The sequence below is a fragment of the Mytilus californianus genome, unplaced genomic scaffold, assembly GCF_021869535.1.
Source record: "Mytilus californianus isolate M0D057914Y unplaced genomic scaffold, xbMytCali1.0.p SCAF_3, whole genome shotgun sequence".
Taxonomy (NCBI): Eukaryota; Metazoa; Mollusca; class Bivalvia; order Mytilida; family Mytilidae; genus Mytilus; species Mytilus californianus.
The window spans coordinates 62,854,070-62,926,158 of record NW_026262679.1 but is presented as its reverse complement, the minus strand read 5'-3'; the positions used below and the strand labels follow the sequence as shown (position 1 = coordinate 62,926,158).

At 32.5% G+C, this 72,089-nt stretch overlaps 1 protein-coding gene and 2 long non-coding RNA genes across 4 annotated transcripts; all 3 read right to left on the bottom strand.

Moving 5' to 3' along the window:
- Positions 1–1,221: 1,221 nt before the first annotated feature.
- On the bottom strand, positions 1,222–3,036 carry LOC127733185 (uncharacterized). Its single transcript, XR_007996870.1, has 3 exons — positions 2,845–3,036; positions 1,993–2,104; positions 1,222–1,582 (listed from the first exon to the last, which is right to left on the bottom strand). It is a non-coding gene; the product is annotated as an uncharacterized LOC127733185 (long non-coding RNA).
- An 18,626-nt stretch (positions 3,037–21,662) lies between these two features.
- Positions 21,663–32,960, bottom strand: LOC127733234 (uncharacterized). The gene is made up of 2 exons (XR_007996936.1): positions 32,915–32,960; positions 21,663–22,055 (listed from the first exon to the last, which is right to left on the bottom strand). It is a non-coding gene; the product is annotated as an uncharacterized LOC127733234 (long non-coding RNA).
- Positions 32,961–34,573: 1,613 nt separating this feature from the next.
- Positions 34,574–71,207, bottom strand: LOC127733140 (repulsive guidance molecule A-like). Of its 2 annotated transcripts, XM_052242467.1 has the most exons (5): positions 71,026–71,207; positions 60,168–60,266; positions 55,311–55,471; positions 48,439–48,941; positions 34,574–40,766 (listed from the first exon to the last, which is right to left on the bottom strand). In XM_052242467.1, the coding sequence occupies exons 2-5, from the start codon at positions 60,203–60,205 to the stop codon at positions 40,098–40,100; spliced, it is 1,371 nt and encodes a 456-aa protein (XP_052098427.1). In that variant the 5' UTR covers positions 60,206–60,266; positions 71,026–71,207; the 3' UTR covers positions 34,574–40,097. The 2 variants fall into 2 exon arrangements, with proteins under 2 accessions (XP_052098427.1, XP_052098428.1); XM_052242468.1 differs by lacking the exon at positions 60,168–60,266 and having other exon boundaries at positions 71,026–71,206.
- Positions 71,208–72,089: the final 882 nt, after the last annotated feature.

Below are 72,089 nucleotides of genomic sequence, written 5' to 3'. Positions count from 1 at the left end.
TAAAAGAAGACATTTGTATGTATTTCCCATAGGGTCCTATGTTAAACTAAGTCCACCGCTGGCAGCCATCTTGGATGATGGATCCGCTACAAAGTAACAACACTTGGTCAGCACCTCATAAGGAACATTCATGCCATGTTTGGTTTCATTCCATTCAGTGGTTCTCTAAAAGAAGACATTTGTATGTATTTCCCATAGGGTCCTATGTAAAACTAAGTCCACCGCTGGCGGCCATCTTGGATGATGGATCCGCTACAAAGTAACAACACTTGGTCAGCACCTCATAAGGAACATTCATACCATGTTTGGTTTCATTCCATTCAGTGGTTCTCTAAAAGAAGACATTTGTATGTATTTCCCATAGGGTCCTATGTTAAACTAAGTCCCCCGCTGGCGTCCATCTTGGATTATGGATCGGCTTCAAAGTAACAACACTCGGTCAGCACCTCATAAGAAACATTCATGCCATGTTTGGTTTCATTCCATTCAGTGGTTCTCTAAAAGAAGACATTTGTATGTATTTCCCATAGGGTCCTATGTTAAACCAAGTCCACCGCTGGCGGCCATCTTGGATGATGGATCCGCTACAAAGTAACAACACTTGGTCAGCACCTCATAAGGAACATTCATGCCATGTTTGGTTTCATTGCATTCAGTGGTTCTCTAAAAGAAGACATTTGTATGTATTTCCCATAGGGTCCTATGTTAAACTAAGTCCACTGCTGGCGGCCATCTTGGATGATGGATCGGCTACAAAGTAACAACACTTGGTCAGCACCTCATAAGGAACATTCATGCCATGTTTGGTTTCATTCCATTCAGTGGTTCTCTAGAAGAAGTTCAAAATGTAAAAAGTTTACGCCGACGACGGACGACGCCGGACGACGGACGCCAAGTGATGAGAAAAGCTCACTTGGCCCTTCGGCCAGGTGAGCTAATAATAGGGTTACACATTTTTAATTTTTATTCTTCCTGGAGGCCTAAGAAAAGTCTGTAAACCATAAGACCAAGTTTAACCCACCATTATTTTTAAAGGAAAATGCCTGTACGAAGTCAGGAATATAACAGGTTTGCTTCCATTTGTTCTGTTGGTTTATGTAGTCAAGCGTTTGATTTTGTCAGGTTTTATGGACCTTTACCTTTTTAAATACAATATGGAGGTTGGATCTTTTATTTTGTTTTTTTATTCCAGACTTGAGGATAACATACAATCTATTCAAATTATTTCAATATTTTATTTAAAAGTCTCACTTAAAGCAAACAAAAAATACAATTATAAATCTTGATATAATCTGTACAGATTTATGAGAGACAATAACAAGTTTACATTATTTTCCCTTGAAAAATTATAACATTTTCATCACCAATTTCATAAGTGTTAATAGATTTAATAAAGAGAATTTGCCATATATAGTCATTAACAGGAAAATGTAAAATCACATGAATTTTATCCTCAACAAAACAGAAATTGTCAGTCCATCTCCTATCATACAGGAATTGTTCATTACGGAACTATCTTCTTTTGAATGATAAAGGCTCTTGGTGGGCAGTTCTTTTTGGTTGTCAGGTGAACTTTTGTAAACTGAAACGAAAAAATGAAACCTTCAAGTACATGTACATTTGTAGTGCAACAGTCACTTATTCTTATATTAAAATACATTAAACAAGGTTCTCAAAAGATTCTTGCAAAAGAAAAATACAAATTGTAGTTAAAAAGACAAAACTTTAAACCATGTACACATCAATAGACAAATAAATCAAAGGGAACAATATAGCATGTAAGTTTTTTTATATTTTTAAAACAAAATCCTCGATTTCTGAGAGCTACAGTCTTTTCTCTTATTTGTAATATATTTTTTTTAGAATTACCAATTTTTCTATTTTAAACAGGATATATACTAGAGTATGAATTAACCTTCATTTTTCAATCATATTACAATGTATTATAGTTCTATTGGCTACTTAATAATATACTTATATATTTTTACTTACATCTGCTTTTGAAATTAAGTCATCCTTTTCTTTCTTCACTGTTTTATATCTGATCTTTTCTTCAATTTGATCTATATTCTAGGGATTTCATTCCCACTACTGTGTCACAGTCCTATAAATACATACAAACAAATTATTAAATTTATTTAAAGGTTTAAATAAAATATATTAATAACTTGTCGGTTAATTTTTGACTTACGAGTTTGAATGATCCTTTGGTATTGTCAGTTTATTTTCAACTTATGATTTTGAATGTTCTTTTGGTATTCTTAGTTTCTCTTTGACAAATGTAGTGTAACTATAATTTCAGTGTTTATATGTGTAAAAGATGTTGCACTATGGGCCATTGGGATCTTATTTCTTGCAAAGTTAAAATACATGAAACTATGATTTTATGTACAGGGACGAATACTGTTACCTATACAGAATGTAAATAAAAACTCAATGATGTTTCACAAACAAAACCAAAGATTCATACATTAATAAAAATGTGTGCATAGACATGATAGACTGACTGTTTCTTCTGAAAATTCAGTGAACTACAACGGTACTACTATAGTCCAATTAATTATGACGTCTTGAAAGGCTATTTTATATTTTTGCTTTGAAGTCTTACGGCGACGTCACAAAGCATTCTTAATAGCACGAAAACCCATGAGACGAGGATACAAGACCCCCCCTCCCCGAATTAAAAGTTTGCTCCTATCAACAATATCAGAGTCGGAACAATGAGGGGAAGGGGGTCTGGACACCTTAAAGAGATACATATAGGTTAACAGTGTAATGCACATATTCCTAACAAAGCCTGTTTTGTGCCCCACCCCCCTTTTTACGAAATCTGGATTTGCTTACCTTCTGCTGCTGTAATAATTGTTAAGCTGGCTTTTGATTCCGTCAATATTCTAATAAGATGTTCTGTATCTGTTGCATCGTCCATAGATATATTTGCTTGGTCGATGGGATCCATTGTTTTAAATTTTGTTTGTCTTTGGCGGGTCTGAAGGCGTCTGTATCAAATTACCAAGAAAGATAACTCTGTTCATTTAATAAAATCAGATCATAGTCGGACAACGACTCCGGAAATTAGAGAAAATATTCACTCATATCTTCCTTATAAATACTATCAAGATTCAGTAAAAAAAGTAATTGCTTAACAAATAGAAATTTTAATTGATAACAAATCTATAATCTTACAACACAAAAAAGGGCCGCGGAACTCAGTTGGGGAAGATGATATGAATTGTTCTCATAAGTAGCTCATACTAGGAACATATATTGACTCATACTTGGGACTGATTTGTACATATAATTATCTGTTCCATAATTTTCATTTCAATAAAACCGAGATAGTGTCACAGCATACGTTGGAAAATAAAGGAACATCGAGTAAAAAGGTGAAATCAGTAATGAAGTGGTATAATGTGTTTAGGTGTTTAAGAAAGTGTTTCAGAAGTGTTTAGATGCTACTTAATGTTTAGCTTACTGATAACATTCACAGATAATAAAACTGCAACACGTTTAAATTCTAAACATGTTTAGGTTTCAATGTGTTTACGTGAATATCCGTTTAGATCCTAAACGCTTTCCTAAACACGTTTAGATCTAAACATGTTGTAGATGTGTTTCAATTCTAAACGCCGTTTTTACAGTGTATCAACCGCAGTTCAAATGAAGAAGTGTCAGCAATTATAACCAACCGTACGGCCTTCATCAACAATGACAAAAACCCATACCGTATAGTCAGCTATAAAAGGCCCCGACATGAAAAATATGAAACAATTAAAACAAACAAAAAATAACGGCCTAACTATATATATCAAAACCCTTTTAAAAAAAACAAATATGAGTTGACATATATGAACCAATAACAACCACTGAACTATAGGCTCCTGACTTTGGAGAATGTGGCAGGGTTAAACATGTTTGTGAGCGCTCAACACTCTTCTAAACTGGAATAGTGATGTAACAGCACAACATAAGAACAAACTGTAAAAATCAGTTGCAATTGGATTTACTCAAAAAATCGGTACGAGACACAAAAACAACTAACATTAAGAGGATAAACGTAAAGCACCGAAATAAGAGTTTTTGCAGTAACTGAACGGCTTGTAATCATGCTCTCCCAGACTAAAGTATCAATCAGTACACAACCAACGGATTTAGTCATCCTTGTATACTAGTACTTTAAAAACATATACAATTAAGGTTCTCAAAAAGTGGTGGTCCGAAGGTTTTAACCATCGCAATATTTCAAGGACCGGCACAATTTTGGTATTTTGAAATATAAGTAATAGTTAGGACCAGTATATTTTTCTTCAAGGACCAACAGGGAATAAAGATTTTGAGAATTCTGCGATATCTTTTATATACAATGCTTATAGACAAGATGTCCTTTTCGATCATATACCAGACAAACATTGACAAATTCACATACACAGCGATTTTTTCCAACAATTTTCTTTGTCTTTTCACTTAATCATATAACTTACATCAATGCCAAAACGGAGAACACTATTAAAGTCATGTCTACCGAATGAACTTACGTAACTAAATTTTCTAATAAGAATTCTAATAAATCATCGTAAACTTTGTGTATGTTATCCAACATAAAAAAAAATCTACTATATTCGACGGCAAATTGAATTTTTGTTTTATTGCTTCTTCTACAGAATATCTCCAGAGGAGGTCCAGATTCATTTTTTTTTACTCTTCACCAGAAGACTTTCTGGAGATGTACAGAAGAGACCAATAAAACACGCCCCTGCTTGGAAGGCACGTCTGCTACAGACGACTCAAATGATCGTTTTGCCGTACCTTCCGATGCTGATAGAGACAAACTACTTAGCAACAAGAATTATAAAATTATAGAAAACTTTATTTTGTATTCATATACTGAAAAAATGAATGGCAGTGACTTATAGTTATCACTATGACTGGTCTTCACTCTTTCCTATAGAAATCGTACAATAACTCGAGTTTGCTTTGAACAATTTGAATTTATGAGAATTTTTAAAAAAACATGGTTCCTTAATGAAATAAACATAATAGTTATTGAAGAACTGGTCATTATCGTGATACATGGACTACCCGTAGGACAGTGGTATTGACTGCGACAGCGATAATGACCTCGGCTACGGCTCAGTCATTATCGCTGTCTTATTCAATACCACTGTCCTGTGGGCAGTTCATATATCACGATAATAACCAGTTCTTCAATAACTATTATATAAATACATATAGTTGTAATAAAAAGTTACATGTAAAAAATATTACTACATGGTTTTCTAGTATTGTTTTTTAATGAAAGAACTAGACTTATCAAACTTAAATGTAAGTGTTGGCCGATTATGTACTATAGTTAAGAATAAATTATGTAAAAGTTTTCTGAATTATTGGAGAGACTTTAGAGAAAATACTGTTAAATCAGATAAAGGTAAACTCTTGACTTATTATTCAATTAAACATTTTTTTTGGTACGGAAAAATATCTGGAATTAAAAGAATTTAAAGATAGACAAGCACTATGCAAGATCAGAATAAGTGCACACCCCCTAAAATAGGGACGGATAGATATGCAAAAAACTATATAGATAAATCACAAAGATTATGTAAAAAATGCACGTTGGATAAAGTTGAAGACGAAGAACATTTTATTTGTCAATGTCCCCTTTATAATCTCGTGAGAAAAGAGTTATATGATAAAATTTTGATAAGTTGTAAAAATTTCGAAATGTTAAACACAAGTTTAATTGGCTTTTTATTCAAGAAAACCTAGAGGTATTGAAAATTATTGCAATTTATATTAATAAATGTTTTGAACTCAGAAAACTATCAATATAGTACAGATATGTTTGTTTATATGTAACCCATTGAGAATATTTGCCTGTTAATATTATATATAACTGTTATGTTTTTTTTACTTATATGCGAATGGCGCAGGGCCCGTATGCATAAAACATCTTAACTTAAGTGTTCCTTAAACGTAGATTTCACTAAGAATTCCCTTAGTTTAGTAAAATTCTTAAGTTTATTGTTAAGATTATTTACTTTGATTGATCAATACATACTTTTATTAAGAGCTGGGGTTAATATTGCTTATATAAATTATTTAATTTATGCCTCAAGAACAGTGTGTACCCAACGATTTGGGCTGATGGTTATATTTCGCCAATTTTCAAATCTGATGATCCTTGTGATCCATCTAACTATCGAGGTATAACAATTACTAGTGCCATTGGTAAACTTTTTAACATATATTTTAATTACAAGACTTGACAAATTTTTGTACCAAAATGATTTAATTCATAATTCTCAGATTGGCTTTAGAAAAATGCCAGAACTTCAGATCATATATTTATACTGAAAACACTGATAGACAAATACTGTCACAGTAAAGAGGGTAGATTATATACTTGTTTTGTAGACTTTCATAAAGCATTCGACAGTGTAATTCATATAGGTCTAAAACTGAAGCTTATCAATATGAAAGTTGGTACTTTGTTTTATAATATTATATCAGATATGTATAAAAATAGTAAAGCATGTGTAAGAGTTGGAGCTTCTCTCATTGACCCATTTAGCATTAAATTAGGTGTAAGGCAAGGGGATAACCTGAGTCCTTCTTTATTCAACATTTTTATAAATGACTTTCCTTCTTATCTTGACTCCTGTCTGGATGCAGTTTCCCTTCACTCAGAGAAATTAAATTGTTTGATGTATGCAGATGATATTGTAATTATGTCAACATTAGCCACAGGTCTCCAAAGTAGACTAAATCAGCTAGAAAAATATTGTGCTGACGTGTGCCTTCAAGTTAATATTAGAAAAACTAAAGTTATTATTTTTAATGAGGCCGGAAGAAAAATTCAGGCTGATTTCCTGCTACAGAATAACTTGATTGATTGTGTCTCTCATTACAAATACTTAGGTGTTCACTTTACTGCATCTGGAAGTTTTCATCTAGTTAAAACTAAACTATATAAAAAGGCTCTTAAGGCCTATTATAAACTAAGAAATGATTTTATTAATTTGTCTCCGGGAATAAAATCCTGTGTACATATTTTTGATCATACCCTTAAACCCATTCTGTTATATAATTCAGAGGTATGGGAAAGTTATAATGTTTCTTGTAATAAATTACAATCCTCCATATTTAATCTTGAAAATATTCAATAAAATCTTCAGTGTAAGAAACTTCATCTCAAGTTCTCAAAATTTATACTTGGTGTACACAAAAGAAGTGTAAATTTTGCTGTATTATCAGAACTGGGGCGTTTCCCCCTACATTATGATATTGTAAAGTCAATTGTTGAATACTGGTATAGATTTGAAAATCTTCAGACTGAATTCAGTCTGTTGAAAGACGCTTATAAATGCAGCCAAGAGCTTCACAAATATAACATAACTTCTTGGTTCTCATTTGTTAAGAAATTATTAGAAGTTTTTAAAATTAAACAAGAAGTAAAACATTTTGGACAATATAAATTTTTGAATATATCTAACAAATCAATTCATACTAAATATATAAACAATTGGTATGTTATCCAAAAAAATGCTTCTGATGGAAAATTGTTCAATTATATGAAATTTAAACAAAGTTTTGGCCATGAAAATTATCTCTCTTTGGTTAAGAACTTTAATTTTAGAAGAGCTATTTGTAAATTACGTATATCTGCTCATAAGCTTAACATAGAGTTTGGCCGTTTTTCAAATATTCCACGAAATGAAAGAATTTGCAAAAAATGCTCCTCTGGCTGTATTGAAGATGAACTCCATTTTTTAACTTCATGTGAAAAATTTAACTCTGATAGAGATGCTCTCTTTGACTTTGTTTGCCATAAAATGCCAAACTTTACTTTACTGGACAATCAGCAAAAATTCATATATTTATTGAGCTGTGAAGACAATCAGGTACTTAATGCTGTTGGAAAATTTATTCAAGTCAATACGAGTTAGATGTATTTATTTCTCATATAAATATATTATATACTTTAAACCAAGGGCTTTTTTACAGTCTAGTTGTATTGTAATTGTGTATTTAAATTCTATATATCTATGCTAATCAATGTTCTTTTCCTTATACATGTATTCTCTATCTGCCCCTTGTGGGCCCTTAATTGGTAATAAAATATATCTTATCTTATCTTATCTATGTAAAACAATTTAATAATACGTTACATAGTAGCATGTTGAAACAGGTGATAAATTGGCGCATAAGAGAAAAGGTTGACGTTTCGATGGATGCGCATGCGAGGAAAAAAATATTTGAAATCCCAAACTTCCACCAGAGACATAGATACACATATATATGTCTCTGCTTCCACCTATTTAATCTTTACTTCATCTTTCATGAGTGTTGCTGGATGGAGGGGCCTATTTATTTTCTGGAGACAACAATTTATTTTAGAATCTAACATGGTAAAGGTTTCAATGGCGTAGCACCAGTGTAGCATTGTATGCAGGTGGTAACAAATAATTTTATAAAACACAAAAATAAGAATTTTACTATAATCGTTCAGCTTCTGGTCGGCTGCCGACCCCCTTCCAGATCCACTGCTTACATTTTCTTTTGGGGCTTTAAAAAATCTTTTTCGATTTAAAATAAACTTTTTTATCACTTCCCTTTTACAACAATAAAAAAGGGGTAGGATCAATTTTCCACGAATCCATATAAAAACAAAGGCATTTTCAAAAGTCCTACAATCTTTACTAAAACACATTATTAGGTTCATATGTTTACGGTAAGGAATTATCAACATCTTAACGTACTTAGCAATATTTTCGTTAACAACAATATAAATATGACAGATATATGAAAAATAATTAAATACGGTTTAATACGTTATATAAACTTCGAATTCCATATGGTAGGTCTTAAAACTTTCTTGCCCCAGTAATGAATCAAGTTCAGGGGAAATTTGACCTACATCTTAAGAATAAAACTAAAACAATCAAAATTCAACCGTTCAAAGTTATTTGTGTAAACATGCACGTACAGAGTAAACAAAAAGAAAAAATAATAGCATGAATTCCATGCGTGTAAAAACTGAGTACTTTTCGGTATACACAACAACGAGATTGAGAAATAAGGGTAGAATGAAGTTATATAACTACCCTCTGTTATCTCTTCATTTGTTGATTATACGTGATTTTAAGAAAATTACAATGATTGTTAATATCTAACAATAAACAAACGAATTATTACTGATATAACTATTAATCAATTAAATGGTAGCTGATTTATTAATGTTCTGCAAAAAACGCATACTTTCGACTGATTTTAACTACTTTTGTAAATTTAAGGTAGCTCTATAGGTACCTTAGACTTAAGTATAATCTTAGGCGTTTTCTTAGTATAAGGGGTTTTATGCATACCACTTAAGTTTTGTGGGTGTAACTTAAAACAATTGAAATTTTACTAAGGAAATACTTAGATTAAGATTTTTGATGCATACCACTCAGGTAAAAAGGGCGGAGTTTCCTTAACTTAAGTGTTAACTAAGGAAAATCTTAACTTAAGTAGCTTTATGCATACGGGCACTGGTATGGATGTGGTTTAAGATCTTAGAATTGAGATGATTATATTCATATTTATATATGACTATCAAAATGATTTACCGTTGTATGGTTGTCAATGAAACAACTATCCCATCGGAGTACAAATGACGTGGACTATTCAAATGAAAAAAAAAATCAACAGCCTACTTTATGACAAAGCAACAAACGAAAAACAGATATAAAGACAGCAATCAACGACAAGCACCGATTTACAAGCTATTGACATATAGAATGTGGCGGGGTTAAACATATTTGTGAGCGCTCAACCCTCCCTTAACCCGAGAAAGTGATGTAACAGCACACCATATAAGAAAAAACTGTGCAAATCAGTTGGAAAAGTTTGATCCTTCTAGATTGGCACAAATCACAAAATCACGAACATAAAGGACCCAAAGAACCGATCCAAAGTTTATAAGCTTGTTTGTGTATGGCCTATAATTTTTACATGTTAGAGGACTTTTCGTATGACCTAGGCGTAGTGTTTGGCAACGTAAGGAACATCATACATGGACTATTTGGGAGTCCATCAATTGCAAACTTAAATGTAATTCGGAACAAATCGATGCGCTGAGCGAATGTTCCAATATAGGTCAGAGGTCGTTCACTGAAATTCCTTAAAACCAATTACGTTTTTTTTCAGGAAGGAAGAAATGAAAAATAAATGTGAAATATGTTATAGCGTCAGAGATAATCGAGATATTGTAGTTATGATGTTTGTTGTTATATTATTTTATATTTAATTAAAAAAGAAAAAAAAAGTTAAATCATAACGAATTCCCATAAGTACAGCAATCATTATTGCGTAGAACCATCTTTTAATGGATTTTATTACCCATCAATTAAAAGTCTCAACAAAGCCAAAGATATTTATGAAATTTAAGAAGATTTTAGCTTTTTGTCCTATTTATGACACTAATGGATGTACTCTAATTTATGTGATAATTTTATTTTTATTTGTTATAATTAATATTCATAAACGATATTAGTTGTATGATATTTTGAATAATATCATGACTGCGTTTTTTTAATGTATGTGTTTAACACGGGTATGTCAAAAAATTTGCATCGTAAAATTTGCATATTCACAAAATAACGATGAAAATTACAACACGAGTCTTTTTATTTATTAGACGATAAAATTGCTTTTTAATTCATATCAATGTTTTGGTCTAGTATTTCGATTTGTACACGCCTGGCCTGTGTAATATAACATAACAAGACACCTAACTAGATACTTAAGATACCGTGGTATTGTATGTCTGTCCTAACCAACTATGATAAAAGGGGACTCAGAAAACCGAAATTTCAACGAAAACAAGAAACAAGAAAAAAGCAAAACGAGTGGACAGACAAACATAAAAGAGAGACTAGTAAACTTCCGAATAAAAACAGTGAGACTACTGAATAGACAAACAGTAAAGTGAGACTGGTGCTCAGACAAAAAATTCGAGACTGGTGAACACACCTACAAAAACAGGAAGACTGGTGAACAGACCATGCAACAAAATCAACGAGACAGGAAACAGCGAGAATGGTGAACTGACAAATAAAACAGTCAGACTTGTGAACAGACCAACAAAAATTGAGAGACTGTGAACAATTAAAAAAAAACAAGGAAATAGTGAACAGACCTACACAAAAAGCGAGACTGGTGAACTGTCCAATGGGGTTGCATGAATGATTGCTTGTTGTTTCTAAACGTCCAGTAGCAAAACCACTTGTATATTCAGGGCTACAGTAAGCTATTCCTATATTGGAAAAGTTAACATCAATTGCTCAACTGGTCGAGCTACTAGTTAAACAGAAACAGCCTACCCTTCCAAAACACATGAGTTTACTCCCGTTCTTTGATTAGGGTTCGTGTTGCTTAATATTAAATCTAGTGGGATTTTTTGTTTTTTTATGGACTGTTAGTAGTATTTTTCTTACAATCATAGGTAAAACCGTAAAACATTACTTTTTTAATACGTATCGGTTATATACCAGTTATGCTAGCTTCATATTATCACACACACCAACGCGGACATTGTTGTCAGAGAAGAACATAACTTTGCTTGCTTTTATTCCAAGTAATATGTTACGAACTTTATAATGGACTGTTAAGTGCAGTCTAGATCACCATATCCATGGCAATAACTTTTTTGTAAAATTGATAATAAATTTTACTTAAATTACGGTCTTTATAACTCCCAAACTCCCAATCGGTGATTGAAATAGCTCCGGAGCTTTAAAACACTATTGTCAAAACTAAATATTCTTGTTTGCAGTTTATACATGTGCATGTCTGTATATTTGGTGGATTAAGATTAGGCTTGTTGGATATGTTCATTCTTGCATTGTACTATTGGACGGATATTTTTTTATTTCTTTATAACAGTTTTTCGGAAGTCTTTAATCTGAGTTCATGAATTTGTTTTCGCCTGCACGTACACTTCCAGTATTAAAGTTGTTTAATATTAAGACGTTTTCCAGCGACTCAGTAAAAAAACAAACTTAATTCACCCTGTAGTTTTTTTACTTCCTCGTCCTTCGGTCTGTGGTGGATAGCGGTCGTTTTTGTCACTTGGACAAGGAACCCGAATACAAAAATAACATTTACAGCTTTCAACGTATATTTGTTCCGCCTAACAGAAGTTCCACTGGAAACTTTGTTATAAACAATGTCATAATATCTGTTCCTGTTGGAACAAATATTCTATACCATTTATTCCGTTAGGAACATATACTGTAATATTTATTCCAGTGGAAATGATATTCCAGAATATTTTTTCCATTTGGAACTAGTATTATGAAGGAACTTCTATTTCGTGACAAAGCATCAATCTGACCATATATCCCGAATGACACATTAGTTTCTTGCTTATGGGGGTTTTAGAATTAGTTTGAAAACATGACGGTAATTTGATGGTAGAATTGGACTGAACGCAACATGGGAGTATTATGACGCAAGCTTTGAAATAAAATTATTCAAATATGAGCCGTTTATGAAAGTTACGATATACATAATAAATATTAATAAACACAAGCCATGGTAATCCCGTTAAGATAATGGAATTACTATATTATATTTTTGATTGATAAGAGATACCATAGATATAATAGCCGATACAAAGTAAAGTAACATATTTGCTACATGAAATTGATTTTTTTAAATGTTGTATGACACATGTAATGGGGAACAATTTAGAAGTGATAAAATAAACATTGCCCTTGGGAAAGCTAATGTCCCATTGGTTTACAAAAAATCCTTTGTGATAATTGACCAAAAAGAGAAAATTAATCATTCTTAATAAGTTTGACAGTTAAGTAATAATGAACTAAACTATCAATATTGTGCAATATTAGAATATTTTCCGTAACTTAACTTGAATGCGTGGCAAATTAAAGAGCTGAACTAATTTTTACATATGAATAATCGAATTCACAGTAAATATTATAGAATAAAACAAGATTAAGCTAGAATTTTAATAACAAATGAACAATATCAATGGAAATAAAAATTAAAATGATAGCTTGTTATTGAATTATTAATTCTAAAATTCTTATTTTCAAAGCACTCAAATAATAAAATATCAAATTATTGAATTTGTGTTCCAAGAATGCGTCAAGCTAATTCGTGACACGTATATTATGCTCACAAATTTTTCATATTCCATTGTTACGCCCTTACCATGGAAACATTTATTCGACTGTAATACACACCTAATATCTCAATTAAGTGTTGTCTTACAGGCTAGCCAAACAGCTGTGTGAATTTCATAAGTAAATCTTCAGTTGCTTTAAGATATTGAAACCTAGATTTGAGCAAACCATCCAATAGGGTAACAGGAAAAAACAAGCGTCTCACATGTAACGTTCTGCTAAGGTTTGAAAAGCGACAGAAAATATCCGTGTGGTCACCCCTCAAAATGCATCATTGTATGATTTACCTAATTTACGCATAAGATATGTCTTGTTTTATACTTAGAAGCGTGCGAAAATATTAAAAATTCCCTTCGTAAGATTTATGTTAAATTCAGTATGTCATTGTATGCTTTTCATGGTCACAACATCTGTCGTTTACAGGGTTAACTGTATTCGACCAATAAAGTGCGTCTTCATGGTCAACAGTGAAATGTAGTGAAGAATAATTGAAAAGTGGGAAAATCGTAAACAGTTGCATTTGTTAATAAGAAAACGAGAAATAAGGAAGGGAAACTTTCCCGAGGGAGAGGAACTCAGTAAACAAGATCACTAGTGCCAGTGATTCTTCAATTTGTGTATTTTCAATTTTCTTCCTTATAACTATAAATTAGTAATTGTACCCTTTTTGACGCCCATCTTTGTTACAATTATGAAGAATTTCTCTGCAAATAAAGTTTATTGGTTTTTGATTTACTCTTGTTTGAAAATGAAATGAAGATAAACATAGTGTTGGTACAGGGTATAATTAGGACTTGGTTTTCTATTCATATCATCACGAAAGTGTCTACTGCCACGATGGAAACCATAGAAAAGTTCATTGAGAGAACACAACCGATTTAAATTGATGAAAACTTCAATAAAATTCACAGCTGGAGAAGGCTTTACCTGATTCAAATTCGTCTTTTTTAAAACGAGTTAAAAGAAATCACTTGTCGCACAATATATAGTTATAATCATGACAAAGAAATATTTCCACGTAGAGAAATTAAACGTGTTCTTATATGTTGAATATTTTTAATGTAATTGTCGGAATGCTCAACAACGTTGATAGACAGAGTGTGATGCAATAATTATACAACTATTCAGTTTGTCACATTTACCAAACCCTGCACGTTGTCCATTTTCTGGATTCCCTATGTAAGAGTGGAGAATGTAAGTCTGAGAATGTTTTCATTTTTTTTTCTTCAGCACATATATTTATTAATTGTTGAATGTACAAACATATCTACAAATATTCTTACGTTGGAATCATTCAACATTCCTTTTAGTACCCTCGCGGTCTCTGTTTATAGTTATTATTCTAATGTTTATTCACAATCATTATAATGTCATGCTGTTCCTTGCGTACAAGGATTTAAGTTCCTCGTGGATTTCTGTTCTCGTTTTACCATGCTTACTGCAGTCTATTTTGTCTGTTTTATGCTTTGATATGTTGTCCTCGCCAGTCCTACCATTCGATGAACGGAGTTCACCACTCTACACAGTATCATGCGCTATATATATATATACATTACGACTTTATTTTACGTGTAATGCAAAACAATGATCTTCAATGTAATACTAAAAAAAATATTAACAAAAATACCGAACTCCAAGATAAATAAAAAAAAGGGGAAGTACATTAAAACTGACAATACCAAATGCTCGACTATATCAACCAACGGAACGAATGGAAAACAACTGTCATATTCCTGAGTTGGTACAGGCATTTTCCGAAGAAAATCGTGGGTTATACCTGGTTTTATAGCCAGCTAAACTGCCCACTTGTTTGACAGTTGTTTATTGTTCCATCACAAAGTTGTGCGAGCAACCCTAACAGACATAATTGGTTTACGTAACAAAAATTGGGATCCAGCGACCAAAATTGTGTAAAAATACATCATGAACTGTTAGTTCTGAATTTGAACTGTCATGAACTGTTATTTTCTGAATTTGTTCTGTCATGAACTGCTTTTTTCTTAATTATATCTTTCAGTATATATATTTTCTGCTTTGGTGTGTATCATGCGTTATTGTTCATTTGGATCATGTGTGTTTTATGCGATGAAAAAAACAAAAATTACAGACGAAAAATTGTCAATGTATAAAAAATAAACCATACAAGTTATAGACAAGGCTTGATTAGCCCATGATAAAATGTTCTTTACTATGACTGGGACTATTATACTATAATAGTATAATAGTCCCAGACTATAGTAACTGTGCTAAATTCATACCATTTCATATATTATATATTTCATAATGTTAATATGGAAATCATAAGTTAATCCTCCTGATTGGGCATTTCGTAATAGCGGATTGATAATTGACTTTTATCTAACCCTAATACCATACGTACGTATGTTTGTTGGTATATTTGGAAACACTATGGTATGTGGTCTTATTCTTCCCTTAGTTTATTTATTTTGTATTTACATTGTATCATAGGTCAAATTTATTTGTTCAGTGTATGTTCAATGGTGTTAATATGTCCTTTGATTGAGTTAAGCTATTTCAGTTGATACTTTATAGTGTGTCTTTCTATGTTGTGATGTTACACTATTGTTTCAGGAAAAAGGGTGAAGGTTTGGTACCATTAAAACGTTTAAACCCGCTGCATTTGTTTGCACCTGTCCTAAGTCAGGAATCTGATGTTCAGTAGTTGTCGTTTGTTGATGTGGTTCATAAGTGTTTCTCGTTTCTCGTTTTTTATATAGATTAGACCGTTGGTTTTCCCGTTTGAATGGTTTTACACTAGTAATTTTGGGGGCCCTTTATAGCTTACTGTTCGGTGTGAGCCAAGGCTCCGTGTTGAAGACCGTACTGTGACCTATAATGGTTTACTTTTATAAATTTTGACGTGGATGGAGAGTTGTCTCATTGGCACTCATACCACATCTTCTTATATCTTTTTAGAAAACTTGTGTTAGAAACATAAAAAAAAATCAAGGATTATATCTTATTAAGCTATGTCATTAACTATTCCTTATTGAGCGAATGTGTCATAGAATGATAGGAAATGTCACACTAAAAAATTTACAATAGTTGAAATATTCAATGATGAGATAAAATCACACTTTCTATTCTTTTTTGGCGTAACCTTCGTTTAAGTACAATTCTCTTTTGATTGTTAGATTTTCGTAAATAAAACAAGGTTTTCCCTTTACTTCATTGAATTTTCCATTCTTTAAAATCAGTTGCATCAGATTACCTTCGGTATTTTGTACTTTGTTTTAATAGTTATCTCCAATATGCATGCAATAATTTATTATTTTTGACACCTTCTAGGTTACTTGCAGGTCGAACAAACTGGAATCATTTCCATTGTTATGAGTCATATCGATAGGAACCACTATTGCACAATACAACATCCCGAAACCCATCCCCCTGGAACCCTCTATTACATAACAAATCGTCCTTTCAAGAACCTCTCAAATAAAACAAGTCTCTAAACCTTAGGAAAAATCAATTTGACGCATTAGGCTTTAGTTTTACACCCCTGTTAACCATCAAGACTCAACATGGTAAACAAAACTTATACTTTGTTCGGCGACTAAGTAATCTATTTTGTCATTCAGTCAATGATAAATTAGATAATATTTACAGAAATATGTAAAATTAAGCTGTTAAACCTGTATTATGTGTAATACTATTTCATTTAATGAATCCCTTCATGTGGTGATAGAGGAATGTCACGAAGCAGTTCATCATGAAAAATCCATCCGATCACCGAAATATTGATCAGTCTGAAAACCATCCAATTGTCTTTCGTCACCAAAATTTACGACAATGTTTTCCATATTGATGTGTAGTTATTGAATTACTAGGGACTTATTGGTTCGACCCTTTCAAGAATATCTTAGATACTTGCAATTCTAAGTATATGTCTGCCCAGAAATAAATATTTGTTTTCAAATTGTTATTGGCTTTTTTTCCTTTTGAGTGTCTGCTTTTATGCTACTTCTAGATCAGATCGAGAAAAAAAATAGAACATATGTCAAATAGAGTTATAAAGAAGTTGAAATATCGAAACACAAAGTGGTATCTCAAAAGAAAATCTGTTTCGAAACTCGTACTCACAAACCTGATCTTTCTCTTTCCTATATGACTGTAAATGTTTGGTATCTTATTTTGAAGTTTCATCTTGATAACTCACAACAATCTTGCTTTGCTTGAACGACTTTATTTGAATTATTGAATCGTTTAAAGCACGGTCTTTTCATATTTGTTTATACTTGTTCAAATTCAAGAAAGTATTCAATCAATGTCGTCTTAGCTGATACAAGTGCTTTTCACTTTTTTAAGAGAAAACCCTGATCAAAATATTTCGAATCATTCAACTAGCTTAAGCGTTCCTCACCAAACAAAGCTTATGAGAGCTAAAAACTTGTCATCAAGTAGTTCAAAAGTACCGGTTCATTTTGAGGCAACAGTAGTTTACAGATGTTCGAATTTTCATTAATCGGTTAAGAAGATACAAATCATGGTAAAGCAAAAACAAAACAAAAAGACTTATTCACATCAACTCAAAAAGGAGCGAGACCAGTTGAGTTGACAGGGAAAGTGTTTACTGCTCTGCATGCAACCCCCCGTCATCCGAATTCCCTCAGTAAAAAATTAACATTCGGGAATATGACATAATCGGTAAATTTACAGATAAATTCATCAAAATTTCAAAGAAACGGATTAATATAAGCTATGTACAGCTTGTTTCTGAATTCTATTATTATATCATATTTTTGCATGATGATATAATTGTAATGAAGACAAATAAATATGTTTAAACCAACTCATCATAGATACCAGGCTTATTATTTTGTACGTCAAAAGCGCGTTTCGTCTATACATAAGACTCTCGATTTAAAACAGTTGGAGGGCCAAATAACAAAAGAAGCTGTATAACTTTAAAACTGAAAATTCCGAAAAGTTGTACCAAATACGGATGACATTCTTTACCTGGGATAGAAAAACCTTAGCGTTACGAATAATTAAACATCTTATGTATTGTAAATTTACAGAAAATGAACATATCAATGATATTTCATGTGAACACAAAAGTGCTTACTACTGAAGTGTTGATACTGTCGGTGACAAACGTCCACCAGCAGTGGCATCGATTAGTGGTTGTATAAACTCATCAAAAATACCAGGCTTGTTATTTTGTATGCCAGATGCGCATTTCGTCTACATAAGAATCAATATTAGTGCTCGAATTAAAAATAAATATGTTTGAGCATAACAAAGATATTTCATGTCAACACTAAAGTGCTGACTGCTGGGATATGATACCATCGGGGACGACTATTCGGCATGGTATCTTAAAATCTAACACCGCGAACAAATGTCGCTCGTGAGATGAGAGACAGACACATCGTATCGGTCAACCAAATCGTGATGGTGACCGTAAAACTTATGTCGATTTTAGTCGTTCTTTCTCATAACTCTGTTGGAGCAGTTTTTGTGTAAGGACCACGCCCCCTGTTAATGAAGTTCATATAGTGTGAACATTCACGAACGAACGTTTGTTTTGAGATATATAAACGCCATACGATTGAACAGGGGTTATGTTGCTGTTCAGTATATCAAGCCGGGCTTCTATTATCAATTGCCAAATTTTCAAATGAGGTTACTTTAGTGTTTAAAGTATATATATGGTCATTTATTATCTTAAATATATATAGAGGTTTAGTATATTTGTTATTCACTGATCGTCCATTCAAGTCTGAAGAGTACATATCCCTGTGTTTCTTTGATATGGTTAAGGTACATGCTTACATATATCTAGCAGACTCACTGTACGAATGTATATATACAAGGTAAAGAGAGTGTGATGGGAAGCATGTTAGAAATCCAAATTACAAGGGAATTTTGTTTAAAGTCAATATACCAGAAGATCAACAAAGCACATGTGTCACTAGAAAAAAGGAAAGGACAATACAATACTAAGACAGACAAAAAATACACAGACTTGGAAAATATAAATTATAAATTGATATACAAATGGAAACAACAAACATCACTGGGAAAATAGAAAGGAGGAAAAAGTAGAAAACAAGAAATAAACAACAATATCTAAGCACAACAGGAAATCTTGTAAGGAAAATGAAAATGTAAAGACAAAATGAAAACTAGCAAGGAAAAGGTAAACATATCCAGCAATAATGAATATATATAGTAAAGAAAATTACCGCGGAAAAATAGACAAAAAACACAATGAAAAGAATACTTGCAGAAAAATATATGAACCAGCAGACTACAATGAAAGTACAAAGTAAAAACTAGTAAGGAAAATATAAACAATTAAAAACCAATTGTTCAGAGAACAAGTCAAGGTCTTCCCACTTCTTACGATTCATTTTGATATGGAAATATCAAAATACGGTTTAAAGTGTCATATACAGTGTCAAATGATACCTTAATGTACGCTGATTCCAAAAATATATGGTTTCTAAACAATTTTATTGAAATAAGGGAGATAATTTGTTACTTCCGGTCTGAAAAATGTCACTTCCGGTATTATTTGATAATTTACTTGACACTGATTCCAAAAATATATGATTCCGCTATATACTTTAACATCAAATATGTACAAAACAAAGCTACTTCCGGTTTACACAAAGTCATTTCCGGTTGGATTTTCAAGCTCATGTAAATTGCAACCTAATGAAAAGAGTCCCATGGCTTTATCGTGTCTAAATATTAAGTTAAAGCAAAGGTCAAAATCTAGAACGTCAATTTCAACTTTGACCTTGAGCTCAATTTCAAGGTCATAAACCAAGGACCTTTCATCAAATTACCCTAGGTCTTTATTATACTTGGTAAATGAGTTATACCACCATACATGTAATTTTAAATATAAAAAGGGAGAAAACTCTCCTTTACGGTCAACGTACCCTTGCAATCAAAATTTACGTGTTACGACATGTCGCAAATAACAATTTAGTAAAAATAATTTGTCGATATCTTATACGGTTTTTGGAAAGAAGTGAAAATAAGCCAAAATCAAAATTTAGAATATGACCTTGACCTTTGACCTTGACCTAATTTTCATTTTTTTGGACCAAGGATCTCAAATCAAGAGATCCTAGGTCTCTATCACTTAAGGTTTACCAGTAAGAAACGCATCTCACTTATATCAAATGCATAAGGGGGAATAACTCTCATATGGGGTCTCCGGATAGCTTCGATCCAAATGGTCATCCTAATCCTGAAGATGTAACGAGCAATTTGGTAAAATAAATTTGTCGTGAACTTTTACGGTTGCGAAAGAGTAGTGGCCACAAGAAAAACAGTGTTTCAAAAGCGTATAAACTGTACGATATCATATTCCAAATATATAAGCGACATCTTATAAAACAAGAACACAACGAAAGAAAAAAATTAGGCGGAAGAAAAAAAAATGATAATCAGAACAAAATCAATAGGTCTTTCCACGGAAAAGTGGAAAGACCTAATTACAATTCAAGAAAAAGCATCATGCAAGAACAAAAACCAAATCATCTGTTTTCAACAATACGTTTACAACACAATCTTTTCTCACTTTAATAATTCTAATCAGTAAATCACCAAGATTGTATGACGAAAAGAGCAATTCTGACATGTCAACTTGTAAAATAATACATAACAGTGTTTGATAAATTTCCAATGCAATAGTTCCTTTTCGTATCTATCTTGCAATGTAAATAAACAAGTCATATGCGAAGCATTACATGTAGATTGCTCGAATTTCAAGTATGCAGGTTTACATGTTATGGAATGATTTAAAGTGCATTGTCATGCTTCTATTTTGCATGATGAGTCTCTTTCTTAAAAGAAGTTGATTATCTGGTATTTAGGAGCTGTTCCGTCAATGCCACACACTAATAAAGCATCAAATAAAATGCCGTTCACTTTGGTACAAAGAACAAGGTAAACTTTTAATGCTTTTACATGCATAAAACAATCTTCGTGCTTACAAACTGTGACAATTTAATACATAGGTCATGGGGCACGGATCAGTGGAAACATTCGTCTTAAGGTAACACACCAGGTGGTTAATTAGTTTGAATTCCTTTGAAGTATACCTGTAGAAATACGTTAAGCTCGATGATATAGTTGATCAATGTTTGGGTAGCATGCAATCAAAGATGATCTTTAGTTTTATAAATGTAGATAAGTCATACAAAGTTTATCATACTGTAGAATTATTTGCAAAACGTACAAAGGTGACAAAAACAACACATAATGAAAATGAACAAATTATTCAGACGTTTTTGAAGGAACTGATTCATTAACTAAAGAAACTGTTATTCATTTATATAGTTTTAAAAACTGGCATTCGTCAATAAATTTCCTCAAACCATTGTTTCGATTTTGTAAATTCACCCATTTTAAATGTTAAACTGAGAAATAAACATGGAATCATTCAAACATATTGTGAGGGGTGGACGAAAAATAATGAAGGCATTGAAAATGTGTCCAATAAGGTTTTTTTTTTATAAAAAAACACACAAAGTAAAATTACACGTTTAAATTTATGCAAAACTTGTTTGTCCAAGCAATGATAACTGAACGAATGCATGTTATTTTGAGGGCGATACACTCGGCAACAGACAACCGTTTTGTTGTATCAATCCATCACTTGGTTGAATGTTGAACTCCCCAACAGCACAAAATAGTCAGTTGAGTACATATATGTGATACATCTCGCAGAATCTGCTGACGTCATTTGTCGTTGGGTGGAAGGGGGTCGTATTTGGAATCGGACACAATGGGTCAAATTTCTGTTCACCAAAGTTCTCTCGGGCGGGGTTCCTCCAGGTGCAGCAAATCGAAATCAAATATGGAATTTGCTTCATTTTTCACCTAGGTAAATAGATACAGCAAGATAAGTATTCCTGTTAAATATTTAAAAAGATGGCGATGAGGAATTGTCTGGAAGATAAAAAGAAAATAGTAGTAATAAAGTCAGTATCTGGTAATATCATATAAAATAGAATATACATTCTAGGAGGGAGGAAGATAATGTTGAACTAAAACTTCGAAACCGTTCTTATGTCGATGGTAATGCATTGTATGCTTCCATAACACCAACCAATCATTCTTTGAGTTAATCTTGTTGAATGCAAGTGTATGTAGAGTATTGAATAAATATATGGGAATTCGAAGTAGTAAAATCAGTAAACATGACCTGTTTACAAGAATTTTAGTACTATATGAGACGACGAGACACAACAACAATATTTGTTTCACGACACGACAAATAAGAAACGATACAATGAAAATGCTTCCATCCATCTTTATTCAAAGTATGTCATTTATACAGGTGAAAAAATATCTGAATGGGATAAAAACATTCGTTTTGTATTGATTTGTATCGTTTGCTATAACACTATTATATATGAGATAATATAAGACACCGACAATTCATATTTGAGGGGAATGAGATTTTTTCTTGACAAATAATTGTTTTCAACTTTAATAATAAAAAAAGTAAAACATTAAATTGCTTTGAAACTCAATGTTGAATTAATTTTTTGCCTAAATTTCAAAGGAAACAATTTTTTTTTACTTCCCTTTAGAAATGTTTTTTTTTCAAGAAATTTTGAATCAAACAATTAATTTGAAAAAATCCATATCCCACAAAAGATGAATGGTCGGTGCTATATTATTAGAATGTTGAAATCTTTTACAAGCTAGTAAACAAAATCAGTCTCCGAATGATGATATGTTCGATCTTTTATGTGTCAGTGTTCTCCGTAGTATTATAAGCAGTTTACTTTCCGTGTGACACTTGGATAATCGAAATGTGTTGTTTAATAAGCAAACTTTTGTTGTATTATTTCCAATTTATAACTCGCAGATCCATCATTCAAAACTGTCTTTGCTAGAAGCTATCATATTATACAAGGAGGAATTCCTCATTTTTTCTTTAATCATTTTTGCAAACAACATAAGATCATGCACCTGTGTTTGGCACGAAGAGAAATAGACTATAACAGCTGTTAGGAGTTATATGATGGATAAATTTTGAACATTTCATCCCAAAAAACACATGATTGTCAGTACTTTCGATATAAGATCGCTAGAACGAATGTCGAAGATCACACATTTAAAGTAAAGCCATATGTCTCGACTCCATATTCTATATAATATGAAACAATATGAAACCATAAAAACTGATTAGTTCTTGGTGATTTTGAAATGTATACTGTTATGAAATATACGACAGATGTTTCAGTTAGAAACTATGCGTCGGCAAAGCATAGAAAACTTATGTAAACGGTTTAGTACTTCATGATTCGGTGAAAAAGCCATAAAAACCTCTGATTAGATGCATGATAATGTGCATCATAGTCTGACGCATTTCATCTTATCGGCCAAATTATGAGCGAAATTTTTGAGAAGGTTGCACAGATGTGTGTACTCTAATGAAATATTTTATTTAAGAGGGAATATTTAATTGTTTCAATTACTGATCTATCATAACAAATTGTTAAAACATTGCTTTGATATGAAAATATGTTTTATAAAATCATTGCGCATCCTCTTCGTAATGTTCTAGATTTTTTTATTAATTTCCTTCTTTTTTCTTTTCTTTATATTAATAGAGAATTTAACTTGAAGCAGTCTTGATTTCAATATATATCAAAGTTTTCAATGAAAATCTCGCCTCAGAAAAACTTTGCATATCCTTAACTTCTATTTGATTCTAAATAACATTTTTTCGTTGTGCATCCAGAAATTTTATTGAAATTCCAATAGAAAATTATTGACAGCACAGGTTTTATTACATTACAATTAAGCAGTCATCTTCTTTTATGTATGATAGCAAGGGTTTGGCCTCAATTATTTTGTATTTTAATATCTAGATTCGTTATTAAAGATTAATTTGGTTGATGTTTTGTGTTTCATGGGTCAGCAACATAAAAATGCTATGTGGGGGGCAATGACTATGAAATGGATGATGTAGAATGAAAACAAAAGGAAAATGGATGGGATGTGACACAAAATGATTGATTGTTGTCCAGTAGCAAATACTTCATGATTTTTTATGATGAGAATATATTAACAGTAAATCCAATAGTTAGATTCTACAAAGTAAACCGACACAGATGAAGGATGGGAATTAAGATTGCCACTGAAAATGACTGTATGTTGGATAGAAAGCAGAAACTTTGCCTTGCTACAAGCCATATACGGACTACTCGAAAATTTGTTGCAGGTTTCGTGCAAAAAGCGTGAAGATCTCCCTAAACGACGGATGGGATTTAGCGTCCCTATTGCGACCAGACGGAGCTGCGTATCTTTAAATCCTACACAGTTAAACGGAGACCCCGCTCTAGCATAGGCATTTTTTCAAGATGGAAGAAGTCCAGATGATCATATTCTATACCATGCAAGTCGAACCTTATGGTTTGAACACACGATATGAACAAATGTTAATTTGCACAGGAAAATCGGCCCAAAATGATGCTTCTAATAGGGAAAAATGCTGGAAGGATCTTTGAGTGTTAGGAATGTGGCTCTTTTCTAATATTGATATCCGGCACAGCCAAAAAATGCCTCTTGCATGAGAACTTGAGCCTCTAGGTTCCCTCGAGATGATTCGTCATGGAATGTTCACAATGACGACAATTTATCGAACATTTAAGATACTTTGGCAAAAAAAAAGGTCAAAACGGATATACTATTTGATTATTGTATGCCTTAAGACTTTAAAACGGCCTTCAAGGTAAAAAAAAATATGACCTAAGTGAAAGTCCAGAAACATATAACTTATGCAAGTAGGCTTCGCTCAAAAAGATAGAATGCCAATGTGTGCATGTATACAGGATGACAGTGATTTTTCCATCACTTGGAATAACGGTGATGTATGTTGTGGAATTTTATTAGCAATAGAAATACACAGGTTTGCACGACTCAAAGTATTGTACTGATATCGTCAGGCTTTTTATATCTCCATCAAATTTGTGGTCGGAGTTAGTAGAATTTTTCCCTGTCCGTTCCTCATTCTTCCGTTTGTAAAATAAAATTGAGAATGGAAATGGGGAATGTGTCAAATAGACAACAACCCGACCAAAGAGCAGAAAACAGCCCAAGGCCACCAATGGGTCTTCAACACAGCGAGAAAATCCCGCACCCGGAGGTGGGCTTCAGCTGTCCCCTAAACAAAAATATGTACTAGTTCAGTGAAAATGCATGGACGTCACACTAAACTCCAAAACATATAAATGAACTAAAATTAAAAAAACATACAAGACGTCGACATTGTTGTCACAAATGTTTGTTAACGCAAAATATTATACATTTTACGTATGAATGGAACCAAACTTGACAGAACTACTTCATCCCATGTCGTGGTGTTTTTCTTTTCGTCAGATTGTGCAATTATGTTTCCATAGCAAAACTTTGGAATTTATAATTTCTACATATATATCGGAAAACTTGGCAAAAGCAAGAAAGGAATGGAACGAAACTTTGCAGAATAATGTCACATGCAACTGCATAATATTTATATTTTTGATGAGATTGATTTTTGGCGTTCCCAATACAAAGCATGGATCTCACGTCACTACATTTGTCAGTGCAAACCGTTTGCCTCATGGCAGAACAAATAAAAAATATATCTAATTACTTCATACGATATAGCTGTGAATCTCAAATTTTATTTAAGATATTTATTTTAGAGTTTTCCATAGCCAGACATGATCTTTGCCTTTCTGCTTATACGTGGAAGTTTGTCAACACAAAATATTCGACAACTGGTTGGAATGAACTGCTTCATCACATGTGAAATTGTGTGCTGATCAAAATCGGGTTTTTTGTTGTCCTCTCTTTTCTTTTTCTTTTTCAGATGTCTTTTGTAACTATATGACGGGATTGTGTCAGTAACAAACAAGTTTTATGTGTTTCCCTTAATTTTTACTGATATGCTTGTTCATCTTCTTTATTCAAGTTTTCTAGCTTCTTTTCCCCTTTTGCATAATTCTTTGTTCATGCTGGGACTATAGTTTTAAATATTTTAAGATTTGTTACATCATATCTGCAGTATATAAAAATAAAGGCCAATCATTTGATTTCCGTGCGCCCAACATGTGTACATGTATCAGGGATAGTCATACCCCTTTCCTGTTTGACCCCTCTTTGTAGAGCCCTATACCTTTGGATTTGTTCTTGATCAAATTTGCATGAAATATTTACCACTGGACATTGATCATTCAACAATCAATCAATCATTTTCAGGTCTAAATATCAAATAATCACTGTTTTAATCCTTGGAAGATATTAACAAATGTACAAGATTTCAAGGTATATTAAACAAAATTATATAGTATCTATTTGTGGTAAAATTCTTTTTGTTGTTGGGTGATTAGCTGTCATATTTCTGGCGGGGTCAGGTATAATTACTTTGCAAATGAAAATAGTGGACTGAACTAGATATGGCGACGCCGAAACTCCGACTAGTGGTGGTCCAGGGCAAACCTCATGTTTTGTAACAATTACTGCTATGTAATGAAAAAGAAAAGCATAATACAATAGTAGATTACATTTTCATTCGCTAAGAGTATCTTTTGTGGTTGGCGTGGTTTTTTTTCTTCGGGACAAATAAGGTTTTTTCAACTTCACTCAAATACAAACTATTTTTTAACGAAATTTAGAATCAAACAATGTATTCAAAAAAGACACCCTCCCTCCCTCGAAACGCACACACAAACACACACACACAAAACGAATGGTCGATGCCTGAGTCCCTGCAATAGCTGCACCAATAGATCGATTGTACATGCCTACAGAACAGATATGTTTATACTTCAAGTACAACTCCATTACAGTTTGATGGCGTTGTAATCTTTTTACCTTGTTCCATGAAAGGTATTTTACTTATAGGCTTTTGATGTTTTTGTTTGTGGTTACTCTTTTAATACACTTGATAGGTTTATCAAAATAACTCACGCCTCCTTATCTCTGTCTTTACTGATGTGTATCTCAGTTTCAGGACGTTACAACTTAAAAGAGTATCGAATGCAATTGCACGCAGTCCTTCATTTACATTAACTATTACTAATAAAAGCTATTCCAGAACGATTTCTTGACTTTAGTTTACTTATTTATGCTTTGAAGAAGATCAACTTGTATCAGGTAAATCCGAAACAGCTATATGGATCCAAATGTAGCAATACATTTTGTGTAATTTTGAATTTAAAATGAACATTTGTTTATTCGTCTGAAATCTCTAGTTTACGCGACTTAGGAATGTACTAAAATGTATGATATATTTTTTTGTGAAACTTGAATACAGCTTGTGACTCATGACTGTGGGGCACATAAAACTTCAATTACTTGTTTTACCCTGCTGTATAGTACCACCTGCCATTATTCTTGGATATCATGGGCATTCGTTTTGCTGAAGCTATGTTTTAAGTGCATTTATGTATTTGCGATAAATTGTGTTTTGACCTGTATTTTAAAGGATGACCGATGTATTTTCTACACTTTAAATGTTCCTATTAATACATAATTATTGGTTCTCTTCTAGTCTCTGCGGAATCTTGAATCATGTAAAATTAGACTCGCTGAAATAGAGCGAACGTTACACAGTCTAAGCATTTTGAATTGATAAAGTGAGTGTTTCTCTTTAAGTTCTAGAGCTAAATCGATTGGCACAGTTTCATACGACAAAAAAATACAATGTTATGGCACTGTCGTTTTCAACGTTTTCGTCACCGACACAATTGTTTCCATGTAATATATATTTTGTTCATGATAATCGATTTTAAGAAGTAAAAATCGGTAATTGCTACTTGTAAGAGTGAATTTTGGTCTTCCAACGTAGCAGGCCCAAACATTTTCAAATATTTTGGTTCACCCTGACTTTGATCTGGCAGTAAAACCCAAGTAGAGAGGGGCGTCCGTTTGGCTGTGCGGGGGATGTATAAATACGCAGGCACGTCCGGTTAGACATGAGTTAGAAAATCCGATGTAGGAGGAATGCCACGCTCGGTTCTCTGCACGTTAAAGAAGTAAGCCTCTTTGTCTACTTGACCCTGTTTGACTCATATACTTATATGACTCTATACCATAGTATACGTAAGCGTGTTAGACAGTAAGACTCTGTACTTAGTTGGCTGTATTGGGCGTATAAATACAAGCCAAAATAGTTACTATAAAACCATGCCAAGTGTTTGCAGGGTTGTTGCGCTAAAATTGCCTGTTCTATATGCCGGTCCTATTTTGCAGAATTTGTGTTTAGCTCTTCCGTCATAAATATCCATGAACTATTTACCATTGAACGTTAAGCAAAATGCTATTGGGGCGTGACCCGTATTTGGAGAATCTCAGTTAATATATTTGACTGCATTAGTATAAAACTGAGATAATATTTACAAGTTGTTGTGCAGATGAAATAAGATATATATAATACAGACTGACACATAGTTGACGTATGACATACATCTTTAGGTGTAAAACATTTCACCTTGCATGTGACATATAACTGATCGATGGTAAAGAAAAGTTGTTCCTCATTAAAAGTACAGGTACCCGGAAAAAAATTTAAATCGGAGAAGAGATGACTAGACCGTTGTTGATTTCATGTAATTGCCGTTGCCGTGAACCTCCAGATTTTTGTTCAGAACTAGGACGGGAAATAGCTGATTCGTAGCTCTCTAATGGTTTAATGCCTTTTTTTACAAATATTACAAACATGTCGTTCGTATGCTCGATTTTTTTATGTCACACCGAAGCTTCATCATCAATGAGACGAATTCTGCACGATTACAGGAATTACATATTTAAAAAGTCGATTCTATGCCGAATTATGCCAGTAGCAACACTAACGAACCAGCCTTTCTTAATAGTTTAACTAATATGAAAAATAAGATGTGGATATTGCAAATGAGACAACGAAAAAGACTAAATGAAAAGGGTGTGAACAACTATACAGCATTTTATTTTTTTAGTGTATTCAAAAATAAGCAAAATCAATACAACATAGTAAGTTATAAAAGGCCCGCAAAGGCGGATCCAGGAAAAGTGACCAGGAAGGACCCTGTTAAGGCCAAATTTTTGTTCATTATGTATCAGCTAGATGTAGGGGCATCGGTGGCCGAGTGGTCTAAGTAGCCAGTCAACACTGGGGTTGTGAGTTCGAATCCCGCAAGGGGCAGGTGCACTCGACTCCAATCTTAATTGACTAGGATTGTCAGTTTTCCTAGCGAAAGTCGGTGGTTCTCTCCGGGCACTCCAGCTTCCTTCACCAATAAAAACTGACCGCCACGAAATAGCACAATAGTGTTGAAAGTGGCGTTAAACACCAATCAATCAATCAATCAGCTAGATATATATTTTGTATGTATAGTACATGATACTGCTTACTTCCGTGTATTCTTATCAAAGTATACAGAAATCCATTAGCATACTGCATCTAAGTATTTTTGTTATTTCTGTTACCTACTTTTTATTTATTTGCAAAGTGACTTTTCTCTTTTATGGTGCGTTATTATGGATTGTACTATGTAATATAATGCTTTTTATATTACTTTTTTTTCAGGATATGTTACAAAGATATAATTTAGTTTTATTCCCTCAAACATAGCATAAACTAACTATTATGATAAAAATCGCCGGATTGATTTTTAATGATTCGTTGTTTTATCTCGGATTTGAAGCTTTTTAAATTGGACGGCGTTTGATATCATTATGTGGTTCAGATTGCAACGAACAATGGAACAACGTTTGAAATGTACCCTTTCCACTTATAAAATCTTGCGTGTGTTAAGTCGTGCTGAAAACTATAAAGTTTTATGTTCTAGCTTCTCGGGTCGCTGGTTTTCAACCTAAGCACCTAAGAGTCAGCTTTGTAAATGGTTTTTGTCAAATCTACGATGGGGATAAAATTGTAAAAGGCCCAAGAACTGCATTGTTCAAAATCATTTCTCAAATGTTTATTTTGAAATAAAGTATTTGGGTGTACGGCTTGTGAACATGATGAAATTGTATATTTTAATTGTTTTGATATAAGTTAATTTAAATGGAACATTTTTTTATGTTGTACAATAACCTTATGTGCATTAAACAGGGAAAATGAGAAGTTTACACTCTGTTGCGAAAACTATTATTTTCGTCTTGTACTGCTTGTTTACTAATAAAAGCATTTTCGTTGAACAACTTAAGGTGTAAAGAAGACTACGTCATGAAACTTTAGAATGTTAAAAGCCTTTTTAAATTCTAGTTTAAATCGAGAATTTGTCAGAATTGAATATCAAATTCGCACAGTAAATATATCAAGATTGTCATATGTCCTTTAAAGCGCCACTGTGTCGGATAGGAGGTACTAACGTTTGTAGAAAGTTGAAGTAAATAAATATGGAACCGTACCCTTATAAAACTGTGTAGACTTTGTAGTTTTAATGAGCATTAAGTACCACTTAGAATTTACTTTTACCAAACTTTGATTTCGTTTGATTTTAAGATAAATTGCTTCTGAATAAATCTTCAGTTTGTAATTATTTTTTTGTGTTTTCAATAGACGAAAATGGCGCCAAAAACATCTGAAGGTGACTACTCCAAAGTCATGAAATATGCGATTTCTATATATTTATGTATATAAATATTCCAGTTATTAATCAAATTTATCGCTTAATGTGTTATTTTAAAATGTATATTATACCATAGTTATTGCGAAACTATGATAAATGATAAACGGTCACTTTTATGTATTTCGTTCACAAGCGTGCAAATGCAGCACAATAAATTTAAGGGGACAAATTTTACAGCACCAGATGCGCACTTCGACAGCTTATGTCTCCTACGTGGTTCTCGAGTCAAATAAAATGTGAAAATCCAATACTTAATACAAAAGTTGAAGAGGTGGATTAACCGGATAGGACCAAAATCGATGCCAAATTCGGACAAGGAATCGGAGCTATGCAAAATTGCGATAAATTCCTGAATTTAAAATGATTTCTTAAGTTTTATAACGGCAAATTTCAATAAAACTATATCTGTATTTACATGCCAGTACAGAAGTAGTGAGGTACTGGGTTGGTCATGGATACTTATGCGAACTAACAGTTCACCAGCAATGGTATTATTGGTTTGTATATCATACTTAAACATCTTTTACTCAGATGTGACCGTCACGACAATATTATTTTCTTGGAAGAGATCAGAACCATGGTGAATAACTGCATACACTCTTCAATTCTTTAATAACAATAAACAATCTAGATTGTCGTCCACAGCACAGCGTTTTCGTTGCAATTTAGTGATATTTATGCCTGATGCAATTTCGTTTTTCACGGGTAGGATCCTGAATGCAAACCCTCCCTTTACTTGATTTAGTTTGTATAAATACATCCCCTCCCTTTACTTGATTTAATTTGTATAAATACATCTTCTAGTAAAATTTCTTATTTGTTAAGTAATAAAGGCAAAATAATTCCTTGGTAAGATGTATTCTTTAAGTACTATGATAACCCAATTTATTCTGCAACTCAGGGCAAGACTTTCATTTTGCCCTAATGACAATTCGCACTATATCCATAAACACGGCGCTGTTGTAAAGCTTCAAATGGTAAGACGCAATTTGTCTCCCTGATCACTTTTGTGTACGTTTCTTTCTTTCTTTTTTTCATTTTTTTGTCATTACAGCAGTCTAAATTTTAATAAAAAAAAAACCAACAACTTCTGTTTAACAATGTGTTTGTCAATAGCTCTTTATTATAAAAATACGAACAGACGTTCTCTTCTTACTATATATAGTCAGAAACATGTATTACGGTATATGTCTTTGGTATAGCGAACTCAATTTCACAGATGTTTAGGATGATGTTGTCAATTTTTCTTTGATTTTGCATGCTTTACTTTCCCCTGGTATATTGGATCTTTTTTAATTTCGCTACGTTTATTAAGGTAGACGAAAATCTAAAGGACCCTGGTTGATGATAATGTCAAAAAGTAACTATTAATAATTTCGAAAACAAGGCAACGTATATGTATTCCTATTCTATAATTGTCCAAAACAGACGGCCTTTCATTTTTAACTTGGAGCTTGTCTGTTGAGTAGTTTTAAGTTGACAAAAACGTTTATAAAACTCGTCCAAAAATTCAGAGAATTCAAATGAACTAATGTTTTATCTATAACAAGTGTATCAAAACGAACACACAGATACATCACCAACTAGAGTTTAGAGCATTCAATGTCACCACAACCAGAGATTAGAGGATTCATGTCACTAGAACTAGAGATTGGAGCATTTAATATCACCACAACTAGAGAATATACCATTCAATGTCACAACTAAAGATTAGTTGTTGCCAGTCAGTTTGTTTTTAGAATAAATCAGGACGAGATGTTAAGCAAGCAACCAACAATCAATCAATCAATAAATAAGGACGTTGGTTCTCTCTTTTAAATTGTTTCACATTTTGTCATGCCGGGGTCTACATACGGTATGGGTTTTGCTCATTATTTTGAAGGTTTTTGCGTGTTGCTCAATAAAATAACAAAATGCGTCAAACAACACCTATTTTTGTATATCGATATAATAATCTGTGGGTTTTGCTCATTATTTTGAAGGTTTTTGCATGTTGCTCAATAAAATAATAAAATGCGTCAAACAACACCTATTTTCGTATATCGATATAATAATCTGTGGGTTTAGCTCATTATTTTGTAGGATTTTGCATGTTGCTCAATAAAATAATAAAATGCGTCATACTCATCTGTTTACGTTTTTGCATCGACTCTGTTTGTTTGTGTTCTGTGATACCCACAAGGGTGGTAAAAATGTACATTAGTACTAAGAAAATAAATAATTCTATAGAACACATTTACTTACGAAACTACAAAATAACTGGACCATCCTGTTATTAACCTTTCAGACATCTGCAATATTCGGACCATTATTTTCATATGAATAACATTCTGTATAATTTTGATTGCTTTCTAGAGATATCTTTTATTCACAAAGATCTGAAAACGTTGATCACGACATGATCTAATGTAGAAATATTACCATTTTATCATGGTTCTGTCTTCGATGAATATAGAAATCCAATAACAATTATTTTTCCTGCTTTCACTCTCTTTGTATAACTAGTTACCTCAAGAGGAGCTTATGTTTACGACCCACTGCAGTCGTTTAAAAGATTTACCACCAATATATATACTATTCTACGATAGAAGTATATTGTTGAAAGATTTTTTTTAAAGTATAACATGTCCTGGTCTTTCAGTCATAAAACTGGACTCAGTACTCCGAGTACAAAATGTGTCTCTGTTGCTCACCCTGAACTCTCCACTCCTCAAAAAGAACGTTTGATATTACCAAAATTCAGCAAAACTTATGATTGCAGCAGAAAAACTCTGCTTTGATCATGATAATACTGTACTTACTAAATAGATTTTTGACTTTTCACTTACTCCATTAACATATATATAAGTGTAATGATGTACAAACAATATAGTTTATACTATCAAGATACAGAATATATTTCAAATTTATTGTTATTTGCCTAAGGTCCAGTGGCAAGCGTTTCATGGTACCGGTATTCAGATTGAGAAAATCTCAATGTTAAGTGCTATTTGCTATAAATTGAGTTTTTCCCAATTAATGTATCTTGGAAATAAACTCATCATAGATACCAGGCTTAAAACTGTGTAGCCCAACGCACGTTTTTTCTAGAATAGACTCATCAGTGACTCTTGATTAAAAAATTATTCGAAATGTTCTCCCACACCTTCTTCTCCCCTGTATACATAAGTTCTCTCTTAAGATATACTATCTCTAACTTCTCCCCTGTATAAGTTCTCTCTTAAGATATACTATCTCTAACTTCTCCACTGTATAAGTTCTCTCTTAAGATATACTATTTGCCTTCTCCCCAGTATAAGTCCTCTCGTAAGATGTAATATCTGTCTTCTCCCTAATATAAGTTCTTTCTTAAGATATACTATCTGTCTTCTCCCCTGTATAAGTTCTCTCTTATGATAAAATAATGCTATCTGTTGCTCCCCAGTATAAGTTCTCTCTTACAATATACTATCTGTCTTCTCCCGAGTATTAGTTCTCTCTTAAGATATACTATCTCTGCCTTCTCCCTGTCATTCGTGGACAATTTAAAAAAAAAATCAAAATCCTGAGAATATGCACACCTTTAGTATATGTACAAGTACCTTACACAATATAAAAGTTTTTGATTGAAAACTGTAGGAGGAGTTTCCTGGACAAACCATTCGAACAGAGACTTGGGTAAAATTATTTACCCCAAAAACATTTTGTTGTGGGGCATTACAATAACTGTGAACATAAAAACCAGATATACATGGGTGAGACTTGTAAAGATAAGAATTGAACAGATGGATATCACAAAACAAATTCTAAATTTTTAAATATTTTTTATTTCAATAATAATATTTCACTGGATGCTTTAAAACCGTTCTCACAAAATCTCTGTCAAAATCAGTTTGTATTAAAGCCATTATAACATAAAATGCTACCACACAAATACTGTATACAGATGAGGTAGATAACTCTGTGACCTTATGGACAAAATTTATCATGTGACCTTATGGACAGAATTAGTATTGCTGTATTAACATGTACATGTAGCATAAATTATTTTTTCTTGGATAAACAAAATAGTCCCAAAAGTTGACAGAAATTTGAAGTACACTATAGATAATATTGAAAACCAAAAAAATAAATAAAAGAAGTCTTTGTTATCTAAGGTATTTCAGTGCAATTTAAAAGATATGTTTTACTAAACTTTTAAAGGGTTTAAATCTGAATACCCATTTACAAACAAAAAATCTTCACTGCTTTGATGAACACAATATTGACAAATTGCTTACCATGAATGTTTAAATTTTAAATTCATATTTGAGAAAATTTAAATTCTGATACAATTTTGTTAAAATTACAATGCTACTTGCAATATTACATGTATTAGGAAATTAAACAAAAAATCTATGTAAAATCTAATCGATCCGTTCTTACCACCCTCTGTGTTATAATATTGTACAGTCATTTAAAAAAAAACACTTCTGATAAAAACAATGAATGTGGCCACTTTTACAAAGTCCAAAAGTCATATGAATGTGATGTTTATTTCCTGATTAAGGGATCTAAGGATGAATATTAATTTGAGAGATTACATTCAACCTACAGAATGTATGTTACGGTATATTAATTATGAACTGGGGCATTTATCATCTAATGTTTACATTCATGTAAAACAAAGATCAACATTATTTAAATTTTTTATGTTGATACTTTTAGATACTTTTGCAAGTTATGATGAGTCAGCCTACTCCCCTTTTTATACCTTCTGGGTTCCCCATTAGAAATCCATGTAGAGTCCGCCTACTCCCCTTTTTATGCCTTCTGGGTTCCCCATTAGAAATCCATGTATCAAGTTTTCCTCACATGACAATCTCCTGTCAGAAAGTTCAATTTAAAATTGCTTTTAGTGAGGATTAAGATGGTTTTAAATTTCTATAGCCAAAGGCCTCAAATCTCTAGCTTCAAGTTGATATCTAAACATTTAACATGATAACAAGGCTAACCTTTCTCCACATTTTGTTTATTGCCAAGATTTTTACCTGGGGTCCCAACAAAGGGAAGTTCACTGTTCAAACAATTTTATCAATGAATAAGTCCCAAATTCAATCCTTGATCTTCTATTTTAACCATTTCTTTTGAAAGTTATGTCCTTAAAAGCATCTTTATGGCAAAATTTCAACACATGAAAATATTTTATCTTTCAATTTTTTTTCACATCAATATGCAAATAATTATAATAGCCTGTATGTGAACAAATTTCTCACTTTATAGTGTCTGACTTGTAAATTACAGTAAAATTTGCCAAATCTAATGAAATCTAGATATATCATGCTTTAAAGATGCACTCTATCAAAATATTTTTAACAAATTGGTTTATGACTATATATACTCTGCTCAGATAGCTTGGCTCAAATAATTACTCCTGAATGATTGTATACATGATATGAAAGCAATAAAAGCAAAAAGGAAGGCACTTCTCAAAATAGGAGAGGTCATTTTCCTTTTAACAAAAACTGTTTATGATATTTCAAAAGAAAGCTACCTCTTTAACCATATGTTTCATAAGCATAAAATGTTCAAAGGAGAAGTGAAAACTTTTTGAAACTGATCAAATGTGAGTGAGTGCATTAGGTTGTTGATAACAGGGGAAATCTCTTTGCAAGTTCTTTGTAAATATTCCCTCCAGATGTTTTTATGTTTTCATAATAAACCGACAGAAGAAGAGTACTTTTTTTCTTTATGATTCACGTTAGGTAGGGATTCAGTCACCCTCAGATGATTACAGTCAACCACTGAACAAAAAAATAAAAACTACCAAAATGTTCTCTCCTTTCATTGAGAGTTCCGTCTCATTTAATTTAACAGTTGGTATTATTAAATATGGAAATTATTTTCAGTATTTTTACATGTTTTTGTTACCCTTAAAAGCCTTTTCATAAATGTGATAAAATATTCGCAAGCATAAAAAACAAAGCTGCATTTGCCATGAAATGAAAGCCAAGGAGTTGCTCTTTAAAAGTCATTACAGCTGATATCTATACTTTATATTAAAGCTTCCAACCTTAGCAAAAAGAAAAAAAGAACACTTCTGATAACATTTATGATATATTTCATTTTAAGCAATAGCACATGTATAATCATTTAATGGCCATTTTCTTGTATATGAAAAATTGATTTATAGTCATAATGTTGTGTGTATATTAACATGAAAAAGGGGTAATATTTCAAGAGAAATATTTGAGGTTCGCAATGGGATGACAAACATGAAATTCTTTATTTAGTGCATGAAAGTTTTTGTCTACACACAATTTATTTTCCTAATATTAAATATGTTTATTAATGCTGTTTATTCTGTAATATTTCATAAAAACTAGATCCTTTGAATGTTATAATTATAACTGCAAGTTTGTGAGTTTTGATTATAATTTTTTTTCATTAAAAAAAACCTGAGAAAAGTACCACAATTAAAAGGGAAAGCATCCACATGCTTTTTCATTGTGTGTATTTTACCTTGTATAAACAAAACTTTGCTGTCACAAATTATTTTCTTTGTACTCTAACTTTCAATCAATTTTTCACACATTACCATGTTAAACAGTAACAATCAAAATTTATAATACATCTTCCAATTTTTTTTAGAATCGATTTACATGAATTTCAATAAGCCTTCCTCCTTTGTAGTTTTCAAGTTTTACAATGCTCCCAAGTGCGCTGTCAGAAATCATTAATGGGCACATGTTTACATAATAAAATCTGTTCTATTTTATTCCATATTTTATGGGGTAATGTAAATATTTGGCCATTTCCATCAACTTCAACATGTACATGTATATATAGCATTTGACTTGTGTAAACAAATGCTTTAACAATTACATTTTAAAAGAATTCATGTTAGGCCTTCTCAATTTGGTAAACTGTGTATATTTTTGACTGTAAAAATTAAAAGAGTAGAATTTAACATTGTTTTGTACCCATTGAACTTTTTGTGACACCAGTAAATAGTAATAAAATTATGGTTCCCCTTCACAGAGCCCCATATGAAAGCCTGTATGCAGGTGTGCACATAAGAAAGATTATGTAGAGATAAGGCTAGTAAAACCTTCTGAGAGGCCCAAATAACTTATCTTTCAGCTTTTAACCATAAACCTATTTCAGAAGTGAAATCTACACCCAGGTGAACATGTGTGTTTCATTCAAACAAAGAATCTTCACTTTTTTCCTACTTAATTGTTCATTAAGCTGTAAAATTGCTCCCCATTATTTTCGTAAATTGCAACATTAATACTAACAAATTTAAGATGAGATTAATAAATGGATGCTAAAAAGAAATTTATCTCAAAATTTGATTTTTTACTTAACCTGCAAGATGTTAGAATTAAGAATTTTGAAAATGAAAGAAGTTTAATCCCCTATTCTTGATTATCAGGTAGCCATAAGAATTATCTTCCATCAATGATCACCAAACTTAATTTTAACAAAATTGTACTAAGCTGACTTTTAACACTTTCTAAAAGTTGTAAACTTCAACTTTCCAACTAAACTTGTATGAATAGGGATTAAGCCCTAAGCTGGATGCATCTACTCAACAAAAGTTTTCAGTTTTCAAATCACAACAGACAAAATTTTGCAAATTGAACTTTTCAAATGCGGTCAACCTTAAAAAAAGTAATACAAAAGAAATACTTTTAAAACTCTTAATGAAGAAATAAGTGAAATTAAACACATTTTGACGAACATGTCAACAAAAGAGAGTCTGACTGGTCAAAATAACTGTGTGTGTGGAAACAGTGGACAATTCATATGTCTGAAAAAAAGTGGATGAATTTTGACAGGTCATCGTATTGTACTGACAAAAGGCTCATGTATAACCCAAGAAAGAAATTGGTCGATTCATACCCTGATTTGAATGTTAACTATGTTAGTAATATCCACCCCTTTCCCTCTGTATTGTGTGAACAAGACAAAAGACTTCTTTTCTCAGTGGCCACATTCATTGCCTTTGAGCAGCTAACAGACTACCATTAAGGATTTGAGTTTCAATTTATGATCACTTAGGTCAAGAATTTTAAACTTGAATGACAAAAGATTTGGGAAGGGTTATATATCCAGATTTTACACTTGTAATTTTATTACAAATTAAATGTTCATAATGTGTCATTAAATGAAGCCAGGGACCTGAAATTACACACTTCCAATGTTTTATGGCTTTATTTTTGTTTTTAATACCTAGGTACTCTGGTTTTTTTTTTATCCACCCCCCTTTATCCTAAAAAAATCAAGAAAACATTGCTATGTAACTGAAAAAAGATGATGCATAATTATCGTTTAATTGAATTATCAAAACAAATAAAAAGTTTTATGACCTAAGCAACTACATTATTGATTGTAATAAATTTTCCAGTTATGGAGAATATTTTTAGAATAATTGACTAAATTTGTGAAATAAATGGTAAGCCATTTTCAAATGTTCAAAAAGAAAAAAAAGTTCTGATTGACAACAACTGGGCTTTATTGGTCCAAAGTTCACATAATGACACAAAATAAACCTAAATATCATCTCATTCATATACATGGTTCATAGTAAACATAATGCATAAAAAAACAAGCACACATACACTCACAGACAGATACACACAATTGCACATAAAATATACACAATCTGCATTCATCAGACTCAACTACACTCACCAACTTATGCAAATTTTTACACATAAATCAAAACTTGTAGAGCACTGCAACACAGTCATTCAAAGTCAAAGTGACACATTTATAGCCAACAGAAATCTTGTGAAGATTACAATGCATTTAAAAACAGCATTGAAAATTTACTATCTGATTAAATATCAACATGAAAGTTCGAACTCTTTGCCACTGTTCTAACAGGTTGAATGATTGATGAATTAACATTGTTAAAGTTAATTGATAGATGTCTATTCTAGCCTTAGGATATCTCAGGAGCAGATTCAAGAACCATCAAATATCAGAACAAATGGCAAAAATGCAATTGCAAGCACTGGTGATTGGTAACCAAATAATATACTTTCAATGGTATTTTAAAACACAGTGTTACAGTCAATAGGAATCAATATTGAGTATATAGTTTGATCATAAATACTATTGAAATGCATATTGGACTAATAGATTAGTAAATCTATTAGTCCTAGCATGTTTTTATATGAAATAAGTCAGATACAAATTTAGTTGTGAATTTCCAAACTACCATATTGATAATTAATGAAGACTGTTATTAAATAATGGAGTGTCATCAAGACTTTTGCACCTTAAATAAACTGATCTAATAACGTAACAACAACATAACAACAAATCCCATCGTTCATCATGACGGCATTGATAGCAACACACATAATAGCACTGATAATAGCAGTATCCTTGAAGAATACCAAAATTTAGTCTTCTCGCTAGAAGCACTACTCGGTACTATGGGTAATTCAGTCCGATTATCCTGAGTTTGGCGAAGTTCTGGGTTCAATTCAATCAAGTCTTGCCACGCTTGATAAGCTGCTGCTGTAAAGTTCTCGTCACCCGTTGTTAAGAGATCAAAAACACATGAATCAAAGTAGAAATCGACAACACTAGCGTCACGGCACATCTTTAAAGCTTTGCTTAGTGCCATTTTACTGTGTTTGTTCGTCCGCTGAACTTCTGAAAAGTATTGTTTATAATTAATTCTCTCGTTAATTGGACATCCTTGAACACATAATTCTAATTTGTCACTTATTTCACTGGAATTTAAGACTCCTTCTGGCATTTTTATGGCGAATGTAAAATATCGTCCAATTTGTTGCACTTTAATTGTTGTGTCAATGTAACGCAAATAAATCACTACACTTTTTCCTGGTTCTTTTTCAATTACTTCCACACTTCTTTCGGGACCATAGTGTGTTTGTCCTAACGAAAAGGAACCAGGTAAATGACCTGTCTGAGCAGTATATGTTATGAATTGACTTGATGCACAATCTTCATTCTTCTTTATAATCACTGTCAACTGCAAAGGAAAACATAAGAATGTCAATACAGGTTTGAAAAACACTGACCTCATAAGTGTTAACTGTAACATAAACATAAATTTACCCTGTCTACATTCATGCCATTTGAAATACTTTGGTAACCCTTTTTGTACTATACTATATCATAATTCATACAGAGCAATATCACCAGTATACATGTATACATAGAACTTATGTTTTTGTTAGGTTTGTTTTGTTTTTTTTAGAATCCTACATATGTTCCTAAATAAAATACTTTAATTTCAGACTGCTCATAAAACTAAAATCATAAACTAAGTAAAAAATGTCTGATCACCCATCTTCCTCAACCTGGGATTCTAATATCTAGTCTTCGCTAATAGAGATGAACATTAATATACCAGTATACATTTAAGGATTTTCCATATGTTTTGAAAAAAAAACAATCGAAGGTTGTTTTACCATTTAATACACCAGATCTCACAATATACAAAACAGATGCTAGTACCTGTAGATCCTACCAAAATGTAAAACTCCAAGGTCAGGAGAGCCCTATCTTGAGTTCAATGTAAACAATGATTTGTACATTTTTTCATGTTCACAGTATCTCTGGTCAAGAAAAGTTATCATTTTTAACATACCAAAGTTCTTAATACTGTTTTGTTACACCTAAATTTTAATCATACACTTATCTTACTGATTACAATGTGTGTTTTTTTTCAGCAAGTGACTCCTTTAACATGTTTTAAGTTTGAGAGAGAGAAAGGTTCTTTTTAAGGTACTTGCAAATTTTAGATCATGTCCGAAAAAAAGGAAAAATCATACCAACAAAGCTAAATATTTCTGAAACCTTTTTTCAACTATACTGAAAATACAGTTTTTACTACTTTGAAATAACAAGATTCCATACTACCTAAACACAGCACCTTTATTTACTAACGAAAACACATGTACCAAGGGAACATGTAGCAAAGTTCGTGAAAGACAAAAAACCATACATATAGTCTCCGAATATTTACACATCTCAAATTTATAACTATAACTAATGATTTTCAGTGCATGGATCATGTAATGTAAATTTTCTTTTCTGAAGATAAAAGTTAAAACTGATGGTAATACACAAACTTATTTGATAATCAGCTGCTTTTGACAAGCGCTGGACATTCTGGAGACAATGTGACCTACACATCCCTATAAATAATACAAGGCATTCCCCTTACCAGCCTTGTAAAAAATAAATCTGTACCAGTGGACATGTGAATGTTGTAAATACCTGTTTAAATCATTTATGGTAATTAATTCTACTCCTCAGGTGTCAGTTTTGTCATGTATATTACACACCTTTGTAGTACTAAGTAGCTATATCCACACAAAAAATCCTGTTGGTAATTTAGATTTTGTATTCCTCAAGCTCTCTCAGTCAACCACATTTAAAATGTACCTTGTACTCCTTGCAGGATTAAAGTTCTTTTTCATTAATATTCTGAGTAATTTCAGAAACATCTTCAACTCTATTTAGTCTATTTACATGTACGTCATACACACACTTCACATAGATTCAGTCAATGCATTCATCTAGTCATATATACATATGGCTTATAGATTTGATTGATATAAAAAAGAAGATGTGGTATGATTGCCAATGAGACAACTCTCCAGAAGAGACCAAATGACACAGAAATTAACAGCTATAGGTCACGGTACGGCCTCCAACAATGAACAAAGCCAATACCGCATAGTCAGCTATAAAAGGCCCCGAAATCACAAATGTAAAACAATTCAAACGAGAAAAAACCAACGGCCTAATTAATGTACAAAAAAATCAATGAAAAACAAATAAGTAACACAGCAACAAATGACAACCACTGAATTACAGGCTCCTGACTTGGGACAGGCACATACATACAGAATGTGGCGGGGTTAAACATGTTAGCGGGATCCCAACCCTCCCCTAACCTGGGACAGTGGTGTCACAGTACAACATAAGAATGAACTATAAAAATCAGTTGAAAAAGGCTTAACTCATCAGAAGGATACAAACAGATATACAATAAAAAAAAATAGTTGACGTGAACGGGTACTTGTACATCCCAACAATAAGAAGACATTAAGTACAGATCTGAGAGTACTCGTAGTTACTGACAGCTAGTTCAAAGCCAATAAAAACTAATAAATAAACTGCTTCGCTGAGTGCAGCTAGATACGCCCGCAGAGGTCCAACCCTGAACAGTTGGGGCAAAAATGGACACAATATTCAAGCTTGATTCAGGTCCGAATTTGGATTGTAATTAAATATTTGACATATTATAGGTTTCTGAATAAATGTAGTCAAAGAACTTGAAATTGGTTATATGAATTGAATTTATATTCAATTAAAGATTTCTTGCTGTTGTGCAATACACTGTGCTGTTGCGCAATACTTAGTAAATCTGTTGTCAGACTATAAACAAATAAAGTTCAATTAATTCTCAATGTCATATTAGAAATTTATGAAAATAAAAAGGGAGCTTACATCAATAGATATAAACAATTCACCAAAGTTTCATGAGAATTGGTGACAGCATTTTTGAGTTATTGTCCGAAAACTGGAAAATCACCCCTTTATTAATGAATAAAACCCCATAACTCAGAAATGTAAAATGTAAAATTTATAAAATTCTAAAGGGAGCTTACATCAATACATACAAACAATTCACCAAAGTTTCATAAGAATTGCTGAAAGCATTTTTGAGTTTTTGTCCGAAAACTGGAAAATCCCCCCTTTTTTCATGAATAAAACCCTGTAACTCGGAAACGTAAAATCTAAAATTTATAAAAATTGAAAGGGAGCTCATGTCAATAGATATAAACAATTCACTACAATTTCTTGCAAGTTGGTGAAAGCATTCTTGAATTATTGTCCAAAAACTGGAAAATCCCCCTTTTTTTAATGAATAAAACCCCATAACTCGGAAACGTAAAATCTAAATTTTATAAAAAACGAAAGGGAGCTCACACGTCAATAGATATAAACAATTCACCAAAGTTTTATGCAAATTGGTTAAAGCATTTTTGAGTTAATGTCCGACATGTTGACGACGGACGGACGGACAACGGTATACCATAATACGTCCCGTAAACGGGCGTATAAAAAATCAGTAGTTTATATTTAGAAATATAGGATACATGTATATATCAGTTACCCACCAGCACAAGCTAACATAAAAAGTAACCACCAGCCTTTAACTACAAGTACCAAGACCATGAGATAGAAAGTCCTGAACCCCACATCCCCCTCCCCAAAATACATTGTATAAAAATGAAGCTATTCAGCATGATTGCAAGTGAGACAACAACCCATTAAAGGCCTAAAATTGAAGAATAGAAAAACATCCTGATGTATACCTCTAAACATGCTAAAGGTCACAATACATCTCTTGACAAATAGCTAATAGGCCAGCCCATCATTTAAAGCCCTCATAAATCTGGATTTTTTTAGAATGTAAAATTCAGAAGAGAAAGTCGGTCTACATGCAATTCATGTCAATAACATTAGTACATGTACAGTCAAACCTGCTATAAGGGTCACCTCTATTAAACAAACACCTGTCTTGTCAAGTCACTGTTTTCTGAATACCTATGCATTTTGAACCTCAATTCAAAGGTCCCTTTCTTATATGGTCAGCTTTCTATGGCCCAAGCATTTGCCAACGGTAAAATTTAAATACAGGTTGGAACATAATTTGAAAAGACAAATAAAACTGGAAGACAATCACAGCCTACTTTTCCAGAGAATCTGCTTTCACCCCCCCCCCCCCCCCCCCCCCCCCCCCCTTTTTTTTTTTAGGTGGTTTTCAGTTGCTCAGTCTTTAGTTTTTTATGAAGGGTTTAGTGGACTTGTTCATCTTTTTGTTGTTTTTCTTTTCGCCATGGCATTGTTTGTAGACCTCTGAACAAATTTAGTGCAAAAAAAAAAAGTCCAGATTTTGTAAACTTGGCAGCCTTCATATTTCCCATGAAAAACCCAGTAAAACAAACAGCTTTAGCTAGTCTAGTTAACAGAAAATGTACACCTGCTCTATAATGGTTTTCACTTTTATACCAACAGGTCTTTCCAAGAAAATGCAAGCCTTGACAAACTGTCCTGGCAATAAGTCTACTGTCTATATGTTATACACTATTCTTTAAAGAGAAAATATTATTTAAGAGGATTTTCTAACAAGAAGTCAGAAATTTTAAGAATATTCTGACATAATTTTACTGAAAAGAGTTTAATAGCTGAAATTACTCTTCAAACATATTGTATAAACATTTTGAAATTTAGCAATTGTAGCTGTGTCAAACATGCCATTAACCTTCCAATCAGGCAACATTTAGAATGAAATATTTATACTGTACACAAAAAAGATCTCACACCTACTGTGAAGGTCTGACATGTATATATATATGTGTGTATTGAAATCTCAAGAAAACACATTCATAATGCAGAGATAAATTCCATTTCACACTAAGGTGAAAATATAAATGTTTTATTACCTATTTAAATACATTTTAAAACTTGGCAGAAATAAAGTGAACATTTTAATCTAATTTCAAATTTTCAACATATAAACCTGCTCGGTTGAACAAAGACTTGAAAATCCATTCATAATGTGCTTGACCTAGAAAAATACAAGTTGTTTATCATATCAACACAAATGTGACCTATCTGGATGTTTAAACAGTATTTTATTTAAAATGACTGAGATTTAACTTTGTTTTACTTACTCGAAGGTGAAGGGAGGTGGTTGAAATCACTTCATTTATTAATTTATTCTAAATAAGTTTAAGAATAACTGAAGTATGGGGAATTAAAAGGGAGTTGATGGAGACTTTTCCTCCTCTTTGTGAATTCGCTTTTACAAATTTGATCATTTCAACAACAATTTTATTATCCAAAAAGAAAAGACATTAGAAAATCATAAGGGATTTGAGGAGAGGTACAATACTGAATTTGTTATCCAAAATTTGTAATCACTTCAATCTGAGTCTCAGTGTTAATGTTTTTGCACTTGGCAAATCTTAAAATACATCTTATTGAAAACTTCATATGGAAATTAAATGTGAAAGTCTCATGCCTATTGGTTATAAAATACATGAACATGCTTCAAGAGAAAATTAAAATAAAACAATTTTACTTCAATTCATATAAAAATTTTATAAACTTGACTAGCCAGCAGTTAAAAGATTGTGAATGAAAATGTGTAACACTAAACAGAGGTTATAAAATTGTGAAAGAGACAGCAATTCAACAACACAACTTAACCAATGTGTACATCTAGAGGTCACTGTATGGCTTTTTACAATAGTTAAACCTGCACCATTTGACAAGCAGTAAAGCTCCTACATAAGTCTTAAAACAAGTGTAAAAAAACTGCTTCGCTGAGCACAGCTGGATACGCCCGCAGAGGTCCAACCATGAACAGTTGGGGCAAAAATGGACACAATATTCAAGCTTGATACAGGTCTGAATTTGGATTGTAATTAAATATTTGACATATTATAGGTTTCTGAATAAATGTAGTCAAAGAACTTGAAATTGGTTATATGAATTGAATTTATATTCAATTAAAGATTTCTTGCTGTTGTGCAATACACTGTGCTGTTGCGCAATACTTAGTAAATCTGTTGTCAGACTATAAACAAATAAAGTTCAATTAATTCTCAATGTCATATTAGAAATTTATGAAAATGTAAAGGGAGCTTACATCACTAGATATAAACAATTCATCAAAGTTCATGAAAATTGCTGACAGCATTTTTGAGTTATTGTCCGAAAACTGGAAAATCCCCCCTTTTTTAATGAATAAAACCCCATAACTCAGAAATGTAAAATCTTAAATTTATAAAATTCTAAACAGAGCTTACATCAATAGATATAAACAATTCACCAAAGTTTCATGAGAACTGCTGAGAGCATTCTTGATTTTTTGTCTGAAAACTGGAAAATCACCCTTTTTTTATGAATAAAACCCTGAAACTAAACTGGAAAATTCCCCTTTTTTTATGAATAAAACCCTGTAACTCGGAAACGTAAAATCTAAAATATATAAAAATCGAAAGGGAGCTCATGTCAATAGATATAAACAATTCACCACAATTTCTTGCAAGTTGGTGAAAGCATTCTTGAGTTATTGTCCGAAAACTGGAAAATCCCTTTTTTTTAATGAATAAAACCGCATAACTCGGAAACGTAAAATCTAAAATTTATAAAAAACGAAAGGGAGCTCACGTCAATAGATATAAACAATTCATCAAAGTTTTATGCAAATTGGTTAAAGCGTTTTTGAGTTAAAGTCCGACATGTTGACGACGGACGGACGGACAGAGGTATACCATAATACGTCCCGTAAACGGGTGTATAAAAATCAACAGTTAGGATAAAGATGTGTGACATCAAAAATTTAAAAAAAATAAAATACTGAAACTGCATGCACAGCAGCCAGTGAAAAGATTCCTGACACGGATTGGACACTTAGAAGGTAAAAATGTACACATTCATGCTGCAGGGGGAATATAGTTTTGTGAGGATACACTCCTCCCTTTTCATCCAAATCAGAAGATCGAAATTAAAGCTACATTAAAAACAAATGTTATAAAAATCAATCCTTATAAAGCATGTAATTCAATTATATTGCAATGACAGAATACCAAAACCAACAAAGTGGATCCAATATAATGTCCAATACCAAATAACAAGGCAAATATCAAAGAATGTTCACAATGAAAACAAGCATTCCGTTGATTAAAAAATCATGAATTCTTTGACATAAAGCAAACAGTTATCAATCTTTTAGTTTTATTCTTGAATATCATCAACTTCACTTCTAAATTTCATTAAGTAATGTAATAAATAAAGAAATACATGCTGTTGTTCAATACTATAAAACATTAGTGCAAAAACTTCAAAACATAGAGAAATAAATGGGGAATGTGTCCATGGGACATAGATGATGCCCCGCTTGCATATCATTTAAAGTTATAAAGGGACATAACTGAAGAACGGTAAAAGTGACGCTACCCAAATTTGTACTTGATCTGTATTTTGTGGTAATTAGCATTGTGTATAAGTTTCATAACATTTGGAGAACGGAAACGAAAAATTCAGGAATTTTTCCATTTATAAAGGGGCATAACTCTAGAACGGTTAAAGTAACGCCACCAAAATTCAATCTTGATCTGTGTTTTGTGGTAATAACTATTGAGTATAAGTTTCATAACATTTGGTAGAGGCAAACTAAAGTTAGAGAACGGAAACCAACTTTGGGACGTACGTACGTACATACAGACGGACAAGGGTAAAACTTAATGCCCCCTCCGTTACGGCGGGGGCATAAAAAAGTAAAACAATATTTATAACTGTATTTCAAGTTAGGTTACATGTACCTTTATGCACTAACATAGACTTTTTCTAGTATACAAAACTGTATCTAGAAGACCATTCCAAATGAGAACTATTTCTTTTGAAACAACAAAATTCAGAAAATTGTCTGCTTATAGTATAGAAATACCTTTTACCTACATGTAAATAATCCCACTATTCCCCCCCCCCCCGATTTTTGATTAGGAATAATTGTCCACAAAGGATCTTCCCAAAATTTCAGGTCAGTTGTTCCTTATATTTCATATCTCTTTGTAAACATGTCATGTGGGTACTTAATGTTTATAAATTACCTTGCTAGTTGCTGTTGCATCTCCACTGTTAATCACTGGATCATTTGTGACCTGAACAGTTAAATGTTTATTATCCACTAATGCCCAAGCCCCCTCAACTTTACAAGTCTGAAATTCCTCATTAAACATTCGCAAGTGGGGATCACCAAATAATCCACATTGTTTATATATTGGTTTTCCACTGTATGAACACATACGATCAACACTTGGTGGGCGAGGACCAGTAACCTGCATTGTTTCCGGATCAAATATCGATGCCTCTGGATCAGCAGAACATTTATGTCTATTCATTTTTGCTTTTAAACCCGCTAAATTTCCATTAAAAGTGATATCTGAATGACAGAATCGTTTCTGCTTTACTAAACAGTCTATGTATGTCCTGAGAGAGATACAGCGAGGAGATTCTCTCTGTAAGGCAGCTAATTTCTTTATTTCTGTGGATTTCTCTGCATCTTTTGCTGAACTGAATAAAGTTTGACAATGTACAATATCACATGCTGAACCTGAAAATATAAAACATCAAAATAATAAAACTGTTCAATAAAAACTTACAAATATGAAAAGACTACTGTCTGAGTAAGGCTTGCCAAAAGCAATCATTACTTTTTATATTTATAAATGTGTGTATGCACACTTATAAAAATTGTGGTTTTTATCCAACGCAATCATAGGTTTGAATGTTGTTTTCAATTTAGACTTGTTTATAAATGTGTGTATATATATATTTGTGTGCATCTATGTATTTGCATGCCCTGCAATCTTTTGTAAAAAATAAATGGGGAATGTGTCCATGGGACACAGATGATGCCCCCATTTGCATATAATGTTATAAAGGGACATAACTCAAGAACTGTAAAAGTGACGCCACCAAAATTTGTACTTGATCTGAGTTTTGTGGTTATAAGCATTGTGTATACATTTCACAGCATTTAGTTGAGGCAAACTTAAGTAAGAGAAAGGAAACGAAACAAAAAATTCAGCAATTTTTCCATTTGTAAAGGGGCATAACTCTAGAACGGTTAAAGTGACGCCACCAAAATTCGAACTTGAACTGTGTTTTGTGGTAATTAGCATTGTGCATAAGTTTCATAACCTGTGGTTGAGGCAAACTAAAGTTAGAGAACGGAAACGAAAAATTCAGCAATATTTCCATTTGTAGAGGGGCATAACTCTAGAATGGTAAAAGTGACGCCACCAAAATTCAAACTTCATCTGTGTTTTGTGGTAATAAGCATTGTGTATAAGTCTAATAACATTTGGTTGAGGCAAACTAAAGTTAGAGAATGGAAACGAAAATTTCAGCAATATTTCTAATTGTAAAGGGGCATAACTATATAACGGTAAAAGTGACACCACCAAAATTCAAACTTGATCTGTGTTTTGTGGTAATTAGCATTGTGTATAAGTTTCATAACATTTGGTTTAGGCAAACTAAAGTTAGAGAACGGAAACCAATTTTGGGAAGAACGGTCGGACGGACGGACGCATACATGTGATTCTTCCGGCGGGAGTCAAAATCTCCCGCTTTTCAGACCCTCTTCCGTCCCTCCCGTTAAAATTTGAAATCTTCCGCTTTTTGAAAATGTCAACCTCGAAAAATTTTCAGTAGACATTTTTGTTTACAAAATTGATACTGACAGAGAAAAGGTCCGAGAAACTCAAAATTGATATCGGAAAAGTCCGAGAAAAACGGAAGTCACCATTTCCTGTTATTGATTTTGTGTCAAAAGGTAAACAGGTAATTAGTGCAGTAATCAATGAAGGTGTTTAGGATTAGACTGTATATACAACAATAAAAGATGATTGAAATTACCTGGTGATCAACTAGCTAGTTAAAGACACACGCCTGGATGATTAAAAGTGAAATACTGACAATGGATTAAGTTGTATAAACAACGACTTTAATTTGATGCTGTTGAAAACATTGAACAGTTACATTATATTACTGCTCTGAACCTCAAAAGACAAATGAAATCAACTCAAATGTGATATTTATGGCTTGTTTCCTATCCAAGCCAATGGAATACCTTTATAAGTATGTTTGTCTTGGACAATTCTAAAATTTTATAATTTGACAAAATGCAAACCGTATGCTATCACCAAATACCCCAGGAGCAAATTAAAAAAGACCAAGTATCTAGTCAAATTTAACTCTGACTGGAGATCTGATTTCAAATGTTGCAAGTCCAGTACCAAGGGTCAAGACCATGCTTGCTACACTTCTTGCAAAGCTGGCCCTAATGACTTGACCAAACATATGGCGACAGCTACCCATCAGAAAGCCCACAACTTTACCAATTCAACACCACTGTTCAGTAGTGGTACCAAAGTTGACAATGTAGCTTAAGCAGAGGTACTTTTTGCCAACTATATATGATGGCTGATCAATTTACCTTGAACTATATATAATGAATAAATATTTGAAAACCCCTTATCTTCTATTTCTATCAAGTAAAAATGGCTATGCAGGTGTTTAAATGTATAGAATCATTAACCAAAAAGGAAGATATGCAGTTTAAACACCAAAAAAACCCATCGCGTACGTCGATAAAGATGTCGATAAAAAATCTCCAGTTATGAGGCCCAAACTCCAGCTGAAAATTTCCAAATCTCCAGTTGTGGCTTGACACCTCTGTCACATGTCTGCGGACGTATGGACAAGGGTAAAACTAAATGCCCCCTTCGCTACGACTGGGGCATAAAAAATCTTTGCGTTTGTTGGTTAATTTTTTATCAATAAATCAAAATTTACATTATATATGTTTAAAGTACACATAAGGTATTCAGTTCAAAATAAAAAGACAATGTAAGGAGTAAAACATGTAAATATTCCGAGACCCCCCTCCCCCCAAATCTGCATATGATTTCAACTTCACATGTGGTATATTATACAATTTTGTGCACATGTTTCAGTTGCTGATAAAATAATATACTACAAAGTACAGGGCATGATTCAGTAAAAACAATCTCTTGGTGGTGCTGAAAGATTCACTGTAAAACTGAGTGATTGCTGGTGATTGAAGATAATAACACTGGTTTGTAGACCTGTCATATATAACCTACATTTGTACATATAAATAATAGATGATGCTGGGTATATGTCAATAAGACAGAAATTCAAAGACATACAAAACCAAAAAACATCTAAATTCTAAATGGAAGGATGTAGGTATATATATATATATGTTTTGGGGTGGTTTTTTTTACCAAAATCATAGTGTATTGTTCTATTAGTATAAACGTCTTGCTGCCCATCAAGGGCCCTTAATAGGATCAATAAATATTCTTATTCTTTATACACGTATGGGATATAGAGAGATATTACAGAACAAAACACCGGTTATCACCATGCCTGCCAGTATTAATGTTCAAGGTGAAGAATCATTACCATGAGTGCTACTACTCCACATACCTTTACGTTGGTGCCTTTCCTAACACCTATTTAAAGTTTTTAAGGAAATCTTTAGTTATGAATCATTGAAAGTGCTAAACATATGTAAAATGTTTTTCAAAAGTAAACAAATACATTTGACCTGCCAAGCAGTTTTTCCAGGAAACAAGAAACAAACTTTGTTTATTGTCTCAGCATTTGAAATTTCCATTAATTAATTTTTAATTTTTGGTGACATGGGCAGGTGGGTAAAACTAAACCTACATCAGCGGCAGTGTTTTTTTTTTTGCTGAAGCATTCTGATATATTGAATATTAAAAAATTATTTGTGTTAAGTAAAAATGTAATTGCTAAACAGCTGTTGTTTGTATATATGTTGTAGATAAAGAAAGAAATGAAATAGTTAATATATTAATATACAATGTATACATGTAATAAAATGAAGAATTATAGGAAAATAAATAATATAAAATCATCACAGCTGTCATGGCTGTTAATGCATTTTTCCCACTCTTTGCACCATGTGCACTTACATGACTACTTAGGCCAAAACAATATTATGTGCTTCCTATTAGATATTTTGATAGAAAAAAAAAAGTGCTGATCAAAGATACCAGGCTTATAATTTATATGTAGTATGCAAGAATTTGTTGAAAATGAATTATTTTTATTGTATATGGAACGGTAAATATACATCCATCTACTCCATGTACTCTTTTACATAAAACAGTGAATTTACAAGTCCTACCCAGTATAAATGGTATAATGCTACATGTAGGAAAATATACCACAATTTACTTAAGCATGTTAAGTAACTATGGTTAATGCTCCAAATTTTATGGTAAAGTACAACTTACTTCAGTAACTATATTTTGCCAATAGTACCTTGGTATTTTTGTTATCAAGCTTAGCTACAATACTGTCATGTACATGTATATCAATCAGTTCTATGAGCAATATCTAGTCTAATAGTTGGTCTTCTTGGATTAAACTTTTGCTTAATCATTGTTAATGGTTTAAAAAAAAACAAAGCTTTGCATTAAAGGACCTCTTCAGACAGCTACCCAGCAAATTATGACTGAAATTATGGCCTACCCAACAAATCAGTTAATCTAATGCAAATTATGCCTATTAGGGCCACAGTTTGACCCAGCTCCAAGTTGTTTAAAAAAACATGTATTCCATCCAAGTGTTTTTTTTTGTAGCAGAGTTCTCGAAAGGTGGTGGTCCAAAGGTTTTGACCACTAAAATCTGGCACAGGACTGACACAATTTTGGTATTTTGCAATAGAAGTAATAGTGAGGACCACCAGATTTTCTTCAAGGATCACCAGGGAAAAAACTATTTCAGGAACTCTGTTGTAGAATTTAACCATTTAACAAAAATATGTTTTTTGTTAAACTGACCATTTGAAAGATGAATTTGAAGGTTTAGACCATTAAAATGACTACCACATTCAAATAAAAACTAAATTGAAAATTATATGGCTTAAATATACCAAAAGTCTACCTGAGAGCAAATATCTTGATATCACAAAATCATGATTAAATGGTAATCAATTAAAACAACATACATGACATATAAACATCCAGAATCATTTTTGACTCTTGGTGGTGAATGGTACCATAGGACAAGTCTTCCCAATATTCAAACAAACAAACATGACATATTGATTAGAATACATACATGTATGGAATTTTTTCTAGGGTTAAATATTATTTTTTTCAGAGTTGCAGAGATGTAGCCCTTCATGTGAATAAAAAATAATTGACTTAAAAAACTGTGAACTGACCAAATTATAAAAAAAAAAATATACACAGCCTACAAATCAGAAAAAAAAAACTACTTTATTTACTTAAACTTCAAATTGGCTCAAATTGTCAAGACTTAAGACCTTTGAACCATAATCAGTTATCACAAACAATCAAGACAATATATAGTTATTAAATTGTCTGAATCAATCATTGTTGCTTATCTAACTTAGTGGACTAGTAAATTTCTTTGTTGCTAGCCTTTTGCACCACAAGTGATGTATATATCAGTTGAGTGAAATCCTGGAAATGATTAGAAAAGAGATTGTCAAATGTTGTGGTATTCAACATTGACACAATATATTCATTCCATGAAGTGGCAACATCATTTTGCTTTGATTGACTATACAGTTGTAAATTTCATTGGGTTCACGTGACTATGTTAGGTGCATATTAAAATGAATCACATACAATGGAACAGATATGCAAAAGCAATTTTATGCTCATCTTACAATGCAACATAATGATAATTCATTAAACTTTTGGCGGACATTAAGTCTGATTAAGATCATCAATTTATTACTTCATGGTCACAAAGAGAAAATTGTCTACTCCTTTAGGTTTAAAATTTATAAATATTTATTGCATATATCAGCATCCTATATCATGTTTCCCTTATTTATGAATGTATTTGAGAATTATCTTATGTACATCTACCCCAATTTTTTTTATTTTTATATGTTTACAGAAGTTTCAAGGGGACAACACCAAAATGTTCTTCTTATTTACACCATAGAATTGGTAGGGATCGATACATGATCTTCCAAAGTTTTCTTGAAATTCACTGTGCTTAGGATGAATACTGAATGTGACCAATTTGGGAGTACCCTTATTAGCAGTTGAAATCTCCAGTAGGAGTATGTTGTTGTGCATTTTGTTTCCTTTCTATCAACTGTCTGTTCTGTTTTGATTTTTTAGGATAATTAATAGGCATATCAGTTGCATAAAAATGTTTTATAAAACAACATCTTTTTGATATAATAAAAACACACAAAAATATTTTGAAAATTCAAATATATATGATATATATATATATACATGTACATGTAAAATATTTTGTCAAATAAATTATTAGATTTAATGAAGTAAACTCTCTGCGACATGGGTTGCTACATTACACATGTTTGCTATTTTTATTTTGCTTTTATTTGAGACTGAATTAAAAATCAAAATGCAGATATTTGATAAAAGACAATCAAATCATTAGTAATAAAAATCCCTGCTAACATATTTTGGTGATGATGATAAAAAACCATTTTGTTTAATTACTATCAATTTCTTATTCATTATGATATAGTATTATTTAAATTCCAAACTTTGCATTTATATTTTCCATATCCATTTTATATATTGATTATACACATGCAAATTTTGGAAATTAGTTTTTGTATATTAGTTATACACATTTTTTTTGTTTATTAATTAGGGGGCACCTGCTACGACTTAGGCAACCCAATTACACGTATACAGTTTATTCTTTTAAGATTAATTCGAAATTTTTAATCACAGTTTATTTGCTCTTAGAATACACAGACACCTGAACATCAAAGATAACTTCGTTTATTGTTTTATTACACATGTGTATAGTAACCGTGTTATTTTTTACACGTTTATCCCCCTTGATTTGACCAAAGTTATTGTGGAAAATGGAGTCCGATAATAAAACTTACCTAATGAAATATAAATTAGTAAAATGAATGCTGCAAACCAACTGCAAATCGGGGGCTTGGGTGGGTAGCAGAACCGCTCGATACCCATACCCTTCCATTCGTGAACAACAGGGTGAAATATACTCCAATTCTTCTCAGCACCAAAACGGCTCGTCACAACACTGAAATTGAGCAAAAGAATGTCACTTAAAAATCCAACGTTTTCATTCACAAGTCGCTTCAAAACTACATCATTAATACAGAATTACATCTTGTATTTATCATTCAATTGTCTAATTATGTAAATTCCATGAAATTAATTGATTAATTAGCACATTTTGCTATCTGTTCAACGAACACATAATCCACAAACTGATCTACGATATAACAGTTCAACAACGAAATGGGTCAGTGGGCGGGACAATCCATGTAATTCTAACACTATCAGAGCGTTTCTGAAATTTCATTGGTCCGAGATAGCAATATTCATATCAAGATAATTCAGCTGTCAAATTTTGATAGCAGACAAAAATAAATGCTTTGAAAAAGATTGGATAATATGAGAGGGTTTTGCACTTGGGAAATTGAACCTTAACTTCTAGATAATGCAAAAATAAACTTTAACACTAGTTTGTGTCAATCATCGCCGAAGGTGTGAAATTTGCTACTATTTGCCCAATTATGTGCATGGAAATAGTTAACATAAAACAGAATTTTGATACAAAAATTTAATTAAACAGAAAATGAAGATTTCTACTTTAAATTTTCAAGTACAGAAAGACATTTCTCGAATTTGGGACCCAACAGCTACAAAAAAAAAATGATGGAGAAGTCACTTAATAAAATAAGATACCTTGTTATTTCTCTGACTTTTTTTTAACGGGTACTTTTGTTGAACGTTAAATAATCTATAATACACTTTAAAATTAAGCCTTTCTTATATAATTATTTACTGTGACAAGTTGAGACATTGATTTAATTTAATAACTGGTCATATGTCACTCATCGTCGATTGACACAGTTCGTTCATCTTACAGTTCATTGCATTTGACACATAGGTGACGTGTAAAATATGTTTTAAAATTTTTGCTAGTAACTGGGAAATTTTAATTAAAAATTGCGAAAATCATTTTAATACAATGGAACTGTATGTTCAGGTAATAAGATAGATGCCAGCTAGCATGCAATGAAATTCCAGAAAATACACTGGTAACGATAAAATGGATATGCCATGCAAGCTATGGTGCTACAAAGACATCTCAGGAAAAACAAAACAAACGTCTACCTGTCTTTTTTTTTGTTTTGCATAAAAAAGGAAAAAGTTATACAAAACATAAATTACACATGTAAATATTTTTAACTATTTAACTAAACTAAAATAAAAGGCTAAGCTACGGTACCAGAATAAATATACAATATGATAAATATTATTGCTATGAAGTTTACTGAACAACTCTCTTTTTTTTTTGTGTGTAATGTTCTTAAAAGCTACTTTACCAATTATTCATTAATGCTTTTTTTACACAAATCCTGTAAGATAATTTTCGCTCCACGAGAAGAAAGTAATAGTCACAATATAAGTAAATTCACGATTTATATTTCAAATTGAAACCATACAATATTTGATTGCTTTTGAGTCAATTTGATTACGGACAATTTTTTCTCGACGATTGGAAACAGATAATCGAAATATTTCCAAGGCTTGGTGTGAGTGGATATCAGAAACACTTTCCAACCGCTATTAAATAAATAATTTTATGTTTTTATTCATTAAATTGACAAATTTCAAAACATAACCAATTGCAAAGGCTTCAAATACTTATGAATAAAGGATGGATTGTTTCTTTGTTGTTTGTTTATAGTCCAGTGGCAAATATTTCATGCATATTCACGAAGGGATCGTGGGTCGACCGGGCTGAATGCTTGCTGGAAATTTACAGAGCAATTGGAAAGAGGAGATATTTTTTCCCTTGCAACGGGTCACCTACAAACCCCTCAAATGGTTGTAGTATAACGGATCTTTAACATACAGAAAGCATTACAGTCTCCCTATTCGATGATCTCAAAGGGGACTGAATAGAAGTATGGTCTCTTATAGGTCTTCTCGTGATGCTTCGTGAAAAGAGAGTGCCACGCTCTTTAAGAAACCTTGCGACAACTCTACGTAGGTGGCCTAGTGCAAGGCAAAATTTCTGTCCATATCCAATAAATTTTCCAGTGGCAGTCCAAATTTCCCCGACCTATATCTTGGACGAACATATTGACCCGGAAAGAATAAAACTTCTTATGTAAAAACTTCAAAACTTTAAAACCTTATAATGCACATCTATATACACTTGGTAAGACACAAAACTACACAGAATTGAGAAATTCAGAAGAATTGAAAGATCGAGTTCTGAGTCCATTTCACGCACACGGATAAAAGACAATCGGCATTTCTGTAGAAACAAATGGTTTTAAACTGTGCTCCTCTTCTTGTCGAATCATTGTTCTTCATTCATACGAGACAAGACTTCGTACAGGAGCTTCTCGGGAAGAATGAACAGAAACTAGCATTATCTTTTAACGGATCACGATCCGCTATATAGTTGACATCCTCTCAATAAATAATCCGAAGTTTGCTGAACACATCTTTCTCAACGATATGCTTCATATTTTAACTTACATCTACAATTTGACACTGAGGGTAGATTGAGAACCAAACTTTATGACAAAAGAGATAATTTCAGCTTTTCAAATGTGAATTTTCTATTAAAGGATATTCCAGAACTTGCGTCTCATATCATGATTTCCTCGAAAGAGGCCGATTGCTGCTTACAAGGAAGATTTATTGAACCAAGGGTTACTAATGGTAAAGCTGAAGTCATCTCTTCGAAAGTTTTACAGATTCCATCATGATTTGGTCGACCGTTAGGGTTATCTTTGTCAAGATTGTGACATCATGTACCAATTGCGACTTATCACCGAATTTTTTACTTGCTTTCTCATTAACGTATACCCCACATCCCTTTACTTGTCGTCCGTTTTTGCTGTGCAGGATTTATAAATACACAGCAACGTCCGAACGGAATCGAAACGTTAAAACCGTTAACAAAACTTCGTGTACAGGGAGAATGCGATGCTCTCTGCACGTTAAAAGAAACCCATTGTAACCACTCTTTGTAGGGTTATAAGGTGCATGATCTGTTGGTGGACAAACATTTCAGGCCCTATATATTTCCAACATCCCCTCATTTTCATTTTTGACATTTTCCCTGTTTGTTTTGTTCACACATTGTTGTCATTATAATAGAATTATATGCGACTGTCATACAAGTGAGAGGTTTGGCTAGCTATAAAACCAGGTTTAATCCACCATTTTCTAAATAAGGAAATTCCTGTACCAAGTCAGGAATATGACAGTTGTTTTCCATTCGTTTGATGTGTTTTGCCATTTGATAAGGGACTTTCCGTTTTGAATTTTCCTTGGAGTTCGGTATTTTTGTTATTTTACTTTTTTTTCCAGTGGTAGTCGGAAGTTTTGCCCTTCGTTATGATGAACCATTTTGCAGGAACTGGTCTTGTTTGAATTATTGTTGATTTGTTCTCGCTCTGAACATGCATGTAATATTTGCCACGAGACGTTAAGCAAACAATGATCAACAAAACACAAATGAAATAACATGAAATCCCTCTAATTCAGAAAGTTTTCTAATGTTTCAGACTATATTAGCTGTTACCGGTCCTGTTGTTGTTCGAATGGTCAAATTACTTAAGATGACAAAAATGTTGAAATAGTTCTGGATTGAACAAACATTCCTTGTTCTTTGATTAATTAGCTAATAGACTTTGTCAAAAACAGGATTATATTGTACTGAGCCTTCAGAATCTGGGGTTGACAGAAGTGATAGAAAACTGAGTCACAAGAGAATCATAGGGTTGTCAACCGCCATTGATTACAACCCCGATAGATGATCAGTTTTGTAGTAATTAGAGAAGCAATTTCTTTGTACTCCTCTCTCATTCCATTTATTTTGTGGAAATATTGCCGATAAAGTAATCTCGAATTGAATACATAATTTTTCAGTTCGTTGATATGAAATGGCTATTTGGCTTTTTTACGATCTGCAAAACTGTAATTGAACAAGCTTCTAAGAAAGTCCGTTCCCCAAAGACCCATTCAAATTACTAAACTTTCATTATGTAATCAGTTTATCACGAACATTTTCCATAAAGAAGTGACTTTATTTAAATTCATGATATTTAGAATTGCTTCTAAAGATGAAGAAATGGTGCGGAAAATTAACCATCAACGGAAAGAATGAATTTAATATTATTCCGATTTCCAACTGATGGATGTCTAAGACAAATCGCCAAACGACAACTCTGAAGAATTGCTTTTCTGTAACTTTTGATCTGTATCAGTCAAAGGATTCAAAAGATTCTCTGGAATTGTCATACTGATATCAATTTTTTTATTTGCAGGTGATTGTCCGAAATCAAATTAAAGTGACCTGCTAATTCCAGAACGTTGTAATACATTTAAAACTGCCATTTTTTACAGCTTATTATAAGATTATGTCGCTAAGCTCACAGTTATCTTACTTGAAAAATTGCGAGACATATGCCTATATTTTTTATACTTCTTCTGTTAGAAAACGTGGCAATATAAAACGGAGAACTGGCTTAAACGAAAACGTCCGCCCTATACAAGGATTGGAACAAGAACTTCAACAATTGTCGTCGTGAGAATGCTTGTAAATCACGACATAAACATATTAGCGCTATAAGAATGCCACCAATAATATACTAATATATCAAAATTGTGACAAAAGTATGTAAAAAGAGGGGATTGGAAGTTAGTAGTCTCTTTATACTCTCTATTTCTCATTGTCTTACTCTGTCACATTTTCTTTTCTCTCGTCCATTTGCTGCATTCATTCGTCCTATTCTTGTTACACCAGTATCGCTATACACTACTACCTTATCCGCCTCTTGCTGAAAATACACGTAAGCATACTGCAACGTCTATGGAAACACTTGACCATGAATTGTGTATGAGAACACATTTGCATATTAGCGTTACAAGAACAGGCTGTTGAGAAAGCAGTTGTCAGTATGCCGATAATGGCTGCGTAATAAAAACAAATCATATAGTGTGACATAAACTGTAGCAACATGAACATCTGAATAGAACACGTCTGTTTTCTGATGGTGCCTGTTAGGATAACATATATTACAAGCGCTTTTTGTGTGTACTAGTATGCAACCTTTGCCTTATAGAATTTATGGAGTACTGATATATCATACCAACGGCACTATGTGATGCTTTGGCAATGTTTTGTGTAAAAATGTGCCAGTATTATGGCAATGTCTATATTAACATGTATAAGACCTGTTATGCAGTTTTAATAATATAAGTACATAGGAACAAACCAGTAAGATATGTAAAGTACTAGTATTACGACTAGTTAAGATGGTGCCGTCTTTCAGAACAACAAATTGTCCGTTGTGAGAACACAACAAGTGTTGGCGACCTACAGTTGGTATAACACAATAATATAAAATTCTTACCTATTGGAGCACACGATACTTCCTTCACTTTGGATGCCTTTTGAAGAAGAAACTCATTTCATTCTCACTGTGTCTGAGTCAGTGAGAACGAGTCATCAACAGTACATTGTATACGTATAAACAATGTATTTTCAATGATAGTTTTTAACGCGTTGTATCAATTCATTTGTGTTCAGAATATAAAGTCTCTCGTTTTGCATTATTGCTGAAAGAATAGCTGTGAAAATAAATCAAATTATCGTGTTTTGATTCTTTCACTGCGCCCTTAAGGATGTACACCTCTGAGGAGCCTAAAATTTCTAGAATTAAACTTTTTTTCTTAACCTGATTTTTGGGTTTATATATGACTGTACAAAAATAATTGGTGAAGACAAAATCATATGGTGATGCACTTCTTTTTTGATACGGCCATTTGAAAGTGCCCAATTTTGATGATTTTCCCATTTTTCATCAATTTTTATCCATTTTTGGGCTATTATCATGAAAAAAATCACAGTTTCACAATTAAACTTTTTTTCATACTTTCACTAAAGATGAAGTGGACCAATCTGAATAAATTTAACTTAAAAAAACTACAGGTAGGTGTTAATATAAGAAAGTTTTATAAAATTTTGTTGCTTTTTCGTGTCAAATTTGCCATCGGCTGTCAATTTTGTAAATTTGGGATTTTTCTCTTTTTTTTAGAACAAAAAGCATATTATTTCAACTTCTTTGTTATAAATGATTGAAAAAAAAAACATATCTAAGAAATTTGAAAAGAAAAAAAATATATGGGATGTCCATCATAGTTTCTGGTAAAATCATTTCTTATACCCCTCCCATCTTCTCAACATTTTGGCTAATGAGATTGGTTATAAAATTTGAAAATTTTATTACTTAAAAGCTACTTATTGTAAATACACAATTTTTTAACAGAGTTAAGTTTCATTATAATATTTTTAAATTCATTGATATTTTCCACTTGTATCACATGTTTTGGAAATAATTCCAGAACGAGATTTCAACGAGACTGAAACGTCAGAAATCAAGCATAACCATGCCAAGCCACACATTGTGGCAGTCAATGAGAGATAAATACACGTGTGGGGAGCAATCTTGTTGAAACAATATAACGCTTCAAAAGCACCCGAGTTCAGTCATGTGTCGACGTGCGTATCATTCAGAAATTTGTCGACGGGCGTATCATTCAGTCAAGTGTCGACGTGCGTATCATTCAGTCATCTGTCGACGTGCGTATCATTCAGTCTTTTGTCGACGTGCGTATAATTCAGACATTTGTCGACAGGCGTATCATTCAGTCATTTGTCGACGGGCGTATTATTCAGTCATTGGTGGCTGAGCGTATCATTCGCTACTTGTGAAGATGTTTTTTATTGCGATTATTCATGTAAACAGTCCCTGCGCATTCTTCACGGCAGAGTCAGGAGCATAAGAATACATCTAAGCAGACGTTATCGTGCACAGAACAGTTATGCGAAACATCGTGTTCTTACTATTTCAAAGCTGTATACTTTTAAAACATTTGTAATGAGGATCTCAGTATTGTGTTAATACTTTATTAAGCACAAATTACACTCATAACGAATGAACTCCAGTGCCCCCTGTCCTCAGTTCCATAGACTGTTTAATAAAGGAGCCTAAAGATTTCACTTGGTGACTAGTAAAATTGGATTTAGAATATACTTCAGCATTTTATTATCTGAAAAATTTTTGTATCGTTAAAAAAGACATGTCTTAAATCATTATTTATTTTACATAGTAAAAAGAAATTGGATTCATCATCCATAACTTTGCACTTATTACAAAGTCTTTGGGGGCGTGGAATATTTTTATATCTTCCAGTTTCAATAGCGAGGAAATACTATAATACTAATTCTGAATTTGCATATAAGTTTTCATGTATCATGATTAGGGTATGTCAAATAAAATTCTTGTTTATATTCAGTTTTTATATGCTTCAACAAAAAAGTTTTCTATTTTGATCAATAGATGATATCTTATTGTCATATATTTCTTTATGTATATATGATATCTGATATCTGAGACTAATATAACTCTATGCGTGTTATAGTAGTCTCAGATGATATGTCTTGTTATTTTGGTAGTTCATGTCTGTTGTAAGCCATTGGTCCATCTGGGCATAAAGCACCTATATGCATGGTTGTAAATCATCAACACGTACCGTTTTTATAGTAAGAACACATGCCACCGTGTTTTTAAAGGTGCATGTATTATGAAAATATGATGATTGTGGATGATGCTGAAGAACTGGTGTTTACATGGGAACAGTCCGGCTGAAACACATTTCATTCTACCCGGACACAATATTCCTTTCCCGAGCCGACCGATCAGTGTGTTCTTACTCCTAAGTGCCGCGTGCTTAGCGGGGAAGCAGTAAATACTATTTTTTTAAGTCTTTGAGTTTACGTATTCGGGGATCTAACACACGACATCCCGCACTCGAGGAGAGCACGAGAAGACCGGGTCGGTTCTGAAGATAGTGGACAGTAAGAACATTTACGCAATGTAACGACAAATACCAGCCTCTTAAAAATGTCCCAAGAGTAAGAACACATCATCAATGCAATAAAGATGACGACGGCAATGTAGCACTATAGATGTTAGAGCAGTGACAGCTTTGTGGTTTTCAAAGTAAGTGTAATGATTTCAGAACACAAAGGAACCAACCAGAACTTCAATAACAATATTTAACCCCTTTACCAATGGCTGAAGCAGCTATAGCACAAACGGGATATAATAGTACAAACAACAAATGCCAGCAATCTGTCACAACAAAGCATATGCATTTAAATGAAAGAAATCAACTATATATTTATACCCGTTCATGCCGCGTCGCAGTTTCTGTAATGCTGCATGAGTTTAGGTAAAAAGCACATGGGTTTATTTCAAGTATATAATTTAGGATAAGTGATTATTCTCTTTATATATTGAAAAGGGTAGACTTTTTTAATATACCACAGAAGAAAGGCTGTACAATGCATATTTTTCTCCATTAAGGGCAGAATTTTTCAGTTTTAACTTTTAACGAAATTACAATTTTACAAATTTGTCTGGAAAGGAAAACCCTCATCTTATCACAATGACAATATATAGACTCCTTTATAACGAGACATAAGAACTGAGGACAGGGCACCCTTTGATAATTGTTTCAAAAGAACAAATAAAAAAAGCGGAACTTGTCATCCTTTTTCACCATGCAGATTTATGAAATTGAAGTTTTTGATGTGTACCTATACTTGTGAGCTTTGTCAAGTCAAATTTGATTAATATACTCCGTCTTTCATTCAGACAGTTTTAGAAAAAAAACAGCACCTTTGTATAAAGAATTAGTTTTTGGACTACTAACTCATTTTTATGTTGCTTTAACGTTATAATACGTCAAAGTAAATTGTACACGTTGGTCAAAGGACACTAGCATTTGGCAAAGTTTGTATGCTATTATGCTTAACGAGAAAATGTCAGATGTCGAAAGTCGATCTTTTAGTAAACTTCAGTTCTGAGATTTATGTCCGTTATGGTAGATATTTGCCTAAATATGCATGGTCTATTCTCCAAATAAGCAGAACAAGACATGTTTTAATAGGTCTCCTGAAAGAAAATAGGCCATGAAATTTATTTATTTCCTTAATTGAATGTATATGATATATATCTGCAGGTGTGCTGTACACCTGGGCACACCTGAGGCTTTATACAACACGAATTTACTATGTTGACACTTTCTTGTTTAAAATAAATATTTTCTTAACAATAGAGTTTACCTTCAATGAGTAGATTTAATGCTAAGTCTTAAAACTAAATCTTACAATGTTGTTGAAGTCATGTTTAGTAAAGAAAGTGATGTGCGACTTCCAAAACTAAGGAACAACAAAAAGGGGGCGATTTTTAGTCTTTTTTATTGGGATAGATAAAAGTACAGATTAAAAGAAAGCAAGGAGTAAAAATCAGTATAACAATATACGGAGGGATTCAATTAAAAGCAAATAACATTAATTTGGGGACTCCGCTTGAAACAGTCATATGTTAAGGCAGCTACATACGTATTTACGCATAGGAAGCATTATCATCAAACGGCATACACAATGGCCAAAGCAATATGATTACATATTTGTATTACATCTGTAGCGGTGCATTCCTTGACCTGTTATATGTCTACTAGGTCAAAGGAAGGACACCTATACCTGTAATAGAAAAGCAATACCGCGCAAATTCTACAGGCATTTAAAAAAAAAGTAATCACATACATTTTGAAAACGTACCATAGTTAGTGTAAAACTATATTCATCAGAAAAAAAGAAAGCAAAAAAAAAGAATAGTAATATTCCCAAATCCGGGCTTTGGAGGATCAAATGTTCGGGAATCGGGAACTATCCGTTTTTAAAAATTGTATTTAACTATTTTTGTAGCCTCCTATATATGATTCATATATTAAAAGGGAGGGGTTGTGTACACGTCAATGAGACAGCACCCAATCCAAGCACGGACAACTGAAGTAAAACCTTTCACGGCGTAGTCAACATACGGTCTCCAAATGTATATATTGGACAAGTGGTTTTCGTTTTTTTTTTTTCTGGAGTATTTATTCGGGGAGGGGATCGGGTTTCTTTTCGTTTGAGCTGTTATGGATCGTGAAAGCAACTGGACAATCTTCACAATTAGTAGCTATTTAGGAATAGTACAAGAACATTGTGACCTTACATATGAAAGATGTAATACAAGTGATGATATAAGGTCATATAAATTAAATGGGGGGGGTGGGGGGGGGGGGTCGAAATGTATGGACGTTACAGAATGTTATCGATTACTTACTGTATCCATGCTAATATGTATAAAAGATGATATAGGTAATATGTTAACCAGACATCAACCTAATTTGGAAAAAAAAGTTATCTGTTGTAATGACTAGGGAAAAGGGAGTTGTTCCAGCAATACTAAAGCATGTTTTAAGCAACCAAAATCAATCTGACCTCCAGGTGTCTTTCAATATCTTTTTTGACGTTGAGTCGCTGTCTAATTAACGTATATCAAGGGTCATCTCATTCATAAGAGGTAAGAAGGGTTCCGATCTATGAAACTTCCTCCCCATTCTACACTGTATTGATATTGGTTACCATGCTCTCCAACTTAAGTCCGAACGTTAAAAAGTTTAAAGACCGACTTTCGGTATGAGTTTGTATTTTGAACCCTATATTCATTTTGTTTTAGACAATAAGAATGGCTTTATTTGAGAGGGGCGTTTTACAAATACTCTTTGTCCGTCCGTCCGTTCGTTCGTCCAACAATATTTTCGTCACACTTTCCTCAGAAACTATACTGAACGGAATGAATTCATATTTCGTCAACAGATCGACAATGATGGATTGTAACGTATGAACAAATGGGGCTTTCAGACACCTATTTCCTATTTGCCGGTATTCTTATTTTTTCAATACGTTAATTGATAAGAATCGAAAACGATTTCTTATTTGGGCAGCAGCTAGACGGTCACGAGTTGAAACGTGTGAGCCCTTTTTGGATCTGTCATACACCTACTTCCTTTATTCCGATACTTTGATTGGGGGTATGCTAAGAACGACAATGCGTGCAACTTCTTGTTGCTGGTATGTCTTGCTTGGTGTCTGTCTCATTATCGCACAGCCTAAATCTCCGTATCAATATAAAAACAAATAACACTGGAACGTGAAATGAAACGAAGAGGATCGAAGCAAAGTCCTTATGACCAGTGAAATTCCAGCACATTGAATGTCATATTATGACCCCTTGATTTGATATAGAAGACTGGATCAGGCGGAGATGACATGTAGTTTATGCAAAAACTGAATTATGATTTACTTTTAATGTAAAAAAGGAGATGTGCTATGAAAGCCGAAATTGCTCTGATGTTTTGACGACCCCAACAAGGCACACAGCATGCCACGCCGTTAGACGTCATAGGAATCTCAGGCTATATTGCTAATGATACAAGACACACAAAAAAAACGTACGGTTCTGCACAATAAACAAAACTAATACAGAATGCTGTACTTTATTGAGAATATGGTTATTTTGATTGATCGATTAAATTGTTGATTGATTGATTGATTGATTGATTAATTGGTTGATTGATTGATTGATTGATTGATTGATTGATTGATTGATTGATTTAATGAATAAGCAGAAAAAATATAGTACATTAAGATGCACGAATAAGAAATGATTTATAGAATATGACCTCGTAATGAAAATAAATTGAAAATGGACAGGATGGGATATGTTGACGCTCACACGATATGGATGGAGAGCTTATAGGGACGGAAAATTTAACCCTTTTGAAACCTATGAAATATTAATAAAAAGTATAGAGCCATTGAATGTTCGCAACCAGATTTATCTATGCCTAAATGTCGATTTGTTGTTATAATTTGACCTGTTTATGTTATTGATTGATTGATTGTTGATGTTTAGCGTCACCCTTGGCTATATCTTGAGGGCCAGTTTTTAGAAGGAAGTCGGATTGCACGGCTAAAACCACCGACTTTCGACAGGAAAACTGATTATGTTATGTTATATTATTTTTACCCTTTATTTTGATTACTTTTCCTTCGTTTTGTTTTTTTTTCTTTTGTTGTTTTGTTTCTTCTTCTTTTTTTGGGTGGAGCGAGGAAACTTAAGAAGAGAGCTGTTCAATTAGTCAAAGAATCCTTGTCTGTTATATATATATTTCGCATGCATCCTTGAAGTACAGTAATAATCTATAAAAAGTAAGATAAAAACTAGGAAAAAATACACAAAAAATCTTACTAAACAAACAAAAAGACGAAAGATTGATTGAAGCTAAGGAGCTTAGATTTGCACATGTAGCTGAAATCTACATCTGTGTCAAAATTTGATATCCGCCATAGACCGATTACTCCGACATTCTTGCAATCATATGGAACAAATTTGTCCCTAATGACGGAAGAAAGTTTGCTAATGAGCCTACCACGTGGCTGATGACTCCTTTTTCGCTTCTTAAATATATTTTCCATCGGTTTGAGTATCATTACATCAATGTTGTTTTTTGCAACATATGAGAAAACACTGCACGTGTATTTGATAAAAATTATGAAAAAATTCAATCTATATGCCATTTCTTCCCCTTTGCAATTGATCGTTCCAAAGAACGTGATAAATCAAAATATTTTTAGACAGTATTGACATCAAAAATGTTATGAATACTACATTTTATACGTTTTAGCTAGGAGTTGAAAGTTTTTATATTGTACTTTTTTGTTTTGTTTGTCGTTCTGTGCTCCAGTCTTTATTCTTCCTTTACATTCAATGTGTGACCTCGCCCTTTTCCAGGCCGTGCAATCGATCCCCGACCATGATAAACTTAAGACTTTAAAATTGGTATTAGCACGTGGCATTAATGAGTACTATCAAAGACTCGGAGTCAAGATATATAAGAAGAATATGTCCGGGTGAGTGACATGCCTACTTGCGGACTTTTACCTTGTGAAAAGGGATGTTAAAAAACAGATCAGCTTGTTAGTCTAGTACAAATCAGGGTTTAAATTCACATTCCCGTTACATCAAAATGTTCTCGTCCTTTTAAGAAGGTAATACTTTTTTTACTAAATGTTAAATGCCAATCTATCCGGTATCCCCCTTTTTCGAAGACTACAATGTTCTTTTGTTGTTATGTCTTATACATGAGTGACAAGTCCTATGCTTTATAAAGTACTTATAATTTTCATAGGATATAAATAGGCTCTCTTTAAAAGTTAAGTAATATTGTCAAGTTATGCAACTATTACTTTACAGGAATAAAGAATCGGGTATATACAATGTATTTCAACACTTTGATAGTACTAATTAAGATGGCATAAGCATTAAATATTTGCTGAAGACAAATAGAATTGGATTTAATTCCTTTTCCCAAATCATAAGTGTTTCCATTAACAAGCCTTGTCGTGAAAAGCAAACATCCCCGGGATCTCATTTAAAACTTCAAACTGTTTACTTTTTGAGTCACAAGGTTTCATTTTTGTTACGATGTTGACAATTCATTTCAGGATATTAAATTTCATTGTTACTTTTTCTATGCAAAAAGAAATTGAAGAAAAATTCAAAGCAGGAAAACAACAATAAGAGATGTTAAATTTAATTAAATATAACTTTTGTCCCATTTGAATTCGATTCAAATAAAACTTTTTCTAAATCGAACATTGAGTAAATTCGTCTATTGGGTTTTGAGTGATTTTTAATGAGACGGCAGCGATTCAGAGGCCCATTTCACACATTGTTATGCATCGTGTCATCAATTCGCAATTCAGATCTAATTGAAAAGAGAAAATACTCAAGCAGATCGTTAAAATATTTGAACTTTCAATATTTGCAAATTTTAATATAAAGAAATTGTAAAGATTTGAAATTTCTTATAGGAAATAGGTGGTCTTATAACGATAGGTTGAATGTTAGTATTGAGGTAATAATCTTTGATGTAAAAAATAAATTTTTCCCATGGAGAAAAAGAAAGAGAAGACATATAATCTGCTAAACACAGAAATGAAACGTCTGTAGTTTCCACATGCACTTTTGAAATTGGTGTTTTTACAATATCTCACCCTTTTCCCCATAATAGGTTTTATTTTAGAAGCAGCGAAATGTCCACTTTATCGGTTGTCTGAGTGTCTGAAAAATCTATCAGCTGTATTTGACTTGAATTGATCAATAACAGTAGACAGTAGAAAGTAGGAGTAGACTGAAAAGGGGGCTAACCTCTGTAAGTAACAATAAAAAAAAACCTTTAGTCGGTGTCATATATCGTTTTCCCCACCCTGTTTCTATAAACGCTCCTGATAAAAGCATAAATACAAAAAATCAATACGATCCAAATTATCGATAGTCTGGTTTGGTTAATTGTCAAGACGTGTCCAAATTTCTAGATTAAGATTGGAACTAGATGCTTTGATACCCCAAGGACGGAGAATGCGTTCCCTAATATAATTCACTTGAATGAAATGAGTTTGTCCGGATATTAAAATATATCAATATTGGGGCTATTTACTATAATTGAAGCAGTTCGGAGTAGTCCTCTTGATCAGGGAAACCAATCAAAAGGTCACCAATATTTTGTCCCAACATGCCTTATCTAAGTTTTTCTCCTATAAATTATGATAACACCAGACAAAAATATGTTTAATCCTTAAAATCAGCTATAATCAAGTAGAAATAAATCTTTTAGGGTCATTTATGACGGTATAACATCGGAGTGAATTGTAGTTGTAAGTACTGCGTGTTTGTTCTAAACGAGTTCTGTCGTCTACTTAAACATGAATTCGTGTTAAGAGTGTTATTAATCAAGTCCTTCAAAAAATAAGAATTGACCCCTTTATGTGTTGATAAGATATGCGGAATGAGGCAGAAATTCGTTATGTCACAACGGGAAATATGCTGAATGGTAGCGCTAGTTTTTCTATCAAATAGAAAAATCTTTCTATCAAAAAGAGAAGCGGAATCTTTTTCAATGGAAAATGGAAAAAGGAAAACAGGGAGAGAAAAAAAGATTATAGAAAACTAGGCATTAGACTTGGGGTGAATAAAGAAATTATAAGTCACGGATAGTAGCGAGATGAAAAGCTACTGACTGGATGAGATTTAAATAACTTGCTAGTTTAATGTTGGCATAACTAAAAAGAAGGGTTTTATTAATCTATTACACTAGGAAGGACTATTTTTGTAAAACAATTACTTTCATCTTTAAATTTGAAATAAAAAAGGTTTGCTGTTAGATTTAAGGCCAATTGATCAATAACTTACTCTCGCATTAAATCGAAGGACTTCAAGTATTACGGCGACGAAGACAACCCCATACAATATTTAGCAAAACCTAATTTATTTGAGGCAAATTTCTGTAAAAAAAGGTTATATACATTGTAACAAATCATATATCACATTGCTTTCTTCCGCGAAATAAAACATTATGAGGACGCAGAATATTATAAATTCCCGATGAATGATAAAACATTTAAAGCAATATAATATTTCGACTTTATTAATTTAGGTTTCAATAAGTCAAGATCGCGTGCCTCTCTGATATCCAGCTGATCTTATCAGATCAATTATTGTCCTTTATTAAAATAAAAAGGGTCATATCAAAATTCATATTAAACGTCAAGATGTGACAATGTTAAAATATTACCTTTTACACATTGCATGAAATATTTCCATGTTTCAATATCAATTCTAAACAAATGATGGACTCCATTTCCTAGTTCTTGCAAAGCTTCGGTGTGAATAATTGTATGAAAATAAATTTAGTGAAATAGACGTTGAATGTGGTTTTATTTCTTAATATCATCCGGATGGCACAGGTGTACGTTGTACCTGCCCTAGTAAAAATCTGTATCATGTTTGTGTAAGATTTCTCAATTTCTTGTGTTTTGTAAGCAACATCTGTAAATATGTAAAATGATTGAAATAAAATATGGAGCCTGCATGAGATATTAGGTTAAAACACGCAACAAAATGTAAACGATACGATGAGAATTTGTATATAAAGTATTAAATTTTATTAATATGTTATCTGTGCAACTATTAAACCGGGTGATTTCACAACAATGAATTAATACTGTGTTAAATGCGTTTTGAATAATATTTCATAGTTTTTATAGTAATGGACATTTGTGGTGTAACAACTAAGGGAGTTTTGATAAAAGTAGTTCTGGGTTGTGCATAGTCATGATAAATAAACATAACTGTATTACTTAAAGAATTGTTTTACAAACATCCTATCCGGACCAGGGACGACAATGTTCCACCGACTTCCATGCAAAATGTTATCCGAGATGTGTCTTATCGTATCAATAAAGTATGATTTAGTATTGATTTTATTTACTAAAAAATAAGCAGTTTGGGAAGATTATAAAACTTTTCCATGCGTTTAAAGGGAAACAACTCAACATTAAAACAATATCAAATATCATGGTTTTGTTTTTTTTTGTTTTTTGTTTTTATATATTTCCAGTTTCTTTAAAGGAAAGAAGATTTTTGTTTTTCTAGTTATTAATGATATCAAATCTGACAAGATCAAAGGTGTTGAAAAAGTACAAGGGAAGTAATTAATCAATTTATATTTTCTGGTATTGTCAAATAATTGTACCTGTTTAGGAAGTACCCATAGGGGGTAAAAATGTCTTGTAAAAATCAATTTATTGTTCCTAAAATATGTATTATCAAGTAACATATCTTGATTACAAGTGATTG

What these genes read in the sequence shown, in the direction of transcription:
- LOC127733140 (XM_052242467.1), bottom strand. Translation starts at nt 60,205, where the DNA reads ATGCAGCAAATGGACGAGAGAAAAGAAAATGTGACAGA. An exon ending in ACTAATTTATATTTCATTAG is followed by an intron (nt 48,942 to 55,310) that starts GTAAGTTTTATT and finishes TTATATTTTCAG; the next exon opens with GTTCAGCATGTGATATTGTA. An exon ending in ATGCAACAGCAACTAGCAAG is followed by an intron (nt 40,767 to 48,438) that starts GTAATTTATAAA and finishes TTTCCTTTGCAG; the next exon opens with TTGACAGTGATTATAAAGAA.